Genomic DNA, 72089 nt, shown 5'->3' with positions numbered 1-72089 from the left:
CGAGCAGCAAGTTTCCCAGGGATCACAGACTAAGATGCCGTAATAAAAATGGGGGGATCCTCTGCCGAAACCCGGGATCGAACCAAGGACCTTTAGATCTTCAGTCTAACGCTCTCCCAACTGAGATATTTCGGCACATGCTCCTCTTTGCACATACCATTTGAGCCAAAAGATCGGCCAATCTGAATTGTTTGCAGTAAACACTGTTCTGTTTTCATCGCTAATAACTCAGAAGCTTGGATTGATACTTAGCAGTTTTCAATGAAATTCAATCCATTCAAAGGGTAATGCACTTAGAATTAGACCCAATTTGGGCCAATCAACACAACATCATTATTCAGGAAGCAAAAGGCAGAAACTCTTGCAGTGTACATATTGACATCAGTTTTGGGCTACAACAGCTTACGTCAAGCAAGAAGCTACCACCTTTACCAGTCTAGTCTAATGCTCTCCAACTGTGTAGTTCTTGACAAGGTGTAAATAGTTTTAATTGTGTGGAACAGTGACCTTTAGATCTGCAGTTGCTACCCTACTGAGCAATTTAAGAAACTAACTTAGAAAAACTGATACAAACCAGATTTTAAAAACAGTATCTTCCTACAATAGCTTAAGAAACAACTTTACAGCTTTCACAAAAAAGTTTTGCCTACAACACTTTAGAGTGACTTTAATGTACAGACTTAAAGTATCAGAAGAGATTTGTATTCATCTTCAAAAGCAATTATCTAAGCTTACAATAAAAGTCCCTCTGAAGGTTGAGTAGGTTCCACCGAGATTTGAATTCGGATCACTGGATTCAAAGTCCAGAGTGCTAACCATTACACCATGAAACCAACACCAACAGTTACACTTCTTTTAATCAGCTGATAACTACCTTTTTTAGCCATACGTGCCTGCTTTAAGCAAATTCCAAAAGGGTCGTCTGGCAAACAACAAGTTTACCAGGGATCACAGACTGAGATGCCATAATAAAAATGGGGGGATCCGCTGCCGAAACCCGGGATCGAAACAGGGACCTTTAAATCTTCAGTCTAACGCTCTCCCAACTGAGCTATTTCGGCACATGCTCCTCTTCGCACATACCATTCGAGCCAAAAGATCGGCCAATCTGAATTGTTTGCAGTAAACACTGTTCTGTTTTATCCGCTAATAACTCAGAAGCTTGGAATGATACTTAGCAGTTTTCAATAAAATTCAATCCATTCAAAGGGTAATGCATTAAGAATTAGACCCAATTTGAGACAATCAACACAACATCATTATTCAGGAAGCAAAAGGCAGAAACTCTTGCTGTGTACATATTGACATCAGTTTTGGGCTACAACAGCTTACGTCAAGCAAGAAGCTACCACCTTTACCAGTCTAGTCTAATGCTCTCCAACTGTGTAGTTCTTGACAAGGTGTAAATAGTTTTAATTGTGTGGAACAGTGACCTTTAGATCTGCAGTTGCTACCCTACTGAGCAATTTAAGAAACTTACTTAGAAAAACTGATACAAACCAGATTTTAAAACCAGTATCTTCCTACAATAGCTTGAGAAACAACTTTACAGCTTTCACAAAAAGGTTTTGCCTACAACAATTTAGAGTGACTTTAATGTACAGACTTAAAGTATCAGAAGAGATTTGTATTCATCTTCAAAAGCAATTATCTAAGCTTACAATAAAAGGCCCTCCGAATGTTGAGTAGGTTCCACCGAGATTTGAACTCCGATCACTGGATTCAAAGTCCAGAGTGCTAACCATTACACCATGGAACCAACACCAACAGTTCCACTTCTTTTAATCAGCTGATAACTACCTTTTTTAGCCATACGTGCCTGCTTTAAGCAAATTCCAAAAGGGTCGTCTGGCAAACAACAAGTTTACCAGGGATCACAGACTAAGATGCCATAATAAAAATGGGGGGATCCCCTGCCGAAACCCGGGATCGTACCAGGGACCTTTAGATCTTCAGTCTAACGCTCTCCCAACTGAGCTATTTCGGCACATGCTCCTCTTCGCACATACCATTCGAGCCAAAAGATCGGCCAATCTGAATTGTTTGCAGTAAACACTGTTCTGTTTTACCCGCTAATAACTCAGAAGCTTGGATTGATACTTAGCAGTTTTCAATAAAATTCAATCCATTCAAAGGGTAATGCATTAAGAATTAGACCCAATTCGAGCCAATCAACACAACATCATTATTCAGGAAGCAAAAGGCAGAAACTCTTGCTGTGTACATACTGACATCAGTTTTGGGCTACAACAGCTTACGTCAAGCAAGAAGCTACCACCTTTACCAGTCTAGTCTAACGCTCTCAAACTGTGTAGTTCTTGACAAGGTGTAGATAGTTTTAATTGTGTGGAACAGTGACCTTTAGATCTGCAGTTGCTACCCTACTGAGCAATTTAAGAAACTTACTTAGAAAAACTGATACAAACCAGATTTTAAAACCAGTATCTTCCTACAATAGCTTGAGAAACAACTTTACAGCTTTCACAAAAAGGTTTTGCCTACAACAATTTAGAGTGACTTTAATGTACAGACTTAAAGTATCAGAAGAGATTTGTATTCATCTTCAAAAGCAATTATCTAAGCTTACAATAAAAGGCCCTCCGAATGTTGAGTAGGTTCCACCGAGATTTGAACTCGGATCGCTGGAGTCAGAGCCCAGAGTGCTAACCATTACACCATGGAACCAACACCAACAGTTACACTTATTTTAATCAGCTGATAACTACCTTTTTTAGCCATACGTGCCTTCTTTAAGCAAATTCCAAAAGGGTCGTCTGGCGAGCAGCAAGTTTCCCAGGGATCACAGACTAAGATGCCGTAATAAAAATGGGGGGATCCGCTGCCGAAACACGGGATCGAACCAGGGACCTTTAGATCTTCAGTCTAACGCTCTCCCAACTGAGCTATTTCGACACATGCTCCTCTTTGCGCATACCATTTGAGCCAAAAGATCAGCCAATCTGAATTGTTTGCAGTTAACACTGTTCTGTTTTCATCCGCTAATAACTCAGAAGCTTGGCTTGATATTTAGCAGTTTTCAATGAAATTCAATCCATTCAAAGGGTAATGCACTTAGAATTAGACCCAATTTGGGCCAATCAACACAACATCATTATCCAGGAAGCAAAAGGCAGAAACTCTTGCTGTGTACATATTGACATCAGTTTTGGGCTACAACAGCTTACGTCAAGCAAGAAGCTACCACCTTTACCAGTCTAGTCTAACGCTCTCCAACTGTGTAGTTCTTGACAAGGTGTAAATAGTTTTAATTGTGTGGAACAGTGACCTTTAGATCTGCAGTTGCTACCCTACTGAGCAATTTAAGAAACTTACTTGGAAAAACTGATACAAACCAGATTTTAAAACCAGTATCTTCCTACAATAGCTTGAGAAACAACTTTACAGCTTTCACAAAAAAGTTTTGCCTACAACACTTTAGAGTGACTTTAATGTACAGACTTAAAAGTATCAGAAGAGATTTGTATGCATCTTCAAAATCAATTATCTAAGCTTACAATATAAGGCCCTCCGAAGGGTGAGTAGGTTCCACCGAGATTTGAACTTGGATCACTGGATTCAAAGTCCAGAGTGCTAACCATTACACCATGGAACCAACACCAACAGTTACACTTCTTTTAATCAGCTGATAACTACCTTTTTTAGCCATACGAGCCTTCTTTAAGCAAATTCCAAAAGGGTCGTCTGGCGAGCAGCAAGTTTCCCAGGGATCACAGGCTAAGATGCCGTAATAAAAATGGGGGGATCCGCTGCCGACACCCGGGATCGAACCAGGGACCTTTAGATCTTCAGTCTAACGCTCTCCCAACTGAGCTATTTCGGCACATGCTCCGCTACGCACATACCATTCGAGCCAAAAGATCGGCCAATCTGAATTGTTTGCAGTAAACACTGTTCTGTTTTCATCCGCTAATAACTCAGAAGCTTGGATTGATACTTAGCAGTTTTCAATGAAATTCAATCCATTCAAAGGGTAATGCACTTAGAATTAGACCCAATTTGGGCCAATCAACACAACATCATTATCCAGGAAGCAAAAGGCAGAAACTCTTGCTGTGTACATATTGACATCAGTTTTGGGCTACAACAGCTTACGTCAAGCAAGAAGCTACCACCTTTACCAGTCTAGTCTAACGCTCTCCAACTGTGTAGTTCTTGACAAGGTGTAAATAGTTTTAATTGTGTGGAACAGTGACCTTTAGATCTGCAGTTGCTACCCTACTGAGCAATTTAAGAAACTTACTTGGAAAAACTGATACAAACCAGATTTTAAAACCAGTATCTTCCTACAATAGCTTGAGAAACAACTTTACAGCTTTCACAAAAAAGTTTTGCCTACAACACTTTAGAGTGACTTTAATGTACAGACTTAAAAGTATCAGAAGAGATTTGTATGCATCTTCAAAAACAATTATCTAAGCTTACAATATAAGGCCCTCCGAAGGGTGAGTAGGTTCCACCGAGATTTGAACTTGGATCACTGGATTCAAAGTCCAGAGTGCTAACCATTACACCATGGAACCAACACCAACAGTTACACTTCTTTTAATCAGCTGATAACTACCTTTTTTTAGCCATACGAGCCTTCTTTAAGCAAATTCCAAAAGGGTCGTCTGGCGAGCAGCAAGTTTCCCAGGGATCACAGGCTAAGATGCCGTAATAAAAATGGGGGGATCCGCTGCCGAAACCCGGGATCGAAACAGGGACCTTTAGATCTTCAGTCTAACGCTCTCCCAACTGAGCTATTTCGGCACATGCTCCACTTCACACATACCATTCGAGCCAAAACATCGGCCAATCTGAATGGTTTGCAGTAAACACTGTTCTGTTTTCATCCGCTAATAACTCAGAAGCTTGGATTGAGACTCAGCAGTTTTCAATGAAATTCAATCCATTCAAAGGGTAATGCACTTAGAATTAGACCCAATTTGGGCCAATCAACACAACATCATTATTCAGGAAGCAAAAGGCAGAAACTCATGCTGTGTACATATTGGCATCAGTTTTGGGCTACAACAGCTTACGTCAAACAAGAAGCTACCACCTTTATCAGTCTAGTCTAACGCTCTCCAACTGTGTAGTTCTTGACAAGGTATAAATAGTTTTAATTGTGTGGAACAGTGACCTTTAGATCTGCAGTTGCTACCCTACTGAGCAATTTAAGAAACTTACTTAGAAAAACTGATACAAACCAGATTTTAAAACCAGTATCTTCCTACAATAGCTTGAGAAACAACTTTACAGCTTTCACAAAAAAGTTTTGCCTACAACACATTAGAGTGACTTTAATGTACAGACTTAAAGTATCAGAAGAGATTTGTATACATCTTCAAAAGCAATTATCTAAGCTTACAATAAAAGGCCCTCGGAAGGTTGAGTAGGTTCCACCGAGATTTGAACTCGGATCACTGGATTCAAAGTCCAGAGTGCTAACCATTACACCATGGAACAAATGCTAGACAATCTTTTCTAGTTAGCAACTGCACAGTTACATGGGTCAGCTGCCACGCAATTGCAGTGAACGACAAGGCCGACGTTCCCGGGATCAAAATTGTACCAGGTTCCACCGAGATTTGAACTCGGATCGCTGGATTCAGAGCCCAGAGTGCTAACCATTACACCATGGAACCAACACCAACAGTTACACTTCTTTTAATCAGCTGATAACTACCTTTTTTAGCCATACGTGCCTGCTTTAAGCAAATTCCAAAAGGGTCGTCTGGCGAGCAGCAAGTTTCCCAGGGATCACAGACTAAGATGCCATAATAAAAATGGGGGGATCCTCTGCCGAAACCCGGGATCGAACCAGGGACCTTTAGATCTTCAGTCTAACGTTCTCCCAACTGAGCTATTTCTGCACATGCTCCTCTTTGCACATACCATTTAGGCCAAAAGATCGGCCAATCTGAATTGTTTGCAGTAAACACTGTTCTGTTTTCATCCGCTAATAACTCAGAAGCTTGGATTGATACTTAGCAGTTTTCAATGAAATTCAATCCATTCAAAGGGTAATGCACTTAGAATTAGACCCAATTTGGGCCAATCAACACAACATCATTATTCAGGAAGCAAAAGGCAGAAACTCTTGCTGTGTACATATTGACATCAGTTTTGGGCTACAACAGCTTACGTCAAGCAAGAAGCTACCACCTGTACCAGTCTAGTCTAACGCTCTCCAACTGTGTAGTTCTTGACAAGGTGTAAATAGTTTTAATTGTGTGGAACAGTGACCTTTAGATCTGCAGTTGCTACCCTACTGAGCAATTTAAGAAACTTACTTAGAAAAACTGATACAAACCAGATTTTAAAACCAGTATCTTCCTACAATAGCTTGAGAAACAACTTTACAGCTTTCACAAAAATGTTTTGCCTACAACACTTTAGAGTGACTTTAATGTACAGACTTAAAGTATCAGAAAAGATTTGTATTCATCTTCAAAAGCAATTATCTAAGCTTACAATAAATGGCCCTCCGAAGGTTGAGTAGGTTCCACCGAGATTTGAACTTGGATCACTGAATTCAAAGTCCAGCGTGCTAACCATTACACCATGGAACCAATGCGAGGGCAGACTTTTCTAGTTAGCAACTGCACAGTTACATGGGTCAGCTGCCAAGCAATTGCAGTGAACGACAAGGCCGAGGTTCCCGGGATCAAAATTGCACCAGGTTCGACCGAGATTTGAACTCGGATCGCTGGATTCAGAGTCCAGAGTGCTAACCGTTACACCATGGAACCAACACCAACAGTTACACTTCTTTTAATCAGCTGATAACTACATTTTTTAGCCATACGTGCCTGCTTTAAGCAAATTCCAAAAGAGTCGTCTGGCGAGCAGCAAGTTTCCCAGGGATCACAGACTAAGATGCCGTAATAAAAATTGGGGGGATTCTCTGCCGAAACCCGGGATCGAACCAGGGACCTTTAGATCTTCAGTCTAACGCTCTCCCAACTGAGCTATTTCGGCACATGCTCCTCTTCGCGCATAGCATTCGAGCCAAAAGATCGGCCAATCTGAATTGTTTGCAGTAAACACTGTTCTGTTTTCATCCGCTAATAACTCAGAAGCTTGGCTTGATATTTAGCAGTTTTCAATGAAATTCAATCCATTCAAAGGGTAATGCACTTAGAATTAGACCCAATTTGGGCCAATCAACACAACATCATTATCCAGGAAGCAAAAGGCAGAAACTCTTGCTGTGTACATATTGACATCAGTTTTGGGCTACAACAGCTTACGTCAAGCAAGAAGCTACCACCTTTACCAGTCTAGTCTAACGCTCTCCAACTGTGTAGTTCTTGACAAGGTGTAAATAGTTTTAATTGTGTGGAACAGTGACCTTTAGATCTGCAGTTGCTACCCTACTGAGCAATTTAAGAAACTTACTTGGAAAAACTGATACAAACCAGATTTTAAAACCAGTATCTTCCTACAATAGCTTGAGAAACAACTTTACAGCTTTCACAAAAAAGTTTTGCCTACAACACTTTAGAGTGACTTTAATGTACAGACTTAAAGTATCAGAAGAGATTTGTATTCATCTTCAAAAGCAATTATCTAAGCTTACAATAAAAGGCCCTCCGAAGGTTAAGTAGGTTCCACCGAGATTTGAACTCGGATCACTGGATTCAACGTCCAGAGTGCTAAGCATTAAACCATGGAACCAATGCTAAGGCAAACTTATCTAGTTAGCAACCGCACAGTTACATGGGTCGGCTGCCAAGCAATTGCAGTGAACGACAAGGCCGACGTTCCCGGGATGAAAATTGCACCAGGTTCCACCGAGATTTGAACTCGGATCGCTGGATTCAGAGCCCAGAGTGCTAACCATTACACCATGGAACCAACACCAACAGTTACATTTCTTTTAATCAGCTGATAACTACCTTTTTTAGCCATACGTGCCTTCTTTAAGCAAATTCCAAAAGGGTCGTCTGGCGAGCAGCAAGTTTCCCAGGGATCACAGACTGAGATGCCGTAATAAAAATGGGGGGATACTCTGCCGAAACCCGGGATCGAACCAGGGACCTTTAGATCTTCAGTCTAACGCTCTCCCAACTGAGCTATTTCGGCGCATGCTCCTCTTCGCACATACCATTCGAGCCAAAAGATCGGCCAATCTGAATTGTTTGCAGTAAACACTGTTTTGTTTTCATCCGCTAATAACCCAGAAGCTTGGATTGATACTTAGCAGTTTTCAATTAAATTCAATCCATTCAAAGGGTAATGCACTTAGAATTAGACCCAATTTGGGCCAATCAACACAACATCATTATTCAGGAAGCAAAAGGCAGAAACTCTTGCTGTGTACATATTGACATCAGTTTTGGGCTACAACAGCTTACGTCAAGCAAGAAGCTACCACCTGTACCAGTCTAGTCTAACGCTCTCCAACTGTGTAGTTCTTGACAAGGTGTAAATAGTTTTAATTGTGTGGAACAGTGACCTTTAGATCTGCAGTTGCTACCCTACTGAGCAATTTAAGAAACTTACTTAGAAAAACTGATACAAACCAGATTTTAAAACCAGTATCTTCCTACAATAGCTTGAGAAACAACTTTACAGCTTTCACAAAAATGTTTTGCCTACAACACTTTAGAGTGACTTTATTGTACAGACTTAAAGTATCAGAAGAGATTTGTATTCATCTTCAAAAGCAATTATCTAAGCTTACAATAAAAGGCCCTCCGAAGGTTGAGTAGGTTCCACCGAGATTTGAACTCGGATCACTGGATTCAAAGTCCAGAGTGCTAACCATTACACCATGGAACCAATGCAAATTTTTCTAGTTAGCAACTGCACAGTTACATGGGTCAGCTGCCAAGCAATTGCAGTGAACGACAAGGCCGATGTTCCCGGGATCAAAATTGTACCAGGTTCGACCGAGCTTTAAACTCGGATCGCTGGATTCAGAGTCCAGACCGTTACACCATGGAACCAACACCAACAGTTACACTTCTTTTAATCAGCTGATAACTACATTTTTTAGCCATACGTGCCTGCTTTAAGCAAATTCCAAAAGAGTCGTCTGGCGAGCAGCAAGTTTCCCAGGGATCACAGACTAAGATGCCGTAATAAAAATTGGGGGGGATTCTCTGCCGAAACCCGGGATCGAACCAGGGACCTTTAGATCTTCAGTCTAACGCTCTCCCAACTGAGCTATTTCGGCACATGCGCCTATTCGCACATACCATTTGAGCCAAAAGATCGGCCAATCTGAATTGTTTGCATTAAACACTGTTCTGTTTACATCCGCTAATAACTCAGAAGCTTGGATTGATACTTAGCAGTTTTCAATGAAATTCAATTCATTCAAAGGGTAATGCACTTAGAATTAGACCCAATTTGGGCCAATCAACACAACATCATTATTCAGGAAGCAAAAGGCAGAAACTCTTGCTGTGTACATATTGACATCAGTTTTGGGCTACAACAGATTACGTCAAGCAAGAAGCTACCACCTTTACCAGTCCAGTCTAACGCTCTCCAACTGTTTAGTTCTTCACAAGGTGTAAATAGTTTTCATTGTGTGGAACAGTGACTTTTAGATCTGCAGTTGCTACCCTACTGAGCAATTTAAGAAACTTACTTAGAAAAACTGATACAAACCAGATTTTAAAACCAGTATCTTCCTACAATAGCTTGAGAAACAACTTTACAGCTTTCACAAAAAAGTTTTGCCTACAACACTTTAGAGTGACTTTAATGTACAGACTTAAAGTATCAGAAGAGATTTGTATTCATCTTCAAAAGCAATTATCTAAGCTTACAATAAAAGGCCCTCCGAAGGTTGAGTAGGTTCCACCGAGATTTGAACTCGGATCACTGGATTCAAAGTCCAGAGTGCTAACCATTACACCATGGAACCAATGCTAAGGCAAACTTTTCTAGTTAGCAACTGCACAGTTACATGGGTCAGCTGCCAAGCAATTGCAGTGAACGACAAGGCCGACGTTCCCGGGATCAAAATTGTACCAGGTTCGACCGAGATTTGAACTCGGATTGCTGGATTCAGAGTCCAGAGTGCTAACCATTACACTATGGAACCAACACCAACAGGTACACTTCTTTTAATCAGCTGATAACTACCTTTTTCAGCCATACGTGCCTGCACTAAGCAAATTCCAAAAGGGTCGTCTGGCGAGCAGCAAGTTTCCCAGGGATCACAGACTAAGATGCCGTAATAAAAATGGGGGGATACTCTGCCGAAACCCGGGATCGAACCAGGGACCTTTAGATCTTCAGTCTAACGCTCTCCCAACTGAGCTATTTCGGCGCATGCTCCTCTTCGCACATACCATTCGAGCCAAAAGATCGGCCAATCTGAATTGTTTGCAGTAAACACTGTTTTGTTTTCATCCGCTAATAACCCAGAAGCTTGGATTGATACTTAGCAGTTTTCAATTAAATTCAATCCATTCAAAGGGTAATGCACTTAGAATTAGACCCAATTTGGGCCAATCAACACAACATCATTATTCAGGAAGCAAAAGGCAGAAACTCTTGCTGTGTACATATTGACATCAGTTTTGGGCTACAACAGCTTACGTCAAGCAAGAAGCTACCACCTGTACCAGTCTAGTCTAACGCTCTCCAACTGTGTAGTTCTTGACAAGGTGTAAATAGTTTTAATTGTGTGGAACAGTGACCTTTAGATCTGCAGTTGCTACCCTACTGAGCAATTTAAGAAACTTACTTAGAAAAACTGATACAAACCAGATTTTAAAACCAGTATCTTCCTACAATAGCTTGAGAAACAACTTTACAGCTTTCACAAAAATGTTTTGCCTACAACACTTTAGAGTGACTTTATTGTACAGACTTAAAGTATCAGAAGAGATTTGTATTCATCTTCAAAAGCAATTATCTAAGCTTACAATAAAAGGCCCTCCGAAGGTTGAGTAGGTTCCACCGAGATTTGAACTCGGATCACTGGATTCAAAGTCCAGAGTGCTAACCATTACACCATGGAACCAATGCAAATTTTTCTAGTTAGCAACTGCACAGTTACATGGGTCAGCTGCCAAGCAATTACAGTGAACGACAAGGCCGATGTTCCCGGGATCAAAATTGTACCAGGTTCGACCGAGCTTTAAACTCGGATCGCTGGATTCAGAGTCCAGAGTGCTAACCGTTACACCATGGAACCAACACCAACAGTTACACTTCTTTTAATCAGCTGATAACTACATTTTTTAGCCATACGTGCCTGCTTTAAGCAAATTCCAAAAGAGTCGTCTGGCGAGCAGCAAGTTTCCCAGGGATCACAGACTAAGATGCCGTAATAAAAATTGGGGGGGATTCTCTGCCGAAACCCGGGATCGAACCAGGGACCTTTAGATCTTCAGTCTAACGCTCTCCCAACTGAGCTATTTCGGCACATGCTCCTATTCGCACATACCATTTGAGCCAAAAGATCGGCCAATCTGAATTGTTTGCATTAAACACTGTTCTGTTTACATCCGCTAATAACTCAGAAGCTTGGATTGATACTTAGCAGTTTTCAATGAAATTCAATTCATTCAAAGGGTAATGCACTTAGAATTAGACCCAATTTGGGCCAATCAACACAACATCATTATTCAGGAAGCAAAAGGCAGAAACTCTTGCTGTGTACATATTGACATCAGTTTTGGGCTACAACAGATTACGTCAAGCAAGAAGCTACCACCTTTACCAGTCCAGTCTAACGCTCTCCAACTGTTTAGTTCTTCACAAGGTGTAAATAGTTTTCATTGTGTGGAACAGTGACTTTTAGATCTGCAGTTGCTACCCTACTGAGCAATTTAAGAAACTTACTTAGAAAAACTGATACAAACCAGATTTTAAAACCAGTATCTTCCTACAATAGCTTGAGAAACAACTTTACAGCTTTCACAAAAAAGTTTTGCCTACAACACTTTAGAGTGACTTTAATGTACAGACTTAAAGTATCAGAAGAGATTTGTATTCATCTTCAAAAGCAATTATCTAAGCTTACAATAAAAGGCCCTCCGAAGGTTGAGTAGGTTCCACCGAGATTTGAACTCGGATCACTGGATTCAAAGTCCAGAGTGCTAACCATTACACCATGGAACCAATGCTAAGGCAAACTTTTCTAGTTAGCAACTGCACAGTTACATGGGTCAGCTGCCAAGCAATTGCAGTGAACGACAAGGCCGACGTTCCCGGGATCAAAATTGTACCAGGTTCGACCGAGATTTGAACTCGGATTGCTGGATTCAGAGTCCAGAGTGCTAACCATTACACTATGGAACCAACACCAACAGGTACACTTCTTTTAATCAGCTGATAACTACCTTTTTCAGCCATACGTGCCTGCACTAAGCAAATTCCAAAAGGGTCGTCTGGCGAGCAGCAAGTTTCCCAGGGATCACAGACTAAGATGCCGTAATAAAAATGGGGGGATACTCTGCCGAAACCCGGGATCGAACCAGGGACCTTTAGATCTTCAGTCTAACGCTCTCCCAACTGAGCTATTTCGGCGCATGCTCCTCTTCGCACATACCATTCGAGCCAAAAGATCGGCCAATCTGAATTGTTTGCAGTAAACACTGTTTTGTTTTCATCCGCTAATAACCCAGAAGCTTGGATTGATACTTAGCAGTTTTCAATTAAATTCAATCCATTCAAAGGGTAATGCACTTAGAATTAGACCCAATTTGGGCCAATCAACACAACATCATTATTCAGGAAGCAAAAGGCAGAAACTCTTGCTGTGTACATATTGACATCAGTTTTGGGCTACAACAGCTTACGTCAAGCAAGAAGCTACCACCTGTACCAGTCTAGTCTAACGCTCTCCAACTGTGTAGTTCTTGACAAGGTGTAAATAGTTTTAATTGTGTGGAACAGTGACCTTTAGATCTGCAGTTGCTACCCTACTGAGCAATTTAAGAAACTTACTTAGAAAAACTGATACAAACCAGATTTTAAAACCAGTATCTTCCTACAATAGCTTGAGAAACAACTTTACAGCTTTCACAAAAATGTTTTGCCTACAACACTTTAGAGTGACTTTATTGTACAGACTTAAAGTATCAGAAGAGATTTGTATTCATCTTCAAAAGCAATTATCTAAGCTTACAATAAAAGGCCCTCCGAAGGTTGAGTAGGTTCCACCGAGATTTGAACTCGGATCACTGGATTCAAAGTCCAGAGTGCTAACCATTACACCATGGAACCAATGCAAATTTTTCTAGTTAGCAACTGCACAGTTACATGGGTCAGCTGCCAAGCAATTGCAGTGAACGACAAGGCCGATGTTCCCGGGATCAAAATTGTACCAGGTTCGACCGAGCTTTAAACTCGGATCGCTGGATTCAGAGTCCAGAGTGCTAACCGTTACACCATGGAACCAACACCAACAGTTACACTTCTTTTAATCAGCTGATAACTACATTTTTTAGCCATACGTGCCTGCTTTAAGCAAATTCCAAAAGAGTCGTCTGGCGAGCAGCAAGTTTCCCAGGGATCACAGACTAAGATGCCGTATTAAAAATTGGGGGGGATTCTCTGCCGAAACCCGGGATCGAACCAGGGACCTTTAGATCTTCAGTCTAACGCTCTCCCAACTGAGCTATTTCGGCACATGCTCCTATTCGCACATACCATTTGAGCCAAAAGATCGGCCAATCTGAATTGTTTGCATTAAACACTGTTCTGTTTACATCCGCTAATAACTCAGAAGCTTGGATTGATACTTAGCAGTTTTCAATGAAATTCAATTCATTCAAAGGGTAATGCACTTAGAATTAGACCCAATTTGGGCCAATCAACACAACATCATTATTCAGGAAGCAAAAGGCAGAAACTCTTGCTGTGTACATATTGACATCAGTTTTGGGCTACAACAGATTACGTCAAGCAAGAAGCTACCACCTTTACCAGTCCAGTCTAACGCTCTCCAACTGTTTAGTTCTTCACAAGGTGTAAATAGTTTTCATTGTGTGGAACAGTGACTTTTAGATCTGCAGTTGCTACCCTACTGAGCAATTTAAGAAACTTACTTAGAAAAACTGATACAAACCAGATTTTAAAACCAGTATCTTCCTACAATAGCTTGAGAAACAACTTTACAGCTTTCACAAAAAAGTTTTGCCTACAACACTTTAGAGTGACTTTAATGTACAGACTTAAAGTATCAGAAGAGATTTGTATTCATCTTCAAAAGCAATTATCTAAGCTTACAATAAAAGGCCCTCCGAAGGTTGAGTAGGTTCCACCGAGATTTGAACTCGGATCACTGGATTCAAAGTCCAGAGTGCTAACCATTTCACCATGGAACCAATGCTAAGGCAAACTTTTCTAGTTAGCAACTGCACAGTTACATGGGTCAGCTGCCAAGCAATTGCAGTGAACGACAAGGCCGACGTTCCCGGGATCAAAATTGTACCAGGTTCGACCGAGATTTGAACTCGGATTGCTGGATTCAGAGTCCAGAGTGCTAACCATTACACTATGGAACCAACACCAACAGGTACACTTCTTTTAATCAGCTGATAACTACCTTTTTCAGCCATACGTGCCTGCACTAAGCAAATTCCAAAAGGGTCGTCTGGCGAGCAGCAAGTTTCCCAGGGATCACAGACTAAGATGCCGTAATAAAAATGGGGGGATACTCTGCCGAAACCCGGGATCGAACCAGGGACCTTTAGATCTTCAGTCTAACGCTCTCCCAACTGAGCTATTTCGGCGCATGCTCCTCTTCGCACATACCATTCGAGCCAAAAGATCGGCCAATCTGAATTGTTTGCAGTAAACACTGTTTTGTTTTCATCCGCTAATAACCCAGAAGCTTGGATTGATACTTAGCAGTTTTCAATGAAATTCAATCCATTCAAAGGGTAATGCACTTAGAATTAGACCCAATTTGGGCCAATCAACACAACATCATTATTCAGGAAGCAAAAGGCAGAAACTCTTGCTGTGTACATATTGACATCAGTTTTGGGCTACAACAGCTAACGTCAAGCAAGAAGCTACCACCTTTACCAGTCTAGTCTAACACTCTCCAACTGTGTAGTTCTTGACAAGGTATAAATAGTTTTAATTGTGTGGAACAGTGACCTTTAGATCTGCAGTTGCTACCCTACTGAGCAATTTAAGAAACTTACTTAGAAAAACTGATACAAACCAGATTTTAAAACCAGTATCTTCCTACAATAGCTTGAGAAACAAATTTACAGCTTTCACAAAAAAGTTTTGCCTACAACACTTTAGAGTGACTTTAATGTACAGACTTAAAGTATCAGAAGAGATTTGTATTCATCTTCAAAAGCAATTATCTAAGCTTACAATAAAAGGCCCTCGGAAGGTTGAGTAGGTTCCACCGAGATTTGAACTCGGATCACTGGATTCAAAGTCCAGAGTGCTAACCATTACACCATGGAACAAATGCTAGACAATCTTTTCTAGTTAGCAACTGCACAGTTACATGGGTCAGCTGCCAAGCAATTGCAGTGAACGACAAGGCCGACGTTCCCGGGATCAAAATTGTACCAGGTTCCACCGAGATTTGAACTCGGATCGCTGGATTCAGAGTCCAGAGTGCTAACCATTACACCATGGAACCAACACCAACAGTTCCACTTCTTTTAATCAGCTGATAACTACCTATTTTAGCCATACGTTCCCACTTTAAGCAAATTCCAAAAGGGTCGTCTGGCGAGCAGCAAGTTTCCCAGGGATCACAGACTAAGATGCCATAATAAAAATGGGGGGATCCTCTGCCGAAACCCGGGATCGAACCAGGGACCTTTAGATCTTCAGTCTAACGCTCTCCCAACTGAGCTATTTCGGCACATGCTCCTCTTTGCACATACCATTTGAGCCAAAAGATCGGCCAATCTGAATTGTTTGCAGTAAACACTGTTCTGTTTTCATCCGCTAATAACTCAGAAGCTTGGATTGATACTTAGCAGTTTTCAATGAAATTCAATCCATTCAAAGGGTAATGCACTTAGAATTAGACCCAATTTGGGCCAATCAACACAACATCATTATTCAGGAAGCAAAAGGCAGAAACTCTTGCTGTGTACATATTGACATCAGTTTTGGGCTACAACAGCTAACGTCAAGCAAAAAGCTACCACCTTTACCAGTCTAGTTTAACACTCTCCAACTGTGTAGTTCTTGACAAGGTATAAATAGTTTTAATTGTGTGGAACAGTGACCTTTAGATCTGCAGTTGCTACCCTACTGAGCAATTTAAGAAACTTACTTAGAAAAACTGATACAAACCAGATTTTAAAACCAGTATCTTCCTACAATAGCTTGAGAAACAACTTTACAGCTTTCACAAAAAAGTTTTGCCTACAACACTTTAGAGTGACTTTAATGTACAGACTTAAAGTATCAGAAGAGATTTGTATTCATCTTCAAAAGCAATTATCTAAGCTTACAATAAAAGGCCCTCGGAAGGTTGAGTAGGTTCCACCGAGATTTGAACTCTGATCACTGGATTCAAAGTCCAGAGTGCTAACCATTACACCATGGAACAAATGCTAGACAATCTTTTCTAGTTAGCAACTGCACAGTTACATGGGTCAGCTGCCAAGCAATTGCAGTGAACGACAAGGCCGACGTTCCCGGGATCAAAATTGTACCAGGTTCCACTGAGATTTGAACTCGGATCGCTGGATTCAGAGTCCAGAGTGCTAACCATTACACCATGGAACCAACACCAACAGTTCCACTTCTTTTAATCAGCTGATAACTACCTATTTTAGCCATACGTGCCTGCTTTAAGCAAATTCCAAAAGGGTCGTCTGGCGAGCAGCAAGTTTCCCAGGGATCACAGACTAAGATGCCATAATAAAAATGGGGGGATCCTCTGCCGAAACCCGGGATCGAACCAGGGACCTTTAGATCTTCAGTCTAACGCTCTCCCAACTGAGCTATTTCGGCACATGCTCCTCTTTGCACATACCATTTGAGCCAAAAGATCGGCCAATCTGAATTGTTTGCAGTAAACACTGTTCTGTTTTCATCCGCTAATAACTCAGAAGCTTGGATTGATACTTAGCAGTTTTCAATGAAATTCAATCCATTCAAAGGGTAATGCACTTAGAATTAGACCCAATTTGGGCCAATCAACACAACATCATTATTCAGGAAGCAAAAGGCAGAAACTCTTGCTGTGTACATATTGACATCAGTTTTGGGCTACAACAGCTTATGTCAAGCAAGAAGCTACCACCTGTACCAGTCTAGTCTAACGCTCTCCAACTGTGTAGTTCTTGACAAGGTGTAAATAGTTTTAATTGTGTGGAACAGTGACCTTTAGATCTGCAGTTGCTACCCTACTGAGCAATTTAAGAAACTTACTTAGAAAAACTGATACAAACCAGATTTTAAAACCAGTATCTTCCTACAATAGCTTGAGAAACAACTTTACAGCTTTCACAAAAAAGTTTTGCCTACAACACTTTAGAGTGACTTTAATGTACAGACTTAAAGTATCAGAAAAGATTTGTATTCATCTTCAAAAGCAATTATCTAAGCTTACAATAAATGGCCCTCCGAAGGTTGAGTAGGTTCCACCGAGATTTGAAGTTGGATCACTGAATTCAAAGTCCAGCGTGCTAACCATTACACCATGAAACCAATGCTAAGGCAGACTTTTCTAGTTAGCAACTGCACAGTTACATGGGTCAGCTGCCAAGCAATTGCATTGAACGACAAGGCCGACGTTCCCGGGATCAAAATTGTACCAGGTTCCACCGAGATTTGAACTCGGATCGCTGGATTCAGAGTCCAGAGTGCTAACCATTACACCATGGAACCAACACCAACAGTTCCACTTCTTTTAATCAGCTGATAACTACCTATTTTAGCCATACGTGCCTGCTTTAAGCAAATTCCAAAAGGGTCGTCTGGCGAGCAGCAAGTTTCCCAGGGATCACAGACTAAGATGCCATAATAAAAATGGGGGGATCCTCTGCCGAAACCCGGGATCGAACCAGGGACCTTTAGATCTTCAGTCTAACACTCTCCCAACTGAGCTATTTCGGCACATGCTCCTCTTTGCACATACCATTCGAGCCAAAAGATCGGCCAATCTGAATTGTTTGCAGTAAACACTGTTCTGTTTTCATCCGCTAATAACTCAGAAGCTTGGATTGATACTTAGCAGTTTTCAATGAAATTCAATCCATTCAAAGGGTAATGCACTTAGAATTAGACCCAATTTGGGCCAATCAACACAACATCATTATTCAGGAAGCAAAAGGCAGAAACTCTTGCTGTGTACATATTGACATCAGTTTTGGGCTACAACAGCTTATGTCAAGCAAGAAGCTACCACCTGTACCAGTCTAGTCTAACGCTCTCCAACTGTGTAGTTCTTGACAAGGTGTAAATAGTTTTAATTGTGTGGAACAGTGACCTTTAGATCTGCAGTTGCTACCCTACTGAGCAATTTAAGAAACTTACTTAGATAAACTGATACAAACCAGATTTTAAAACCAGTATCTTCCTACAATAGCTTGAGAAACAACTTTACAGCTTTCACAAAAATGTTTTGCCTACAACACTTTAGAGTGACTTTAATGTACAGGCTTAAAGTATCAGAAAAGATTTGTATTCATCTTCAAAAGCAATTATCTAAGCTTACAATAAATGGCCCTCCGAAGGTTGAGTAGGTTTCACCGAGATTTGAACTTGGATCACTGAATTCAAAGTCCAGCGTGCTAACCATTACACCATGGAACCAATACTAAGGCAGATTTTTCTAGTTAGCAACTGCACAGTTACATGGGTCAGCTGCCAAGCAATTGCAGTGAACGACAAGGCCGACGTTCCCGGGATGAAAATTGCACCAGGTTCGACCGAGATTTGAACTCGGATCGCTGGATTCAGAGTCCAGAGTGCTAACCGTTACACCATGGAACCAACACCAACAGTTACACTTCTTTTAATCAGCTGATAACTACATTTTTTAGCCATACGTGCCTGCTTTAAGCAAATTCCAAAAGAGTCGTCTAGCGAGCATCAAGTTTCGCAGGGATCACAGACTAAGATGCCGTAATAAAAATTGGGGGGATTCTCTGCCGAAACCCGGGATCGAACCAGGGACCTTTAGATCTTCAGTCTAACGCTCTCCCAACTGAGCTATTTCGGCACATGCTCCTCTTCGCACATACCATTTGAGCCAAAAGATCGGCCAATCTGAATTGTTTGCAGTAAACACTGTTCTGTTTTCATCCGCTAATAACTCAGAAGCTTGGATTGATACTTAGCAGTTTTCAATGAAATTCAATTCATTCAAAGGGTAATGCACTTAGAATTAGACCCAATTTGGGCCAATCAACACAACATCATTATTCAGGAAGCAAAAGGCAGAAACTCTTGCTGTGTACATATTGACATCAGTTTTGGGCTACAACAGCTTACGTCAAGCAAGAAGCTACCACCTTTACCAGTCTAGTCTAACGCTCTCCAACTGTGTAGTTCTTGACAAGGTGTAAATAGTTTTCATTGTGTGGAACAGTGACCTTTAGATCTGCAGTTGCTACCCTACTGAGCAATTTAAGAAACTTACTTAGAAAAACTGATACAAACCAGATTTTAAAACCAGTATCTTCCTACAATAGCTTGAGAAACAACTTTACAGCTTTCACAAAAAAGTTTTGCCTACAACACTTTAGAGTGACTTTAATGTACAGACTTAAAGTATCAGAAAAGATTTGTATTCATCTTCAAAAGCAATTATCTAAGCTTACAATAAATGGCCCTCCGAAGGTTGAGTAGGTTCCACCGAGATTTGAAGTTGGATCACTGAATTCAAAGTCCAGCGTGCTAACCATTACACCATGAAACCAATGCTAAGGCAGACTTTTCTAGTTAGCAACTGCACAGTTACATGGGTCAGCTGCCAAGCAATTGCATTGAACGACAAGGCCGACGTTCCCGGGATGAAAATTGCACCAGGTTCCACCGAGATTTGAACTCGGATCGCTGGATTCAGAGTCCAGAGTGCTAACCATTACACCATGGAACCAACACCAACAGTTACACTTCTTTTAATCAGCTGATAACTACATTTTTTAGCCATACGTGCCTGCTTTAAGCAAATTCTAAAAGGGTCGTCTGGCGAGCAGCAAGTTTGCCAGGGATCACAGACTAAGATGCCGTAATAAAAATGGGGTGATCCTCTGCCGAAACCCGGGATCGAACCAAGGACCTTTAGATCTTCAGTCTAACGCTCTCCCAACTGAGCTATTTCGGCACATGCTCCTCTTTGCACATACCATTCGAGCCAAAAGATCGGCCAATCTGAATTGTTTGCAGTAAACACTGTTCTGTTTTCATCCGCTAATAACTCAGAAGCTTGGATTGATACTTAGCAGTTTTCAATGAAATTCAATCCATTCAAAGGGTAATGCATTAAGAATTAGACCCAATTTGAGCCAATCAACACAACATCATTATTCAGGAAGCAAAAGGCAGAAACTCATGCTGTGTACATATTGACATCAGTTTTGGGCTACAACAGCTTACGTCAAGCAAGAAGCTACCACCTTTACCAGTCTAGACTAACGCTCTCCAACTGTGTAGTTCTTGACAAGGTGTAAATAGTTTTAATTGTGTGGAACAGTGACCTTTAGATCTGCAGTTGCTACCCTACTGAGCAATTTAAGAAACTTACTTGGAAAAACTGATACAAACCAGATTTTAAAACCAGTATCTTCCTACAATAGCTTGAGAAACAACTTTACAGCTTTCACAAAAAAGTTTTGCCTACAACACTTTAGAGTGACTTTAATGTACAGACTTAAAGTATCAGAAGAGATTTGTATGCATCTTCAAAAACAATTATCTAAGCTTACAATAAAAGGCCCTCCGAAGGGTGAGTAGGTTCCACCGAGATTTGAAATTGGATCACTGGATTCAAAGTCCAGAGTGCTAACCATTACACCATGGAACCAACACCAACAGTTACACTTCTTTTAATCAGCTGATAACTACCTTTTTTAGCCATACGAGTCTTCTTTAAGCAAATTCCAAAAGGGTCGTCTGGCGAGCAGCAAGTTTCCCAGGGATCACAGGCTAAGATGCCGTAATAAAAATGGGGGGATCCGCTGCCGACACCCGGGATCGAACCAGGGACCTTTAGATCTTCAGTCTAACGCGCTCCCAACTGAGCTATTTCGGCACATGCTCCTCTACGCACATACCATTCGAGCCAAAAGATCGGCCAATCTGAATTGTTTGCAGTAAACACTGTTCTTTTTTCATCCGCTAATAACTCAGAAGCTTGGATTGATACTTAGCAGTTTTCAATGAAATTCAATCCATTCAAAGGGTAATGCACTTAGAATTAGACCCAGTTTGGGCCAATCAACACAACATCATTATCCAGGAAGCAAAAGGCAGAGACTCTTGCTGTGTACATATTGACATCAGTTTTGGGCTACAACAGCTTACGTCAAGCAAGAAGCTACCACCTTTACCAGTCTAGTCTAATGCTCTCCAACTGTGTAGTTCTTGACAAGGTGTAAATAGTTTTAATTGTGTGGAACAGTGACCTTTAGATCTGCAGTTGCTACCCTACTGAGCAATTTAAGAAACTTACTTAGAAAAACTGATACAAACCAGATTTTAAAACCAGTATCTTCCTACAATAGCTTGAGAAACAACTTTACAGCTTTCACAAAAAAGTTTTGCCTACAACACTTTAGAGTGACTTTAATGTACAGACTTAAAGTATCAGAAGAGATTTGTATTCATCTTCAAAAGCAATTATCTAAGCTTACAATAAAAAGCCCTCCGAAGGTTGAGTAGGTTCCACCGAGACGTGAACTCGGATCACTGGATTCAAAGTCCAGAGTGCTAACCATTACACCATGGAACCAATGCTAAGGCAAACTTTTCTAGTTAGCAACTGCACAGTTACATGGGTCAGCTGCCAAGCAATTGCAGTGAACGACAAGGCCGACGTTCCCGGGATCAAAATTGCACCAGGTTCCACCGAGATTTGAACTCGGATCGCTGGATTCAGAGTCCAGAGTGCTAACCGTTACACCATGGAACCAACACCAACAGCTACACTTCTTTTAATCAGCTGATAACTACCTTTTTCAGCCATACGTGCCTGCTTTAAGCAAATTCCAAAAGGGTCGTCTGGCGAGCAGCAAGTTTCCCAGGGATCACAGGCTAAGATGCCGTAATAAAAATGGGGGGATCCGCTGCCGAAACCCGGGATCGAAACAGGGACCTTTAGATCTTCAGTCTAACGCTCTCCTAATTGAGCTATTTCGGCACATGCTCCACTTCACACATACCATTCGAGCCAAAACATCGGCCAATCTGAATTGTTTGCAGTAAACACTGTTCTGTTTTCATCCGCTAATAACTCAGAAGCTTGGATTGATACTCAGCAGTTTTCAATGAAATTCAATCCATTCAAAGGGTAATGCACTTAGAATTAGACCCAATTTGGGCCAATCAACACAACATCATTATTCAGGAAGCAAAAGGCAGAAACTCATGCTGTGTACATATTGACATCAGTTTTGGGCTACAACAGCTTACGTCAAACAAGAAGCTACCACCTTTATCAGTCTAGTCTAACGCTCTCCAACTGTGTAGTTCTTGACAAGGTGTAAATAGTTTTAATTGTGTGGAACAGTGACCTTTAGATCTGCAGTTGCTACCCTACTGAGCAATTTAAGAAACTTACTTAGAAAAACTGATACAAACCAGATTTTAAAACCAGTATCTTCCTACAATAGCTTGAGAAACAACTTTACAGCTTTCACAAAAAAGTTTTGCCTACAACACATTAGAGTGACTTTAATGTACAGACTTAAAGTATCAGAAGAGATTTGTATTCATCTTCAAAAGCAATTATCTAAGCTTACAATAAAAGGCCCTCCGAAGGTTAAGTAGGTTCCACCGAGATTTGAACTCGGATCACTGGATTCAACGTGCAGAGTGCTAAGCATTAAACCATGGTACCAATGTTAAGGCAAACTTTTCTAGTTAGCAACCGCACAGTTACATGGGTCGGCTGCCAAGCAATTGCAGTGAACGACAAGGCCGACGTTCCCGGGATGAAAATTGCACCAGGTTCCACCGAGATTTGAACTCGGATCGCTGGATTCAGAGCCCAGAGTGCTAAGCATTAAACCATGGAACCAATGTTAAGGCAAACTTTTCTAGTTAGCAACCGCACAGTTACATGGGTCGGCTGCCAAGCAATTGCAGTGAACGACAAGGCCGACGTTCCCGGGATGAAAATTGCACCAGGTTCCACCGAGATTTGAACTCGGATCGCTGGATTCAGAGCCCAGAGTGCTGACCATTACACCATGGAATCAACACCAACAGTTACTCTTATTTTAATCAGCTGATAACTACCTTTTTTAGCCATACGTGCCTGCTTTAAGCAAATTCCAAAAGGGTCGTCTGGCGAGCAGCAAGTTTCCCAGGGATCACAGACTAAGATGCCGTAATAAAAATGGGGGGATCCGCTGCCGAAACCCGGGATCGAACCAGGGACCTTTAGATCTTCAGTCTAACGCTCTCCCAACTGAGCTATTTCGGCACATGCTCCCCTTTGCACATACCATTTGAGCCAAAAGATCAGCCAATCTGAATTGTTTGCAGTTAACACTGTTCTGTTTTCATCCGCTAATAACTCAGAAGCTTGGCTTGATATTTAGCAGTTTTCAATGAAATTCAATCCATTCAAAGGGTAATGCACTTAGAATTAGACCCAATTTGGGCCAATCAACACAACATCATTATCCAGAAAGCAAAAGGCAGAAACTCTTGCTGTGTACATATTGACATCAGGTTTGGGCTACAACAGCTTACGTCAAGCAAGAAGCTACCACCTTTACCAGTCTAGTCTAACGCTCTCCAACTGTGTAGTTCTTGACAAGGTGTAAATAGTTTTAATTGTGTGGAACAGTGACCTTTAGATCTGCAGTTGCTACCCTACTGAGCAATTTAAGAAACTTACTTGGAAAAACTGATACAAACCAGATTTTAAAACCAGTATCTTCCTACAATAGCTTGAGAAACAACTTTACAGCTTTCACAAAAAAGTTTTGCCTACAACACTTTAGAGTGACTTTAATGTACAGACTTAAAGTATCAGAAGAGATTTGTATTCATCTTCAAAAGCAATTATCTAAGCTTACAATAAAAAGCCCTCCGAAGGTTGAGTAGGTTCCACCGAGACGTGAACTCGGATCACTGGATTCAAAGTCCAGAGTGCTAACCATTACACCATGGAACCAATGCTAAGGCAAACTTTTCTAGTTAGCAACTGCACAGTTACATGGGTCAGCTGCCAAGCAATTGCAGTGAACGACAAGGCCGACGTTCCCGGGATCAAAATTGTACCAGGTTCCACCGAGATTTGAACTCGGATCGCTGGATTCAGAGTCCAGAGTGCTAACCATTACACCATGGAACCAACACCAACAGCTACACTTCTTTTAATCAGCTGATAACTACCTTTTTCAGCCATACGTGCCTGCTTTAAGCAAATTCCAAAAGGGTCCTCTGGCGAGCAGCAAGTTTCCCAAGGATCACAGACTAAGATGCCGTAATAAAAATGGGGGGATCCGCTGCCGAAACCCGGGATCGAAACAGGGACCTTTAGATCTTCAGTCTAACGCTCTCCCAACTGAGCTATTTCAGCACATGCTCCACTTCACACATACCATTCGAGCCAAAACATCAGCCAATCTGAATTGTTTGCAGTAAACACTGTTCTGTTTTCATCCGCTAATAACTCAGAAGCTTGGATTGATACTTAGCAGTTTTCAATGAAATTCAATCCATTCAAAGGGTAATGCACTTAGAATTAGACCCAGTTTGGGCCAATCAACACAACATCATTATCCAGGAAGCAAAAGGCAGAGACTCTTGCTGTGTACATATTGACATCAGTTTTGGGCTACAACAGCTTACGTCAAGCAAGAAGCTACCACCTTTACCAGTCTAGTCTAACGCTCTCCAACTGTGTAGTTCTTGACAAGGTGTAAATAGTTTTAATTGTGTGGAACAGTGACCTTTAGATCTGCAGTTGCTACCCTACTGAGCAATTTAAGAAACTTACTTAGAAAAACTGATACAAACCAGATTTTAAAACCAGTATCTTCCTACAATAGCTTGAGAAACAACTTTACAGCTTTCACAAAAAAGTTTTGCCTACAACACTTTAGAGTGACTTTAATGTACAGACTTAAAGTATCAGAAGAGATTTGTATTCATCTTCAAAAGCAATTATCTAAGCTTACAATAAAAAGCCCTCCGAAGGTTGAACCGAGACGTGAACTCGGATCACTGGATTCAAAGTCCAGAGTGCTAACCATTACACCATGGAACCAATGCTAAGGCAAACTTTTCTAGTTAGCAACTGCACAGTTACATGGGTCAGCTGCCAAGCAATTGCAGTGAACGACAAGGCCGACGTTCCCGGGATCAAAATTGTACCAGGTTCCACCGAGATTTGAACTCGGATCGCTGGATTCAGAGTCCAGAGTGCTAACCATTACACCATGGAACCAACACCAACAGCTACACTTCTTTTAATCAGCTGATAACTACCTTTTTCAGCCATACGTGCCTGCTTTAAGCAAATTCCAAAAGGGTCGTCTGGCGAGCAGCAAGTTTCCCAAGGATCACAGACTAAGATGCCGTAATAAAAATGGGGGGATCCGCTGCCGAAACCCGGGATCGAAACAGGGACCTTTAGATCTTCAGTCTAACGCTCTCCCAACTGAGCTATTTCGGCACATGCTCCACTTCACACATACCATTCGAGCCAAAACATAAGCCAATCTGAATTGTTTGCAGTAAACACTGTTCTGTTTTCATCCGCTAATAACTCAGAAGCTTGGATTGATACTTAGCAGTTTTCAATGAAATTCAATCCATTCAAAGGGTAATGCACTTAGAATTAGACCCAGTTTGGGCCAATCAACACAACATCATTATCCAGGAAGCAAAAGGCAGAGACTCTTGCTGTGTACATATTGACATCAGTTTTGGGCTACAACAGCTTACGTCAAGCAAGAAGCTACCACCTTTACCAGTCTAGTCTAACGCTCTCCAACTGTGTAGTTCTTGACAAGGTGTAAATAGTTTTAATTGTGTGGAACAGTGACCTTTAGATCTGCAGTTGCTACCCTACTGAGCAATTTAAGAAACTTACTTAGAAAAACTGATACAAACCAGATTTTAAAACCAGTATCTTCCTACAATAGCTTGAGAAACAACTTTACAGCTTTCACAAAAAAGTTTTGCCTACAACACTTTAGAGTGACTTTAATGTACAGACTTAAAGTATCAGAAGAGATTTGTATTCATCTTCAAAAGCAATTATCTAAGCTTACAATAAAAAGCCCTCCGAAGGTTGAACCGAGACGTGAACTCGGATCACTGGATTCAAAGTCCAGAGTGCTAACCATTACACCATGGAACCAATGCTAAGGCAAACTTTTCTAGTTAGCAACTGCACAGTTACATGGGTCAGCTGCCAAGCAATTGCAGTGAACGACAAGGCCGACGTTCCCGGGATCAAAATTGTACCAGGTTCCACCGAGATTTGAACTCGGATCGCTGGATTCAGAGTCCAGAGTGCTAACCATTACACCATGGAACCAACACCAACAGCTACACTTCTTTTAATCAGCTGATAACTACCTTTTTCAGCCATACGTGCCTGCTTTAAGCAAATTCCAAAAGGGTCGTCTGGCGAGCAGCAAGTTTCCCAAGGATCACAGACTAAGATGCCGTAATAAAAATGGGGGGATCCGCTGCCGAAACCCGGGATCGAAACAGGGACCTTTAGATCTTCAGTCTAACGCTCTCCCAACTGAGCTATTTCGGCACATGCTCCACTTCACACATACCATTCGAGCCAAAACATCAGCCAATCTGAATTGTTTGCAGTAAACACTGTTCTGTTTTCATCCGCTAATAACTCAGAAGCTTGGATTGATACTTAGCAGTTTTCAATGAAATTCAATCCATTCAAAGGGTAATGCACTTAGAATTAGACCCAGTTTGGGCCAATCAACACAACATCATTATCCAGGAAGCAAAAGGCAGAGACTCTTGCTGTGTACATATTGACATCAGTTTTGGGCTACAACAGCTTACGTCAAGCAAGAAGCTACCACCTTTACCAGTCTAGTCTAACGCTCTCCAACTGTGTAGTTCTTGACAAGGTGTAAATAGTTTTAATTGTGTGGAACAGTGACCTTTAGATCTGCAGTTGCTACCCTACTGAGCAATTTAAGAAACTTACTTAGAAAAACTGATACAAACCAGATTTTAAAACCAGTATCTTCCTACAATAGCTTGAGAAACAACTTTACAGCTTTCACAAAAAAGTTTTGCCTACAACACTTTAGAGTGACTTTAATGTACAGACTTAAAGTATCAGAAGAGATTTGTATTCATCTTCAAAAGCAATTATCTAAGCTTACAATAAAAGGCCCTCCGAAGATTGAGTAGGTTCCACCGAGATTTGAACTCGGATCACTGGATTCAAAGTCCAGAGTGCTAACCATTACACCATGAAACCAACACCAACAGTTACACTTCTTTTAATCAGCTGATAACTACCTTTTTTAGCCATACGTGCCTGCTTTAAGCAAATTCCAAAAGGGTCGTCTGGCAAACAACAAGTTTACCAGGGATCACAGACTAAGATGCCATAATAAAAATGGGGGGATCCGCTGCCGAAACCCGGGATCGAACCAGGGACCTTTAGATCTTCAGTCTAACGCTCTCCCAACTGAGCTATTTCGGCACATGCTCCTCTTCGCACATACCATTCGAGCCAAAAGATCGGCCAATCTGAATTGTTTGCAGTAAACACTGTTCTGTTTTATCCGCTAATAACTCAGAAGCTTGGATTGATACTTAGCAGTTTTCAATAAAATTCAATCCATTCAAAGGGTAATGCATTAAGAATTAGACCCAATTTGAGCCAATCAACACAACATCATTATTCAGGAAGCAAAAGGCAGAAACTCTTGCTGTGTACATATTGACATCAGTTTTGGGCTACAACAGCTTACGTCAAGCAAGAAGCTACCACCTTTACCAGTCTAGTCTAATGCTCTCCAACTGTGTAGTTCTTGACAAGGTGTAAATAGTTTTAATTGTGTGGAACAGTGACCTTTAGATCTGCAGTTGCTACCCTACTGAGCAATTTAAGAAACTTACTTGGAAAAACTGATACAAACCAGATTTTAAAACCAGTATCTTCCTACAATAGCTTGAGAAACAACTTTACAGCTTTCACAAAAAAGTTTTGCCTACAACACTTTAGAGTGACTTTAATGTACAGACTTAAAGTATCAGAAGAGATTTGTATTCATCTTCAAAAGCAATTATCTAAACTTACAATAAAAGGCCCTCCGAAAGTTGAGTAGGTTCCACCGAGATTTGAACTCGGATCACTAGATTCAAAGTCCAGAGTGCAACCATTACACCATGGAACCAACACCAACAGTTACACTTCTTTTAATCAGCTGATAACTACCTTTTTTAGCCATACGAGCCTTCTTTAAGCAAATTCCAAAAGGGTCGTCTGGCGAGCAGCAAGTTTCCCAGGGATCACAGGCTAAGATGCCGTAATAAAAATGGGGGCATCCGCTGCCGACACCTGGGATCGAACCAGGGACCTTTAGATCTTCAGTCTAAAGCTCTCCCAACTGAGCTATTTCGGCACATGCTCCTCTACGCACATACCATTCGAGCCAAAAGATCGGCCAATCTGAATTGTTTGCAGTAAACACTGTTCTGTTTTCATCCGCTAATAACTCAGAAGCTTGGATTGATACTTAGCAGTTTTCAATGAAATTCAATCCATTCAAAGGGTAATGCACTTAGAATTAGACCCAGTTTGGGCCAATCAACACAACATCATTATCCAGGAAGCAAAAGGCAGAGACTCTTGCTGTGTACATATTGACATCAGTTTTGGGCTACAACAGCTTACGTCAAGCAAGAAGCTACCACCTGTACCAGTCTAGTCTAACGCTCTCCAACTGTGTAGTTCTTGACAAGGTGTAAATAGTTTTAATTGTGTGGAACAGTGACCTTTAGATCTGCAGTTGCTACCCTACTGAGCAATTTAAGAAACTTACTTAGATAAACTGATACAAACCAGATTTTAAAACCAGTATCTTCCTACAATAGCTTGAGAAACAACTTTACAGCTTTCACAAAAATGTTTTGCCTACAACACTTTAGAGTGACTTTAATGTACAGGCTTAAAGTATCAGAAAAGATTTGTATTCATCTTCAAAAGCAATTATCTAAGCTTACAATAAATGGCCCTCCGAAGGTTGAGTAGGTTTCACCGAGATTTGAACTTGGATCACTGAATTCAAAGTCCAGCGTGCTAACCATTACACCATGGAACCAATACTAAGGCAGATTTTTCTAGTTAGCAACTGCACAGTTACATGGGTCAGCTGCCAAGCAATTGCAGTGAACGACAAGGCCGACGTTCCCGGGATGAAAATTGCACCAGGTTCGACCGAGATTTGAACTCGGATCGCTGGATTCAGAGTCCAGAGTGCTAACCGTTACACCATGGAACCAACACCAACAGTTACACTTCTTTTAATCAGCTGATAACTACATTTTTTAGCCATACGTGCCAGCTTTAAGCAAATTCCAAAAGAGTCGTCTAGCGAGCATCAAGTTTCGCAGGGATCACAGACTAAGATGCCGTAATAAAAATTGGGGGGATTCTCTGCCGAAACCCGGGATCGAACCAGGGACCTTTAGATCTTCAGTCTAACGCTCTCCCAACTGAGCTATTTCGGCACATGCTCCTCTTCGCACATACCATTTGAGCCAAAAGATCGGCCAATCTGAATTGTTTGCAGTAAACACTGTTCTGTTTTCATCCGCTAATAACTCAGAAGCTTGGATTGATACTTAGCAGTTTTCAATGAAATTCAATTCATTCAAAGGGTAATGCACTTAGAATTAGACCCAATTTGGGCCAATCAACACAACATCATTATTCAGGAAGCAAAAGGCAGAAACTCTTGCTGTGTACATATTGACATCAGTTTTGGGCTACAACAGCTTACGTCAAGCAAGAAGCTACCACCTTTACCAGTCTAGTCTAACGCTCTCCAACTGTGTAGTTCTTGACAAGGTGTAAATAGTTTTCATTGTGTGGAACAGTGACCTTTAGATCTGCAGTTGCTACCCTACTGAGCAATTTAAGAAACTTACTTAGAAAAACTGATACAAACCAGATTTTAAAACCAGTATCTTCCTACAATAGCTTGAGAAACAACTTTACAGCTTTCACAAAAAAGTTTTGCCTACAACACTTTAGAGTGACTTTAATGTACAGACTTAAAGTATCAGAAAAGATTTGTATTCATCTTCAAAAGCAATTATCTAAGCTTACAATAAATGGCCCTCCGAAGGTTGAGTAGGTTCCACCGAGATTTGAAGTTGGATCACTGAATTCAAAGTCCAGCGTGCTAACCATTACACCATGAAACCAATGCTAAGGCAGACTTTTCTATTTAGCAACTGCACAGTTACATGGGTCAGCTGCCAAGCAATTGCATTGAACGACAAGGCCGACGTTCCTGGGATGAAAATTGCACCAGGTTCCACCGAGATTTGAACTCGGATCGCTGGATTCAGAGTCCAGAGTGCTAACCATTACACCATGGAACCAACACCAACAGTTACACTTCTTTTAATCAGCTGATAACTACATTTTTTAGCCATACGTGCCTGCTTTAAGCAAATTCTAAAAGGGTCGTCTGGCGAGCAGCAAGTTTGCCAGGGATCACAGACTAAGATGCCGTAATAAAAATGGGGGGATCCTCTGCCGAAACCCGGGATCGAACCAAGGACCTTTAGATCTTCAGTCTAACGCTCTCCCAACTGAGCTATTTCGGCACATGCTCCTCTTTGCACATACCATTCGAGCCAAAAGATCGGCCAATCTGAATTGTTTGCAGTAAACACTGTTCTGTTTTCATCCGCTAATAACTCAGAAGCTTGGATTGATACTTAGCAGTTTTCAATGAAATTCAATCCATTCAAAGGGTAATGCATTAAGAATTAGACCCAATTTGAGCCAATCAACACAACATCATTATTCAGGAAGCAAAAGGCAGAAACTCATGCTGTGTACATATTGACATCAGTTTTGGGCTACAACAGCTTACGTCAAGCAAGAAGCTACCACCTTTACCAGTCTAGACTAACGCTCTCCAACTGTGTAGTTCTTGACAAGGTGTAAATAGTTTTAATTGTGTGGAACAGTGACCTTTAGATCTGCAGTTGCTACCCTACTGAGCAATTTAAGAAACTTACTTGGAAAAACTGATACAAACCAGATTTTAAAACCAGTATCTTCCTACAATAGCTTGAGAAACAACTTTACAGCTTTCACAAAAAAGTTTTGCCTACAACACTTTAGAGTGACTTTAATGTACAGACTTAAAGTATCAGAAGAGATTTGTATGCATCTTCAAAAACAATTATCTAAGCTTACAATAAAAGGCCCTCCGAAGGGTGAGTAGGTTCCACCGAGATTTGAAATTGGATCACTGGATTCAAAGTCCAGAGTGCTAACCATTACACCATGGAACCAACACCAACAGTTACACTTCTTTTAATCAGCTGATAACTACCTTTTTTAGCCATACGAGTCTTCTTTAAGCAAATTCCAAAAGGGTCGTCTGGCGAGCAGCAAGTTTCCCAGGGATCACAGGCTAAGATGCCGTAATAAAAATGGGGGGATCCGCTGCCGACACCCGGGATCGAACCGGGGACCTTTAGATCTTCAGTCTAACGCGCTCCCAACTGAGCTATTTCGGCACATGCTCCTCTACGCACATACCATTCGAGCCAAAAGATCGGCCAATCTGAATTGTTTGCAGTAAACACTGTTCTGTTTTCATCCGCTAATAACTCAGAAGCTTGGATTGATACTTAGCAGTTTTCAATGAAATTCAATCCATTCAAAGGGTAATGCACTTAGAATTAGACCCAGTTTGGGCCAATCAACACAACATCATTATCCAGGAAGCAAAAGGCAGAGACTCTTGCTGTGTACATATTGACATCAGTTTTGGGCTACAACAGCTTACGTCAAGCAAGAAGCTACCACCTTTACCAGTCTAGTCTAATGCTCTCCAACTGTGTAGTTCTTGACAAGGTGTAAATAGTTTTAATTGTGTGGAACAGTGACCTTTAGATCTGCAGTTGCTACCCTACTGAGCAATTTAAGAAACTTACTTAGAAAAACTGATACAAACCAGATTTTAAAACCAGTATCTTCCTACAATAGCTTGAGAAACAACTTTACAGCTTTCACAAAAAAGTTTTGCCTACAACACTTTAGAGTGACTTTAATGTACAGACTTAAAGTATCAGAAGAGATTTGTATTCATCTTCAAAAGCAATTATCTAAGCTTACAATAAAAAGCCCTCCGAAGGTTGAGTAGGTTCCACCGAGACGTGAACTCGGATCACTGGATTCAAAGTCCAGAGTGCTAACCATTACACCATGGAACCAATGCTAAGGCAAACTTTTCTAGTTAGCAACTGCACAGTTACATGGGTCAGCTGCCAAGCAATTGCAGTGAACGACAAGGCCGACGTTCCCGGGATCAAAATTGCACCAGGTTCCACCGAGATTTGAACTCGGATCGCTGGATTCAGAGTCCAGAGTGCTAACCGTTACACCATGGAACCAACACCAACAGCTACACTTCTTTTAATCAGCTGATAACTACCTTTTTCAGCCATACGTGCCTGCTTTAAGCAAATTCCAAAAGGGTCGTCTGGCGAGCAGCAAGTTTCCCAGGGATCACAGGCTAAGATGCCGTAATAAAAATGGGGGGATCCGCTGCCGAAACCCGGGATCGAAACAGGGACCTTTAGATCTTCAGTCTAACGCTCTCCTAACTGAGCTATTTCGGCACATGCTCCACTTGACACATACCATTCGAGCCAAAACATCGGCCAATCTGAATTGTTTGCAGTAAACACTGTTCTGTTTTCATCCGCTAATAACTCAGAAGCTTGGATTGATACTCAGCAGTTTTCAATGAAATTCAATCCATTCAAAGGGTAATGCACTTAGAATTAGACCCAATTTGGGCCAATCAACACAACATCATTATTCAGGAAGCAAAAGGCAGAAACTCATGCTGTGTACATATTGACATCAGTTTTGGGCTACAACAGCTTACGTCAAACAAGAAGCTACCACCTTTATCAGTCTAGTCTAACGCTCTCCAACTGTGTAGTTCTTGACAAGGTGTAAATAGTTTTAATTGTGTGGAACAGTGACCTTTAGATCTGCAGTTGCTACCCTACTGAGCAATTTAAGAAACTTACTTAGAAAAACTGATACAAACCAGATTTTAAAACCAGTATCTTCCTACAATAGCTTGAGAAACAACTTTACAGCTTTCACAAAAAAGTTTTGCCTACAACACATTAGAGTGACTTTAATGTACAGACTTAAAGTATCAGAAGAGATTTGTATTCATCTTCAAAAGCAATTATCTAAGCTTACAATAAAAGGCCCTCCGAAGGTTAAGTAGGTTCCACCGAGATTTGAACTCGGATCACTGGATTCAACGTCCAGAGTGCTAAGCATTAAACCATGGTACCAATGTTAAGGCAAACTTTTCTAGTTAGCAACCGCACAGTTACATGGGTCGGCTGCCAAGCAATTGCAGTGAACGACAAGGCCGACGTTCCCGGGATGAAAATTGCACCAGGTTCCACCGAGATTTGAACTCGGATCGCTGGATTCAGAGCCCAGAGTGCTAACCATTACACCATGGAACCAACACCAACAGTTACACTTATTTTAATCAGCTGATAACTACCTTTTTTAGCCATACGTGCCTGCTTTAAGCAAATTCCAAAAGGGTCGTCTGGCGAGCAGCAAGTTTCCCAGGGATCACAGACTAAGATGCCGTAATAAAAATGGGGGGATCCGCTGCCGAAACCCGGGATCGAACCAGGGACCTTTAGATCTTCAGTCTAATGCTCTCCCAACTGAGCTATTTCGGCACATGCTCCACTTCACACATACCATTCGAGCCAAAACATCGGCCAATCTGAATTGTTTGCAGTAAACACTGTTCTGTTTTCATCCGCTAATAACTCAGAAGCTTGGATTGATACTCAGCAGTTTTCAATGAAATTCAATCCATTCAAAGGGTAATGCACTTAGAATTAGACCCAATTTGGGCCAATCAACACAACATCATTATTCAGGAAGCAAAAGGCAGAAACTCATGCTGTGTACATATTGACATCAGTTTTGGGCTACAACAGCTTACGTCAAGCAAGAAGCTACCACCTTTACCAGTCTAGACTAACGCTCTCCAACTGTGTAGTTCTTGACAAGGTGTAAATAGTTTTAATTGTGTGGAACAGTGACCTTTAGATCTGCAGTTGCTACCCTACTGAGCAATTTAAGAAACTTACTTGGAAAAACTGATACAAACCAGATTTTAAAACCAGTATCTTCCTACAATAGCTTGAGAAACAACTTTACAGCTTTCACAAAAAAGTTTTGCCTACAACACTTTAGAGTGACTTTAATGTACAGACTTAAAGTATCAGAAGAGATTTGTATGCATCTTCAAAAACAATTATCTAAGCTTACAATAAAAGGCCCTCCGAAGGGTGAGTAGGTTCCACCGAGATTTGAAATTGGATCACTGGATTCAAAGTCCAGAGTGCTAACCATTACACCATGGAACCAACACCAACAGTTACACTTCTTTTAATCAGCTGATAACTACCTTTTTTAGCCATACGAGTCTTCTTTAAGCAAATTCCAAAAGGGTCGTCTGGCGAGCAGCAAGTTTCCCAGGGATCACAGGCTAAGATGCCGTAATAAAAATGGGGGGATCCGCTGCCGACACCCGGGATCGAACCAGGGACCTTTAGATCTTCAGTCTAACGCGCTCCCAACTGAGCTATTTCGGCACATGCTCCTCTACGCACATACCATTCGAGCCAAAAGATCGGCCAATCTGAATTGTTTGCAGTAAACACTGTTCTTTTTTCATCCGCTAATAACTCAGAAGCTTGGATTGATACTTAGCAGTTTTCAATGAAATTCAATCCATTCAAAGGGTAATGCACTTAGAATTAGACCCAGTTTGGGCCAATCAACACAACATCATTATCCAGGAAGCAAAAGGCAGAGACTCTTGCTGTGTACATATTGACATCAGTTTTGGGCTACAACAGCTTACGTCAAGCAAGAAGCTACCACCTTTACCAGTCTAGTCTAATGCTCTCCAACTGTGTAGTTCTTGACAAGGTGTAAATAGTTTTAATTGTGTGGAACAGTGACCTTTAGATCTGCAGTTGCTACCCTACTGAGCAATTTAAGAAACTTACTTAGAAAAACTGATACAAACCAGATTTTAAAACCAGTATCTTCCTACAATAGCTTGAGAAACAACTTTACAGCTTTCACAAAAAAGTTTTGCCTACAACACTTTAGAGTGACTTTAATGTACAGACTTAAAGTATCAGAAGAGATTTGTATTCATCTTCAAAAGCAATTATCTAAGCTTACAATAAAAAGCCCTCCGAAGGTTGAGTAGGTTCCACCGAGACGTGAACTCGGATCACTGGATTCAAAGTCCAGAGTGCTAACCATTACACCATGGAACCAATGCTAAGGCAAACTTTTCTAGTTAGCAACTGCACAGTTACATGGGTCAGCTGCCAAGCAATTGCAGTGAACGACAAGGCCAACGTTCCCGGGATCAAAATTGCACCAGGTTCCACCGAGATTTGAACTCGGATCGCTGGATTCAGAGTCCAGAGTGCTAACCGTTACACCATGGAACCAACACCAACAGCTACACTTCTTTTAATCAGCTGATAACTACCTTTTTCAGCCATACGTGCCTGCTTTAAGCAAATTCCAAAAGGGTCGTCTGGCGAGCAGCAAGTTTCCCAGGGATCACAGGCTAAGATGCCGTAATAAAAATGGGGGGGATCCGCTGCCGAAACCCGGGATCGAAACAGGGACCTTTAGATCTTCAGTCTAACGCTCTCCTAACTGAGCTATTTCGGCACATGCTCCACTTCACACATACCATTCGAGCCAAAACATCGGCCAATCTGAATTGTTTGCAGTAAACACTGTTCTGTTTTCATCCGCTAATAACTCAGAAGCTTGGATTGATACTCAGCAGTTTTCAATGAAATTCAATCCATTCAAAGGGTAATGCACTTAGAATTAGACCCAATTTGGGCCAATCAACACAACATCATTATTCAGGAAGCAAAAGGCAGAAACTCATGCTGTGTACATATTGACATCAGTTTTGGGCTACAACAGCTTACGTCAAACAAGAAGCTACCACCTTTATCAGTCTAGTCTAACGCTCTCCAACTGTGTAGTTCTTGACAAGGTGTAAATAGTTTTAATTGTGTGGAACAGTGACCTTTAGATCTGCAGTTGCTACCCTACTGAGCAATTTAAGAAACTTACTTAGAAAAACTGATACAAACCAGATTTTAAAACCAGTATCTTCCTACAATAGCTTGAGAAACAACTTTACAGCTTTCACAAAAAAGTTTTGCCTACAACACATTAGAGTGACTTTAATGTACAGACTTAAAGTATCAGAAGAGATTTGTATTCATCTTCAAAAGCAATTATCTAAGCTTACAATAAAAGGCCCTCCGAAGGTTAAGTAGGTTCCACCGAGATTTGAACTCGGATCACTGGATTCAACGTCCAGAGTGCTAAGCATTAAACCATGGTACCAATGTTAAGGCAAACTTTTCTAGTTAGCAACCGCACAGTTACATGGGTCGGCTGCCAAGCAATTGCAGTGAACGACAAGGCCGACGTTCCCGGGATGAAAATTGCACCAGGTTCCACCGAGATTTGAACTCGGATCGCTGGATTCAGAGCCCAGAGTGCTAACCATTACACCATGGAACCAACACCAACAGTTACACTTATTTTAATCAGCTGATAACTACCTTTTTTAGCCATACGTGCCTGCTTTAAGCAAATTCCAAAAGGGTCGTCTGGCGAGCAGCAAGTTTCCCAGGGATCACAGACTAAGATGCCGTAATAAAAATGGGGGGATCCGCTGCCGAAACCCGGGATCGAACCAGGGACCTTTAGATCTTCAGTCTAATGCTCTCCCAACTGAGCTATTTCGGCACATGCTCCACTTCACACATACCATTCGAGCCAAAACATCGGCCAATCTGAATTGTTTGCAGTAAACACTGTTCTGTTTTCATCCGCTAATAACTCAGAAGCTTGGATTGATACTCAGCAGTTTTCAATGAAATTCAATCCATTCAAAGGGTAATGCACTTAGAATTAGACCCAATTTGGGCCAATCAACACAACATCATTATTCAGGAAGCAAAAGGCAGAAACTCATGCTGTGTACATATTGACATCAGTTTTGGGCTACAACAGCTTACGTCAAGCAAGAAGCTACCACCTTTACCAGTCTAGACTAACGCTCTCCAACTGTGTAGTTCTTGACAAGGTGTAAATAGTTTTAATTGTGTGGAACAGTGACCTTTAGATCTGCAGTTGCTACCCTACTGAGCAATTTAAGAAACTTACTTGGAAAAACTGATACAAACCAGATTTTAAAACCAGTATCTTCCTACAATAGCTTGAGAAACAACTTTACAGCTTTCACAAAAAAGTTTTGCCTACAACACTTTAGAGTGACTTTAATGTACAGACTTAAAGTATCAGAAGAGATTTGTATGCATCTTCAAAAACAATTATCTAAGCTTACAATAAAAGGCCCTCCGAAGGGTGAGTAGGTTCCACCGAGATTTGAAATTGGATCACTGGATTCAAAGTCCAGAGTGCTAACCATTACACCATGGAACCAACACCAACAGTTACACTTCTTTTAATCAGCTGATAACTACCTTTTTTAGCCATACGAGTCTTCTTTAAGCAAATTCCAAAAGGGTCGTCTGGCGAGCAGCAAGTTTCCCAGGGATCACAGGCTAAGATGCCGTAATAAAAATGGGGGGATCCGCTGCCGAAACCCGGGATCGAAACAGGGACCTTTAGATCTTCAGTCTAACGCTCTCCTAACTGAGCTATTTCGGCACATGCTCCACTTCACACATACCATTCGAGCCAAAACATCGGCCAATCTGAATTGTTTGCAGTAAACACTGTTCTGTTTTCATCCGCTAATAACTCAGAAGCTTGGATTGATACTCAGCAGTTTTCAATGAAATTCAATCCATTCAAAGGGTAATGCACTTAGAATTAGACCCAATTTGGGCCAATCAACACAACATCATTATTCAGGAAGCAAAAGGCAGAAACTCATGCTGTGTACATATTGACATCAGTTTTGGGCTACAACAGCTTACGTCAAACAAGAAGCTACCACCTTTATCAGTCTAGTCTAACGCTCTCCAACTGTGTAGTTCTTGACAAGGTGTAAATAGTTTTAATTGTGTGGAACAGTGACCTTTAGATCTGCAGTTGCTACCCTACAGAGCAATTTAAGAAACTTACTTAGAAAAACTGATACAAACCAGATTTTAAAACCAGTATCTTCCTACAATAGCTTGAGAAACAACTTTACAGCTTTCACAAAAAAGTTTTGCCTACAACACATTAGAGTGACTTTAATGTACAGACTTAAAGTATCAGAAGAGATTTGTATTCATCTTCAAAAGCAATTATCTAAGCTTACAATAAAAGGCCCTCCGAAGGTTAAGTAGGTTCCACCGAGATTTGAACTCGGATCACTGGATTCAACGTCCAGAGTGCTAAGCATTAAACCATGGTACCAATGTTAAGGCAAACTTTTCTAGTTAGCAACCGCACAGTTACATGGGTCGGCTGCCAAGCAATTGCAGCGAACGACAAGGCCGACGTTCCCGGGATGAAAATTGCACCAGGTTCCACCGAGATTTGAACTCGGATCGCTGGATTCAGAGCCCAGAGTGCTAACCATTACACCATGGAACCAACACCAACAGTTACACTTATTTTAATCAGCTGATAACTACCTTTTTTAGCCATACGTGCCTGCTTTAAGCAAATTCCAAAAGGGTCGTCTGGCGAGCAGCAAGTTTCCCAGGGATCACAGACTAAGATGCCGTAATAAAAATGGGGGGATCCGCTGCCGAAACCCGGGATCGAACCAGGGACCTTTAGATCTTCAGTCTAATGCTCTCCCAACTGAGCTATTTCGGCACATGCTCCACTTCACACATACCATTCGAGCCAAAACATCGGCCAATCTGAATTGTTTGCAGTAAACACTGTTCTGTTTTCATCCGCTAATAACTCAGAAGCTTGGCTTGATATTTAGCAGTTTTCAATGAAATTCAATCCATTCAAAGGGTAATGCACTTAGAATTAGACCCAATTTGGGCCAATCAACACAACATCATTATTCAGGAATCAAAAGGCAGAAACTCATGCTGTGTACATATTGACATCAGTTTTGGGCTACAACAGCTTACGTCAAACAAGAAGCTACCACCTTTATCAGTCTAGTCTAACGCTCTCCAACTGTGTAGTTCTTGACAAGGTGTAAATAGTTTTAATTGTGTGGAACAGTGACCTTTAGATCTGCAGTTGCTACCCTACTGAGCAATTTAAGAAACTTACTTAGAAAAACTGATACAAACCAGATTTTAAAACCAGTATCTTCCTACAATAGCTTGAGAAACAACTTTACAGCTTTCACAAAAAAGTTTTGCCTACAACACTTTAGAGTGACTTTAATGTACAGACTTAAAGTATCAGAAGAGATTTGTATTCATCTTCAAAAGCAATTATCTAAGCTTACAATAAAAAGCCCTCCGAAGGTTGAGTAGGTTCCACCGAGACGTGAACTCGGATCACTGGATTCAAAGTCCAGAGTGCTAACCATTACACCATGGAACCAATGCTAAGGCAAACTTTTCTAGTTAGCAACTGCACAGTTACATGGGTCAGCTGCCAAGCAATTGCAGTGAACGACAAGGCCGACGTTCCCGGGATCAAAATTGTACCAGGTTCCACCGAGATTTGAACTCGGATCGCTGGATTCAACGTCCAGAGTGCTAACCATTACACCATGGAACCAATGCTAAGGCAAACTTTTCTAGTTAGCAACTGCACAGTTACATGGGTCAGCTGCCAAGCAATTGCAGTGAACGACAAGGCCGACGTTCCCGGGATCAAAATTGTACCAGGTTCCACCGAGATTTGAACTCGGATCGCTGGATTCAGAGTCCAGAGTGCTAACCATTACACCATGGAACCAACACCAACAGTTACACTTCTTTTAATCAGCTGATAACTACCTTTTTCAGCCATACGTGCCTGCTTTAAGCAAATTCCAAAAGGGTCGTCTGGCGAGCAGCAAGTTTCCCAGGGATCACAGGCTAAGATGCCGTAATAAAAATGCGGGGATCCGCTGCCGAAACCCGGGATCGAAACAGGGACCTTTAGATCTTCAGTCTAACGCTCTCCTAACTGAGCTATTTCGGCACATGCTCCACTTCACACATACCATTCGAGCCAAAACATCGGCCAATCTGAATTGTTTGCAGTAAACACTGTTCTGTTTTCATCCGCTAATAACTCAGAAGCTTGGATTGATACTCAGCAGTTTTCAATGAAATTCAATCCATTCAAAGGGTAATGCACTTAGAATTAGACCCAATTTGGGCCAATCAACACAACATCATTATTCAGGAAGCAAAAGGCAGAAACTCATGCTGTGTACATATTGACATCAGTTTTGGGCTACAACAGCTTACGTCAAACAAGAAGCTACCACCTTTATCAGTCTAGTCTAACGCTCTCCAACTGTGTAGTTCTTGACAAGGTGTAAATAGTTTTAATTGTGTGGAACAGTGACCTTTAGATCTGCAGTTGCTACCCTACTGAGCAATTTAAGAAACTTACTTAGAAAAACTGATACAAACCAGATTTTAAAACCAGTATCTTCCTACAATAGCTTGAGAAACAACTTTACAGCTTTCACAAAAAAGTTTTGCCTACAACACATTAGAGTGACTTTAATGTACAGACTTAAAGTATCAGAAGAGATTTGTATTTATCTTCAAAAGCAATTATCTAAGCTTACAATAAAAGGCCCTCCGAAGGTTAAGTAGGTTCCACCGAGATTTGAACTCGGATCACTGGATTCAACGTCCAGAGTGCTAAGCATTAAACCATGGAACCAATGTTAAGGCAAACTTTTCTAGTTAGCAACCGCACAGTTACATGGGTCGGCTGCCAAGCAATTGCAGTGAACGACAAGGCCGACGTTCCCGGGATGAAAATTGCACCAGGTTCCACCGAGATTTGAACTCGGATCGCTGGATTCAGAGCCCAGAGTGCTGACCATTACACCATGGAATCAACACCAACAGTTACTCTTATTTTAATCAGCTGATAACTACCTTTTTTAGCCATACGTGCCTGCTTTAAGCAAATTCCAAAAGGGTCGTCTGGCGAGCAGCAAGTTTCCCAGGGATCACAGACTAAGATGCCGTAATAAAAATGGGGGGATAAGCTGCCGAAACCCGGGATCGAACCAGGGACCTTTAGATCTTCAGTCTAACGCTCTCCCAACTGAGCTATTTCGGCACATGCTCCCCTTTGCACATACCATTTGAGCCAAAAGATCAGCCAATCTGAATTGTTTGCAGTTAACACTGTTCTGTTTTCATCCGCTAATAACTCAGAAGCTTGGCTTGATATTTAGCAGTTTTCAATGAAATTCAATCCATTCAAAGGGTAATGCACTTAGAATTAGACCCAATTTGGGCCAATCAACACAACATCATTATCCAGAAAGCAAAAGGCAGAAACTCTTGCTGTGTACATATTGACATCAGGTTTGGGCTACAACAGCTTACGTCAAGCAAGAAGCTACCACCTTTACCAGTCTAGTCTAACGCTCTCCAACTGTGTAGTTCTTGACAAGGTGTAAATAGTTTTAATTGTGTGGAACAGTGACCTTTAGATCTGCAGTTGCTACCCTACTGAGCAATTTAAGAAACTTACTTGGAAAAACTGATACAAACCAGATTTTAAAACCAGTATCTTCCTACAATAGCTTGAGAAACAACTTTACAGCTTTCACAAAAAAGTTTTGCCTACAACACTTTAGAGTGACTTTAATGTACAGACTTAAAGTATCAGAAGAGATTTGTATTCATCTTCAAAAGCAATTATCTAAGCTTACAATAAAAAGCCCTCCGAAGGTTGAGTAGGTTCCACCGAGACGTGAACTCGGATCACTGGATTCAAAGTCCAGAGTGCTAACCATTACACCATGGAACCAATGCTAAGGCAAACTTTTCTAGTTAGCAACTGCACAGTTACATGGGTCAGCTGCCAAGCAATTGCAGTGAACGACAAGGCCGACGTTCCCGGGATCAAAATTGTACCAGGTTCCACCGAGATTTGAACTCGGATCGCTGGATTCAGAGTCCAGAGTGCTAACCATTACACCATGGAACCAACACCAACAGCTACACTTCTTTTAATCAGCTGATAACTACCTTTTTCAGCCATATGTGCCTGCTTTAAGCAAATTCCAAAAGGGTCGTCTGGCGAGCAGCAAGTTTCCCAAGGATCACAGACTAAGATGCCGTAATAAAAATGGGGGGATCCGCTGCCGAAACCCGGGATCGAAACAGGGACCTTTAGATCTTCAGTCTAACGCTCTCCCAACTGAGCTATTTCGGCACATGCTCCACTTCACACATACCATTCGAGCCAAAACATCAGCCAATCTGAATTGTTTGCAGTAAACACTGTTCTGTTTTCATCCGCTAATAACTCAGAAGCTTGGATTGATACTTAGCAGTTTTCAATGAAATTCAATCCATTCAAAGGGTAATGCACTTAGAATTAGACCCAGTTTGGGCCAATCAACACAACATCATTATCCAGGAAGCAAAAGGCAGAGACTCTTGCTGTGTACATATTGACATCAGTTTTGGTCTACAACAGCTTACGTCAAGCAAGAAGCTACCACCTTTACCAGTCTAGTCTAACGCTCTCCAACTGTGTAGTTCTTGACAAGGTGTAAATAGTTTTAATTGTGTGGAACAGTGACCTTTAGATCTGCAGTTGCTACCCTACTGAGCAATTTAAGAAACTTACTTAGAAAAACTGATACAAACCAGATTTTAAAACCAGTATCTTCCTACAATAGCTTGAGAAACAACTTTACAGCTTTCACAAAAAAGTTTTGCCTACAACACTTTAGAGTGACTTTAATGTACAGACTTAAAGTATCAGAAGAGATTTGTATTCATCTTCAAAAGCAATTATCTAAGCTTACAATAAAAAGCCCTCCGAAGATTGAGTAGGTTCCACCGAGACGTGAACTCGGATCACTGGATTCAAAGTCCAGAGTGCTAACCATTACACCATGGAACCAATGCTAAGGCAAACTTTTCTAGTTAGCAACTGCACAGTTACATGGGTCAGCTGCCAAGCAATTGCAGTGAACGACAAGGCCGACGTTCCCGGGATCAAAATTGTACCAGGTTCCACCGAGATTTGAACTCGGATCGCTGGATTCAGAGTCCTGAGTGCTAACCATTACACCATGGAACCAACACCAACAGTTACACTTCTTTTAATCAGCTGATAACTACCTTTTTCAGCCATACGTGCCTGCTTTAAGCAAATTTCAAAAGGGTCGTCTGGCGAGCAGCAAGTTTCCCAAGGATCACAGACTAAGATGCCGTAATAAAAATGGGGGGATCCGCTGCCGAAACCCGGGATCGAAACGGGGACCTTTAGATCTTCAGTCTAACGCTCTCCCAACTGAGCTATTTCGGCACATGCTCCACTTCACACATACCATTCGAGCCAAAACATCGGCCAATCTGAATTGTTTGCAGTAAACACTGTTCTGTTTTCATCCGCTAATAACTCAGAAGCTTGGATTGATACTCAGCAGTTTTCAATGAAATTCAATCCATTCAAAGGGTAATGCACTTAGAATTAGACCCAATTTGGGCCAATCAACACAACATCATTATTCAGGAAGCAAAAGGCAGAAACTCATGCTGTGTACATATTGACATCAGTTTTGGGCTACAACAGCTTACGTCAAGCAAGAAGCTACCACCTTTACCAGTCTAGACTAACGCTCTCCAACTGTGTAGTTCTTGACAAGGTGTAAATAGTTTTAATTGTGTGGAACAGTGACCTTTAGATCTGCAGTTGCTACCCTACTGAGCAATTTAAGAAACTTACTTGGAAAAACTGATACAAACCAGATTTTAAAACCAGTATCTTCCTACAATAGCTTGAGAAACAACTTTACAGCTTTCACAAAAAAGTTTTGCCTACAACACTTTAGAGTGACTTTAATGTACAGACTTAAAGTATCAGAAGAGATTTGTATGCATCTTCAAAAACAATTATCTAAGCTTACAATAAAAGGCCCTCCGAAGGGTGAGTAGGTTCCACCGAGATTTGAAATTGGATCACTGGATTCAAAGTCCAGAGTGCTAACCATTACACCATGGAACCAACACCAACAGTTACACTTCTTTTAATCAGCTGATAACTACCTTTTTTAGCCATACGAGTCTTCTTTAAGCAAATTCCAAAAGGGTCGTCTGGCGAGCAGCAAGTTTCCCAGGGATCACAGGCTAAGATGCCGTAATAAAAATGGGGGGATCCGCTGCCGACACCCGGGATCGAACCAGGGACCTTTAGATCTTCAGTCTAACGCGCTCCCAACTGAGCTATTTCGGCACATGCTCCTCTACGCACATACCATTCGAGCCAAAAGATCGGCCAATCTGAATTGTTTGCAGTAAACACTGTTCTGTTTTCATCCGCTAATAACTCAGAAGCTTGGATTGAGACTCAGCAGTTTTCAATGAAATTCAATCCATTCAAAGGGTAATGCACTTAGAATTAGACCCAATTTGGGCCAATCAACACAACATCATTATTCAGGAAGCAAAAGGCAGAAACTCATGCTGTGTACATATTGACATCAGTTTTGGGCTACAACAGCTTACGTCAAACAAGAAGCTACCACCTTTATCAGTCTAGTCTAACGCTCTCCAACTGTGTAGTTCTTGACAAGGTGTAAATAGTTTTAATTGTGTGGAACAGTGACCTTTAGATCTGCAGTTGCTACCCTACTGAGCAATTTAAGAAACTTACTTAGAAAAACTGATACAAACCAGATTTTAAAACCAGTATCTTCCTACAATAGCTTGAGAAACAACTTTACAGCTTTCACAAAAAAGTTTTGCCTACAACACATTAGAGTGACTTTAATGTACAGACTTAAAGTATCAGAAGAGATTTGTATTCATCTTCAAAAGCAATTATCTAAGCTTACAATAAAAGGCCCTCCGAAGGTTAAGTAGGTTCCACCGAGATTTGAACTCGGATCACTGGATTCAACGTCCAGAGTGCTAAGCATTAAACCATGGAACCAATGTTAAGGCAAACTTTTCTAGGTAGCAACCACACAGTTACATGGGTCGGCTGCCAAGCAGTTGCAGTGAACGACAAGGCCGACGTTCCCGGGATGAAAATTGCACCAGGTTCCACCGAGATTTGAACTCGGATCGCTGGATTCAGAGCCCAGAGTGCTAACCATTACACCATGGAACCAACACCAACAGTTACACTTATTTTAATCAGCTGATAAGTACCTTTTTTAGCCATACGTGCCTGCTTTAAGCAAATTCCAAAAGGGTCGTCTGGCGAGCAGCAAGTTTCCCAGGGATCACAGACTAAGATGCCGTAATAAAAATGGGGGGATCCGCTGCCGAAACGCGGGATCGAACCAGGGACCTTTAGATCTTCAGTCTAACGCTCTCCCAACTGAGCTATTTCGGCACATGCTCCTCTTTGCACATACCATTTGAGCCAAAAGATCAGCCAATCTGAATTGTTTGCAGTTAACACTGTTCTGTTTTCATCCGCTAATAACTCAGAAGCTTGGCTTGATATTTAGCAGTTTTCAATGAAATTCAATCCATTCAAAGGGTAATGCACTTAGAATTAGACCCAATTTGGGCCAATCAACACAACATCATTATCCAGGAAGCAAAAGGCAGAAACTCTTGCTGTGTACATATTGACATCAGGTTTGGGCTACAACAGCTTACGTCAAGCAAGAAGCTACCACCTTTACCAGTCTAGTCTAACGCTCTCCAACTGTGTAGTTCTTGACAAGGTGTAAATAGTTTTAATTGTGTGGAACAGTGACCTTTAGATCTGCAGTTGCTACCCTACTGAGCAATTTAAGAAACTTACTTGGAAAAACTGATACAAACCAGATTTTAAAACCAGTATCTTCCTACAATAGCTTGAGAAACAACTTTACAGCTTTCACAAAAAAGTTTTGCCTACAACACTTTAGAGTGACTTTAATGTACAGACTTAAAGTATCAGAAGAGATTTGTATGCATCTTCAAAAACAATTATCTAAGCTTACAATAAAAGGCCCTCCGAAGGGTGAGTAGGTTCCACCGAGATTTAAAATTGGATCACTGGATTCAAAGTCCAGAGTGCTAACCATTACACCATGGAACCAACACCAACAGTTACACTTCTTTTAATCAGCTGATAACTACCTTTTTTAGCCATACGAGCCTTCTTTAAGCAAATTCCAAAAGGGTCGTCTGGCGAGCAGCAAGTTTCCCAGGGATCACAGGCTAAGATGCCGTAATAAAAATGGGGGGATCCGCTGCCGACACCCGGGATCGAACCAGGGACCTTTAGATCTTCAGTCTAACGCGCTCCCAACTGAGCTATTTCGGCACATGCTCCTCTACGCACATACCATTCGAGCCAAAAGATCGGCCAATCTGAATTGTTTGCAGTAAACACTGTTCTGTTTTCATCCGCTAATAACTCAGAAGCTTGGATTGATACTTAGCAGTTTTCAATGAAATTCAATCCATTCAAAGAGTAATGCACTAGGAATTAGACCCAGTTTGGGCCAATCAACACAACATCATTATCCAGGAAGCAAAAGGCAGAGACTCTTGCTGTGTACATATTGACATCAGTTTTGTGCTACAACAGCTTACGTCAAGCAAGAAGCTACCACCTTTACCAGTCTAGTCTAACGCTCTCCAACTGTGTAGTTCTTGACAAGGTGTAAATAGTTTTAATTGTGTGGAACAGTGACCTTTAGATCTGCAGTTGCTACCCTACTGAGCAATTTAAGAAACTTACTTAGAAAAACTGATACAAACCAGATTTTAAAACCAGTATCTTCCTACAATAGCTTGAGAAACAACTTTACAGCTTTCACAAAAAAGTTTTGCCTACAACACTTTAGAGTGACTTTAATGTACAGACTTAAAGTATCAGAAGAGATTTGTATTCATCTTCAAAAGCAATTATCTAAGCTTACAATAAAAAGCCCTCCGAAGGTTGAGTAGGTTCCACCGAGACGTGAACTCGGATCACTGGATTCAAAGTCCAGAGTGCTAACCATTACACCATGGAACCAATGCTAAGGCAAACTATTCTAGTTAGCAACGGCACAGTTACATGGGTCAGCTGCCAAGCAATTGCAGTGAACGACAAGGCCGACGTTCCCGGGATCAAAATTGCACCAGGTTCCACCGAGATTTGAACTCGGATCGCTGGATTCAGAGCCCAGAGTGCTAACCATTACACCATGGAACCAACACCAACAGTTACACTTCTTTTAATCAGCTGATAACTACCTTTTTCAGCCATACGTGCCTGCTTTAAGCAAATTCCAAAAGGGTCGTCTGGCGAGCAGCAACTTTCCCAAGGATCACAGACTAAGATGCCGTAATAAAAATGGGGGGATCCGCTGCCGAAACCCGGGATCGAAACAGGGACCTTTAGATCTTCAGTCTAACGCTCTCCCAACTGAGCTATTTCGGCACATGCTCCACTTCACACATACCATTCGAGCCAAAACATCGGCCAATCTGAATTGTTTGCAGTAAACACTGTTCTGTTTTCATCCGCTAATAACTCAGAAGCTTGGATTGAGACTCAGCAGTTTTCAATGAAATTCAATCCATTCAAAGGGTAATGCACTTAGAATTAGACCCAATTTGGGCCAATCAACACAACATCATTATCCAGGAAGCAAAAGGCAGAAACTCTTGCTGTGTACATATTGACATCAGTTTTGGGCTACAACAGCTTACGTCAAGCAAGAAGCTACCACCTTTACCAGTCTAGTCTAACGCTCTCCAACTGTGTAGTTCTTGACAAGGTGTAAATAGTTTTAATTGTGTGGAACAGTGACCTTTAGATCTGCAGTTGCTACCCTACTGAGCAATTTAAGAAACTTACTTGGAAAAACTGATACAAACCAGATTTTAAAACCAGTATCTTCCTACAATAGCTTGAGAAACAACTTTACAGCTTTCACAAAAAAGTTTTGCCTACAACACTTTAGAGTGACTTTAATGTACAGACTTAAAAGTATCAGAAGAGATTTGTATGCATCTTCAAAAACAATTATCTAAGCTTACAATATAAGGCCCTCCGAAGGGTGAGTAGGTTCCACCGAGATTTGAACTTGGATCACTGGATTCAAAGTCCAGAGTGCTAACCATTACACCATGGAACCAACACCAACAGTTACACTTCTTTTAATCAGCTGATAACTACCTTTTTTAGCCATACGAGCCTTCTTTAAGCAAATTCCAAAAGGGTCGTCTGGCGAGCAGCAAGTTTCCCAGGGATCACAGGTTAAGATGCCGTAATAAAATTGGGGGGATCCGCTGCCGACACCCGGGATGGAACCAGGGACCTTTAGATCTTCAGTCTAACGCTCTCCCAACTGAGCTATTTCGGCACATGCTCCTCTACGCACATACCATTCGAGCCAAAAGATCGGCCAATCTGAATTGTTTGCAGTAAACACTGTTCTGTTTTCATCCGCTAATAACTCAGAAGCTTGGATTGATACTTAGCAGTTTTCAATGAAATTCAATCCATTCAAAGGGTAATGCACTTAGAATTAGACCCAGTTTGGGCCAATCAACACAACATCATTATCCAGGAAGCAAAAGGCAGAGACTCTTGCTGTGTACATATTGACATCAGTTTTGGGCTACAACAGCTTACGTCAAGCAAGAAGCTACCACCTTTACCAGTCTAGTCTAACGCTCTCCAACTGTGTAGTTCTTGACAAGGTGTAAATAGTTTTAATTGTGTGGAACAGTGACCTTTAGATCTGCAGTTGCTACCCTACTGAGCAATTTAAGAAACTTACTTGGAAAAACTGATACAAACCAGATTTTAAAACCAGTATCTTCCTACAATAGCTTGAGAAACAACTTTACAGCTTTCACAAAAAAGTTTTGCCTACAACACTTTAGAGTGACTTTAATGTACAGACTTAAAAGTATCAGAAGAGATTTGTATGCATCTTCAAAATCAATTATCTAAGCTTACAATATAAGGCCCTCCGAAGGGTGAGTAGGTTCCACCGAGATTTGAACTTGGATCACTGGATTCAAAGTCCAGAGTGCTAACCATTACACCATGGAACCAACACCAACAGTTACACTTCTTTTAATCAGCTGATAACTACCTTTTTTAGCCATACGAGCCTTCTTTAAGCAAATTCCAAAAGGGTCGTCTGGCGAGCAGCAAGTTTCCCAGGGATCACAGGCTAAGATGCCGTAATAAAAATGGGGGGATCCGCTGCCGACACCCGGGATCGAACCAGGGACCTTTAGATCTTCAGTCTAACGCTCTCCCAACTGAGCTATTTCGGCACATGCTCCTCTACGCACATACCATTCGAGCCAAAAGATCGGCCAATCTGAATTGTTTGCAGTAAACACTGTTCTGTTTTCATCCGCTAATAACTCAGAAGCTTGGATTGATACTTAGCAGTTTTCAATGAAATTCAATCCATTCAAAGGGTAATGCACTTAGAATTAGACCCAATTTGGGCCAATCAACACAACATCATTATTCAGAAAGCAAAAGGCAGAAACTCTTGCTGTGTACATATTGACATCAGTTTTGGGCTACAACAGCTTACGTCAAACAAGAAGCTACCACCTTTATCAGTCTAGTCTAACGCTCTCCAACTGTGTAGTTCTTGACAAGGTGTAAATAGTTTTAATTGTGTGGAACCGTGACCTTTAGATCTGCAGTTGCTACCCTACTGAGCAATTTAAGAAACTTACTTAGAAAAACTGATACAAACCAGATTTTAAAACCAGTATCTTCCTACAATAGCTTGAGAAACAACTTTACAGCTTTCACAAAAAAGTTTTGCCTACAACACATTAGAGTGACTTTAATGTACAGACTTAAAGTATCAGAAGAGATTTGTATTCATCTTCAAAAGCAATTATCTAAGCTTACAATAAAAGGCCCTCCGAAGGTTAAGTAGGTTCCACCGAGATTTGAACTCGGATCACTGGATTCAACGTCCAGAGTGCTAAGCATTAAACCATGGAACCAATGCTAAGGCAAACTTTTCTAGTTAGCAACCGCACAGTTACATGGGTCGGCTGCAAAGCAATTGCAGTGAAAGACAAGGCCGACGTTCCCGGGATGAAAATTGCACCAGGTTCCACCGAGATTTGAACTCGGATCGCTGGATTCAGAGCCCAGAGTGCTAACCATTACACCATGGAACCAACACCAACAGTTACACTTCTTTTAATCAGCTGATAACTACCTTTTTTAGCCATACGTGCCTTCTTTAAGCAAATTCCAAAAGGGTCGTCTGGCGAGCAGCAAGTTTCCCAGGGATCACAGACTAAGATGCCGTAATAAAAATGGGGGGATCCGCTGCCGAAACCCGGGATCGAACCAGGGACCTTTAGATCTTCAGTCTAACGCTCTCCCAACTGAGCTATTTCGGCACATGCTCCTCTTCGCGCATAGCATTCGAGCCAAAAGATCGGCCAATCTGAATTGTTTGCAGTAAACACTGTTCTGTTTTCATCCGCTAATAACTCAGAAGCTTGGATTGATACTTAGCAGTTTTCAATGAAATTCAATCCATTCAAAGGGTAATGCACTTAGAATTAGACCCAATTTGGGCCAATCAACACAACATCATTATTCAGAAAGCAAAAGGCAGAGACTCTTGCTGTGTACATATTGACATCAGTTTTGGGCTACAACAGCTTACGTCAAACAAGAAGCTACCACCTTTATCAGTCTAGTCTAACGCTCTCCAACTGTGTAGTTCTTGACAAGGTGTAAATAGTTTTAATTGTGTGGAACCGTGACCTTTAGATCTGCAGTTGCTACCCTACTGAGCAATTTAAGAAACTTACTTAGAAAAACTGATACAAACCAGATTTTAAAACCAGTATCTTCCTACAATAGCTTGAGAAACAACTTTACAGCTTTCACAAAAAAGTTTTGCCTACAACACATTAGAGTGACTTTAATGTACAGACTTAAAGTATCAGAAGAGATTTGTATTCATCTTCAAAAGCAATTATCTAAGCTTACAATAAAAGGCCCTCCGAAGGTTAAGTAGGTTCCACCGAGATTTGAACTCGGATCACTGGATTCAACGTCCAGAGTGCTAAGCATTAAACCATGGAACCAATGCTAAGGCAAACTTTTCTAGTTAGCAACCGCACAGTTACATGGGTCGGCTGCCAAGCAATTGCAGTGAAAGACAAGGCCGACGTTCCCTGGATGAAAATTGCACCAGTTTCCACCGAGATTTGAACTGGGATCGCTGGATTCAGAGCCCAGAGTGCTAACCATTACACCATGGAACCAACACCAACAGTTACACTTCTTTTAATCAGCTGATAACTACCTTTTTTAGCCATACGTGCCTTCTTTAAGCAAATTCCAAAAGGGTCGTCTGGCGAGCAGCAAGTTTCCCAGGGATCACAGACTAAGATGCCGTAATAAAAATGGGGGGATCCGCTGCCGAAACCCGGGATCGAACCAGGGACCTTTAGATCTTCAGTCTAACGCTCTCCCAACTGAGCTATTTCGGCACATGCTCCTCTTCGCGCATAGCATTCGAGCCAAAAGATCGGCCAATCTGAATTGTTTGCAGTAAACACTGTTCTGTTTTCATCCGCTAATAACTCAGAAGCTTGGCTTGATATTTAGCAGTTTTCAATGAAATTCAATCCATTCAAAGGGTAATGCACTTAGAATTAGACCCAATTTGGGCCAATCAACACAACATCATTATCCAGGAAGCAAAAGGCAGAAACTCTTGCTGTGTACATATTGACATCAGTTTTGGGCTACAACAGCTTACGTCAAGCAAGAAGCTACCACCTTTACCAGTCTAGTCTAACGCTCTCCAACTGTGTAGTTCTTGACAAGGTGTAAATAGTTTTAATTGTGTGGAACAGTGACCTTTAGATCTGCAGTTGCTACCCTACTGAGCAATTTAAGAAACTTACTTGGAAAAACTGATACAAACCAGATTTTAAAACCAGTATCTTCCTACAATAGCTTGAGAAACAACTTTACAGCTTTCACAAAAAAGTTTTGCCTACAACACTTTAGAGTGACTTTAATGTACAGACTTAAAGTATCAGAAGAGATTTGTATGCATCTTCAAAAACAATTATCTAAGCTTACAATAAAAGGCCCTCCGAAGGGTGAGTAGGTTCCACTGAGATTTGAACTTGGATCACTGGATTCAAAGTCCAGAGTGCTAACCATTACACCATGGAACCAACACCAACAGTTACACTTCTTTTAATCAGCTGATAACTACCTTTTTTTAGCCATACGTGCCTGCTTTAAGCAAATTCCAAAAGGGTCGTCTGGCGAGCAGCAAGTTTCCCAGAGATCACAGACTAAGATGCCGTAATAAAAATGGGGGGATACGCTGCCGAAACCAGGGATCGAACCAGGTACCTTTAGATTTTCAGTCTAACGCTCTCCCAACTGAGCTATTTCGGCACATGCTCCTCTTCGCACATAGCATTCGAGCCAAAAGATCGGCCAATCTGAATTGTTTGCAGTAAACACTGTTCTGTTTTCATCCGCTAATAACTCAGAAGCGTGGATTGATACTTAGCAGTTTTCAATGAAATTCAATCCATTCAAAGGGTAATGCACTTAGAATTAGACCCAATTTGGGCCAATCAACACAACATCATTATTCAGGAAGCAAAAGGCAGAAACTCTTGCTGTGTACATATTGACATCAGTTTTGGGCTACAACAGCTTACGTCAAGCAAGAAGCTACCACCTTTACCAGTCTAGTCTAACGCTCTCCAACTGTGTAGTTCTTGACAAGGTGTAAATAGTTTTAATTGTGTGGAACAGTGACCTTTAGATCTGCAGTTGCTACCCTACTGAGCAATTTAAGAAACTTACTTGGAAAAAACTGATACAAACCAGATTTTAAAACCAGTATCTTCCTACAATAGCTTGAGAAACAACTTTACAGCTTTCACAAAAAAGTTTTGCCTACAACACTTTAGAGTGACTTTAATGTACAGACTTAAGGTATCAGAAGAGATTTGTATTCATCTTCAAAAGCAATTATCTAAGCTTACAATAAAAGGCCCTCCGAAGGTTGAGTAGGTTCCACCGAGATTTGTACTCGGATCACTGGATTCAAAGTCCAGAGTGCTAACCATTACACCATGGAACCAACACCAACAGTTACACTTCTTTTAATCAGCTGATAACTACCTTTTTTAGCCATACGTGCCTGCTTTAAGCAAATTCCAAAAGGGTCGTCTGGCGAGCAGCAAGTTTCCCAGGGATCACAGACTAAGATGCCGTAATAAAAATGGGGGGATCCGCTGCCGAAACCCGGGATCGAACCAGGTACCTTTAGATCTTCAGTCTAACGCTCTCCCAACTGAGCTATTTCGGCACATGCTCCTCTTCGCACATAGCATTCGAGCCAAAAGATCGGCCAATCTGAATTGTTTGCAGTAAACACTGTTCTGTTTTCATCCGCTAATAACTCAGAAGCGTGGATTGATACTTAGCAGTTTTCAATGAAATTCAATCCATTCAAAGGGTAATGCACTTAGAATTAGACCCAATTTGGGCCAATCAACACAACATCATTATTCAGGAAGCAAAAGGCAGAAACTCTTGCTGTGTACATATTGACATCAGGTTTGGGCTACAACAGCTTACGTCAAGCAAGAAGCTATCACCTTTACCAGTCTAGTCTAACGCTCTCCAACTGTGTAGTTCTTGACAAGGTGTAAATAGTTTTAATTGTGTGGAACAGTGACCTTTAGATCTGCAGTTGCTACCCTACTGAGCAATTTAAGAAACTTACTTAGAAAAACTGATACAAACCAGATTTTAAAACCAGTATCTTCCTACAATAGCTTGAGAAACAACTTTACAGCTTTCACAAAAAAGTTTTGCCTACAACACTTTAGAGTGACTTTAATGTACAGACTTAAGGTATCAGAAGAGATTTGTATTCATCTTCAAAAGCAATTATCTAAGCTTACAATAAAAGGCCCTCCAACCCAGCCATTAGGGGGGCACAAGCCAGTCTACTCTTAGTGCCGGTCCCAAGCCCGGGTAAATGGGGAGGGTTGCGTTAGGAAGGGCATCCAGCGTAAAACATGTGCCAAATCAAATATGCGGATCACAAATGAGAATTTCATACCGGATCGGTCGAGGCCCGGGTTAACAACGACTGCCACAGGTATCGTTAGCCGACAGGGTACCGGTGGAAATTGGGCTACTGTTGGCCGAAGGAGGAGAAGGAGAGGAGGAAGGCATCTACAGAGACGGCAGGAAAAGGAGCAGTGTAGGAGAGTAGAGGTTCGGGTTGGTACTTTAAATGTTGGTACTATGACGGGTAAAGGGAGAGAGGTAGCTGACATGATGGAGAGGAGAAAGGTAGATGTGTTGTGTGTTCAGGAGACCAAGTGGAAAGGGAGTAAGGCCAGGAACATTGGAGGTGGGTTTAAACTGTTTTATCATGGTGTGGATGGGAAGAGAAATGGTGTAGGGGTGATTCTGAAAGAAGCATACAGTAAGAGTGTAGTGGAGGTGAAGAGAGTTTCTGATAGGGTGATGATCGTGAAGGTGGAAGTTGAAGGGATGATGATAAATGTCATCAGTGCCTATGCTCCACAAGTTGGCTGTGAGATGAAGGAGAAAGAAAGATTCTGGAGTGAATTAGATGAAGTGGTAGATGGTGTACCTAGGAAAGAACGATTGGTGATTGGGGCAGACTTTAATGGGCATGTAGGTGAAGGGAACAGAGGTGATGAGGAGGTGATGGGTAGGTATGGTTTTAAGGAGAGGAATGTGGAAGGGCAGATGGTGGTAGATTTTGCTAAAAGGATGGAAATGGCAGTGGTGAACACTTATTTTAAGAAGAAGGAGGATCATAGGGTGACGTATAAGAGTGGAGGAAGGTGCACACAGGTGGATTATCTTCTGTGTAGGAGATGCAACCTGAAGGAGATTGGAGACTGTAAGGTGTTGGCAGGGGACAGTGTAGCTAGACAGCATCGGATGGTGGTCTGTAGGATGGTTTTGGAGGCGAAGAAGAAGAGGAGGAAAGTAAGGTTTGAAAGAAGAATAAGATGGTGGAAACTGAAGGAGGAAGAGTGTAGTGTGAGGTTCAGGGAAGAGGTCAGACAGGGGCTTGGTGGTGGTGAAGAGGTGCCGGATGATTGGGCAACTACTGCAGGAGTGATGAGGGAGGCAGCTAGAAAAGTACTTGGTGTGACATCTGGAAATAGAAAGCAAGACAAGGAGACGTGGTGGTGGAATGAGGAAGTGCAGGAGAGCATTAGGGGAAAGAGATTGGCAAAACAGAAGTGGGATCGACAGAGTGATGAGAAGAGTAGGCAGGAGTACAAGGAGATGCGGCAGCAGGTTAAAAGGGATGTGGCGAAAGCCAAGGAAAAGGCATATGAGGAACTGTATAAGAGGTTGGACACTAAGGAAGGAGAAAAGGATTTATACCGATTGGCCAAGCAGAGGGACCGAGCTGGGAAGGATGTACTGCAAGTTAGAGCAATAAAGGATGGAGAGGGAAATGTGTTGACTAGTGAGGAGAGTGTGTTGAGAAGATGGAGGGAGTATTTTGAGCAGCTGATGAATGAGGAAAATCAGAGAGAGAGAAGGTTGGAGGATGTGGAGTTGGTGAAGCAGGATGTAGATAGGATTAGTAAGGAGGAAGTGAGAGCAGCGATTAAGAGGATGAAGAATGGAAAGTCGGTTGGACCAGATGACATACCGGTAGAAGCGTTTAGATGTTTAAGAGAGATGGCAGTGGAGTTTTTAACCAGATTGTTTAACAGGATTCTGGAAGGGGAGAGGATGCCTGAGGAATGGAGAAGGAGTGTGCTGGTACCGATCTTTAAGCATAAGGGAGATGTGCAGACCTGCAGTAACTACAGGGGAATTAAGTTGATCAGTCACACCATGAAGTTATGGGAAAGAGTAGTGGAAGCCAGGCTGAGAGAAGAGGTGACCATCTGTGAGCAACAGTATGGTTTCATGCCGAGGAAGAGCACCACAGATGCCTTATTTGCTTTGAGGATGTTGATGGAGAAGTATAGAGAAGGACAGAAGGAGCTGCATTGTGTATTTGTGGATTTAGAGAAAGCGTACGACAGGGTGCCGAGAGAGGAGTTGTGGTATTGTATGAGGAAGTCAGGTGTGTCAGAGAAGTATGTGAGGGTGGTGCAGGACATGTATGAGGACAGTGTGACGGCAGTAAAGTGTGCAGTAGGTACGACAGACTGGTTCAGGGTGAAGGTTGGACTGCATCAAGGATCGGCCCTGAGCCCTTTCCTGTTTGCAGTGGTGATGGACAGGTTGACGGACGAGGTCAGACAGGAGTCTCCCTGGACTATGATGTTTGCAGATGATATTGTGATTTGTGGTGAGAGTAGAGAGCAGGTTGAGAAGAGCCTGGAGAGGTGGAGATATGCGCTGGAGAGAAGGGGAATGAAAGTCAGTAGGAGTAAGACAGAGTACATGTGTGTGAATGAGAGGGAGGGCAGTGGAGTGATGCGGTTGCAGGGAGAAGAGGTGGAGAAGGTGGAGGAGTTCAGGTACCTGGGGTCAACAGTGCAAAGTAATGAAGAGTGTGTTAGGGAAGTAAAGAAAAGAGTGCAGGCAGGGTGGAGTGGGTGGAGAAGAGTGACAGGAGTGATTTGTGATAGAAGAGTATCTGCAAGAATGAAAGGGAAAGTTTATAGGACTGTGGTGAGACCTGCGATGTTGTATGGATTAGAGACAGTGGCATTGAGTAAAAAACAGGAGGTGGAGCTGGAGGTAGCAGAGCTGAAGATGTTGAGGTTTTCGTTGGGAGTGACGAGGATGGACAAGATTAGAAATGAGTTTATTAGAGGGACAGCACATGTAGGATGTTTTGGTGACAAGGTGAGGGAGGCGAGATTGAGATGGTTTGGACATGTGCAGAGGAGGGACATGAATTATATTGGTAGAAAAATGCTGAAGATGGAGCCACCAGGTAGGAGGAAAAGAGGAAGGCCAAGGAGGAGGTTCATGGATGTGGTGAGGGAAGACATGCAGGTAGTTGGTGTAAAAGAGGCAGATATAGAGGACAGGGTGGTATGGAGATGGATGATTCGCTGTGGCGACCCCTAATGGGAGCAGCCGAAAGAAGAAGAAGAAGACTAAAAGGCCTCCGAAGGTTGAGTAGGTTCCACCAAGATTTGATCTCGGATCACTGGATTCAAAGTCCAGAGTGCTAACCATTACACCATGGAACCAAAGCTAAGGCAAGTTTTTCTAGTTAGCAACTGCACAGTTACATGGGTCAGCTGCCAAGCAATTGCAGTGAACGACAAGGTCGACGTTCCCGGGATCAAAATTGTACCAGGTTCCACCGAGATTTGAACTCGGATCGCTGGATTCAGAGTCCAGAGTGCTAACCATTACACCATGGAAACAACACCAACAGTTACACTTCTTTTAATCAGCTGATAACTACCTTTTTTAGCCATACGTGCCTGCTTTAAGCAAATTCCAAAAGGGTCGTCTGGCGAGCAGCAAGTTTCCCAGGGATCACAGACTAAGATGCCGTAATAAAAATGGGTGGATCCGCTGCCGAAACCCGGGATCGAACCAGGGACCTTTAGATCTTCAGTCTAACGCTCTCCCAACTGAGCTATTTCGGCAGATGCTCTTCTTCGCACATACCATTCGAGCCAAAAGATCGGCCAATCTAAATTGTTTGCAGTAAACACTGTTCTGTTTTCATCCGCTAATAACTCAGAAGCTTGGATTGATACTTAGCAGTTTTCAATAAAATTCAATCCATTCAAAGGGTAATGCACTTAGAATTTGACCCAATTTGGGCCAATCAACACAACATCATTATTCAGGAAGCAAAAGGCAGAAACTCTTGCTGTGTACATATTGACATCAGTTTTGGGCTACAACAGCTTACGTCAAGCAAGAAGCTACCACCTTTACCAGTCTAGTCTAACGCTCTCCAACTGTGTAGTTCTTGACAAGGTGTAAATAGTTTTAATTGTGTGGAACAGTGACCTTTAGATCTGCAGTTGCTACCCTACTGAGCAATTTAAGAAACTTACTTAGAAAAACTGATTCAAACCAGATTTAAAACCAGTATCTTCCTACAATAGCTTGAGAAACAACTTTACAGCTTTCACAAAAAAGTTTTGCCTACAACACTTTAGAGTGACTTTAATGTACAGACTTAAGGTATCAGAAGAGATTTGTATTCATCTTCAAAAGCAATTATCTAAGCTTACAATAAAAGGCCCTCCGAAGGTTGAGTAGGTTCCACCGAGATTTGAACTCGGATCACTGGATTCAAAGTCAAGAGTGCTAACCATTACACCATGGAACCAAAGCTAAGGCAAGTTTTTCTAGTTAGCAACTGCACAGTTACATGGGTCAGCTGCCAAGCAATTGCAGTGAACGACAAGGCAGACGTTCCCGGGATCAAAATTTTACCAGGCTCCACCGAGATTTGAACTCGGATCGCTGGATTCAGAGTCCAGAGTGCTAACCATTACACCATGGAACCAACACCAACAGTTACACTTCTTTTAATCAGCTGATAACTTCCTTTTTTAGCCATACGTGCCTGCTTTAAGCAAATTCCAAAAGGGTCGTCTGCCGAGCAGCAAGTTTCCCAGGGATCACAGACTAAGATGCCGTAATAAAAATGGGTGGATCCGCTGCCGAAACCCAGGATCGAACCAGGGACCTTTAGATCTTCAGTCTAACGCTCTCCCAACTGAGCTATTTCGGCAGATGCTCCTCTTCGCACATACCATTCGAGCCAAAAGATCGGCCAATCTGAATTGTTTGCAGTAAACACTGTTCTGTTTTCATCCGCTAATAACTCAGAAGCGTGGATTGAAACTTAGCAGTTTTCAATGAAATTCAATCCATTCAAAGGGTAATGCACTTAGAATTAGACCCAATATGGGCCAATCAACACAACATCATTATTCAGGAAGCAAAAGGCAGAAACTCTTGCTGTGTACATATTGACATCAGTTTTGGGCTACAACAGCTTACGTCAAGCAAGAAGCTACCACCTTTACCAGTCTAGTCTAACGCTCTCCAACTGTGTAGTTCTTGACAAGGTGTAAATAGTTTTAATTGTGTGGAACAGTGACCTTTAGATCTGCAGTTGCTACCCTACTGAGCAATTTAAGAAACTTACTTAGAAAAACTGATACAAACCAGATTTTAAAACCAGTATCTTCCTACAATAGCTTGAGAAACAACTTTACAGCTTTCACAAAAAAGTTTTGCCTACAACACTTTAGAGTGACTTTAATGTACAGACTTAAGGTATCAGAAGAGATTTGTATTCATCTTCAAAAGCAATTATCTAAGCTTACAATAAAAGGCCCTCCAAAGGTTGAGTAGGTTCCACCGAGATTTGAACTCGGATCACTGGATTCAAAGTCCAGAGTGCTAACCATTACACCATGGAACCAAAGCTAAGGCAAGTTTTTCTAGTTAGCAACTGCACAGTTACATGGGTCAGCTGCCAAGCAATTGCAGTGAACGACAAGGCCGACGTTCCCGGGATCAAAATTTTACCAGGCTCCACCGAGATTTGAACTCGGATCGCTGGATTCAGAGTCCAGAGTGCTAACCATTACACCATGTACCCAACACCAACACTTCTTTTAATCAGCTGATAACTTCCTTTTTTAGCCATACGTGCCTGCTTTAAGCAAATTCCAAAAGGGTCGTCTGCCGAGCAGCAAGTTTCCCAGGGATCACAGACTAAGATGCCGTAATAAAAATGGGTGGATCCGCTGCCGAAACCCAGGATCGAACCAGGGACCTTTAGATCTTCAGTCTAACGATCTCCCAACTGAGCTATTTCGGCACATGCGCCTCTTCGCACATACCATTCGAGCCAAAAGATCGGCCAATCTGAATCGTTTGCAGTAAACACTGTTCTGTTTTCATCCGCTAATAACTCAGAAGCTTGGATTGATATATAGCAGTTTTCAATTAAATTCAATCCATTCAAAGTGTAATGCACTTAGAATTTGACCCAATTTGGGCCAATCAACACAACATCATTATTCAGGAAGCAAAAGGCAGAAACTCTTGCTGTGTACATATTGACATCAGTTTTGGGCTACAACAGCTTACGTCAAGCAAGAAGCTACCACCTTTACCAGTCTAGTCTAACGCTCTCCAACTGTGTAGTTCTTGACAAGGTGTAAATAGTTTTAATTGTGTGGAACAGTGACCTTTAGATCTGCAGTTGCTACCCTACTGAGCAATTTAAGAAACTTACTTGGAAAAAACTGATACAAACCAGATTTTAAAACCAGTATCTTCCTACAATAGCTTGAGAAACAACTTTACAGCTTTCACAAAAAAGTTTTGCCTACAACACTTTAGAGTGACTTTAATGTACAGACTTAAGGTATCAGAAGAGATTTGTATTCATCTTCAAAAGCAATTATCTAAGCTTACAATAAAAGGCCCTCCGAAGGTTGAGTAGGTTCCACCGAGATTTGAACTCGGATCACTGGATTCAAAGTCCAGAGTGCTAACCATTACACCATGGAACCAACACCAACATTTACACTTCTATTAATCAGCTGATAACTTCCTTTTTTAGCCATACGTGCCTGCTTTAAGCAAATTCCAAAAGGGTCGTCTGCCGAGCAGCAAGTTTCCCAGGGATCACAGACTAAGATGCCGTAATAAAAATGGGTGGATCCGCTGCCGAAACCCAGGATCGAACCAGGGACCTTTAGATCTTCAGTCTAACGATCTCCCAACTGAGCTATTTCGGCACATGCGCCTCTTCGCACATACCATTCGAGCCAAAAGATCGGCCAATCTGAATCGTTTGCAGTAAACACTGTTCTGTTTTCATCCGCTAATAACTCAGAAGCTTGGATTGATATATAGCAGTTTTCAATTAAATTCAATCCATTCAAAGGGTAATGCACTTAGAATTTGACCCAATTTGGGCCAATCAACACAACATCATTATTCAGGAAGCAAAAGGCAGAAACTCTTGCTGTGTACATATTAACATCAGTTTTGGGCTACAACAGCTTACGTCAAGCAAGAAGCTACCACCTTTACCAGTCTAGTCTAACGCTCTCCAACTGTGTAGTTCTTGACAAGGTGTAAATAGTTTTAATTGTGTGGAACAGTGACCTTTAGATCTGCAGTTGCTACCCTACTGAGCAATTTAAGAAACTTACTTGGAAAAAACTGATACAAACCAGATTTTAAAACCAGTATCTTCCTACAATAGCTTGAGAAACAACTTTACAGCTTTCACAAAAAAGTTTTGCCTACAACACTTTAGAGTGACTTTAATGTAAAGACTTAAGGTATCAGAAGAGATTTGTATTCATCTTCAAAAGCAATTATCTAAGCTTACAATAAAAGGCCCTCCGAAGGTTGAGTAGGTTCCACCGAGATTTGAACTCGGATCACTGGATTCAAAGTCCAGAGTGCTAACCATTACACCATGGAACCAACACCAACATTTACACTTCTATTAATCAGCTGATAACTACCTTTTTTAGCCATACGTGCCTGCTTTAAGCAAATTCCAAAAGGGTCGTCTGGCGAGCAGCAAGTTTCCCAGGGATCACAGACTAAGATGCCGTAATAAAAATAGGGGGATCCGCTGCCGAAACCCGGGATCGAACCAGGTACCTTTAGATCTTCAGTCTAACGCTCTCCCAACTGAGCTATTTCGGCACATGCTCCTCTTCGCACATAGCATTCGAGCCAAAAGATCGGCCAATCTGAATTGTTTGCAGTAAACACTGTTCTGTTTTCATCCGCTAATAACTCAGAAGCGTGGATTGATACTTAGCAGTTTTCAATGAAATTCAATCCATTCAAAGGGTAATGCACTTAGAATTAGACCCAATTTGGGCCAATCAACACAACATCATTATTCAGGAAGCAAAAGGCAGAAACTCTTGCTGTGTACATATTGACATCAGTTTTGGGCTACAACAGCTTACGTCAAGCAAGAAGCTATCACCTTTACCAGTCTAGTCTAACGCTCTCCAACTGTGTAGTTCTTGACATGGTGTAAATAGTTTTAATTGTGTGGAACAGTGACCTTTAGATCTGCAGTTGCTACCCTACTAAGCAATTTAAGAAACTTACTTAGAAAAACTGATACAAACCAGATTTTAAAACCAGTATCTTCCTACAATAGCTTGAGAAACAACTTTACAGCTTTCACAAAAAAGTTTTGCCTACAACACTTTAGAGTGACTTTAATGTACAGACTTAAGGTATCAGAAGAGATTTGTATTCATCTTCAAAAGCAATTATCTAAGCTTACAATAAAAGGCCCTCCAACCCAGCCATTGGGGGGGCACAAGCCAGTGTACTCTTAGTGCCGGTCCCAAGCCCGGGTAAATGGGGAGGATTGCGTTAGGAAGGGCATCCAGCGTAAAACATGTGCCAAATCAAATATGCGGATCACAAATGAGAATTTCATACCGGATCGGTCGAGGCCCGGGTTAACAACGACCGCCACAGGTATCGTTAGCCGACAGGGTACCGGTGGAAATTGGGCTACTGTTGGCCGAAGGAGGAGAAGGAGAGGAGGAAGGCATCTACAGAGACGGCAGGAAAAGGAGCAGTGTAGGAGAGTAGAGGTTCGGGTTGGTACTTTAAATGTTGGTACTATGACGGGTAAAGGGAGAGAGGTAGCTGACATGATGGAGAGGAGAAAGGTAGATGTGTTGTGTGTTCAGGAGACCAAGTGGAAAGGGAGTAAGGCCAGGAACATTGGAGGTGGGTTTAAACTGTTTTATCATGGTGTGGATGGGAAGAGAAATGGTGTAGGGGTGATTCTGAAAGAAGCATACAGTAAGAGTGTAGTGGAGGTGAAGAGAGTTTCTGATAGGGTGATGATCGTGAAGGTGGAAGTTGAAGGGATGATGATAAATGTCATCAGTGCCTATGCTCCACAAGTTGGCTGTGAGATGAAGGAGAAAGAAAGATTCTGGAGTGAATTAGATGAAGTGGTAGATGGTGTACCTAGGAAAGAACGATTGGTGATTGGGGCAGACTTTAATGGGCATGTAGGTGAAGGGAACAGAGGTGATGAGGAGGTGATGGGTAGGTATGGTTTTAAGGAGAGGAATGTGGAGGGGCAGATGGTGGTAGATTTTGCTAAAAGGATGGAAATGGCAGTGGTGAACACTTATTTTAAGAAGAAGGAGGATCATAGGGTGACGTATAAGAGTGGAGGAAGGTGCACACAGGTGGATTATCTTCTGTGTAGGAGATGCAACCTGAAGGAGATTGGAGACTGTAAGGTGTTGGCAGGGGACAGTGTAGCTAGACAGCATCGGATGGTGGTCTGTAGGATGGTTTTGGAGGCGAAGAAGAAGAGGAGGAAAGTAAGGTTTGAAAGAAGAATAAGATGGTGGAAACTGAAGGAGGAAGATTGTAGTGTGAGGTTCAGGGAAGAGGTCAGACAGGGGCTTGGTGGTGGTGAAGAGGTGCCGGATGATTGGGCAACTACTGCAGGAGTGATGAGGGAGGCAGCTAGAAAAGTACTTGGTGTGACATCTGGAAATAGAAAGCAAGACAAGGAGACGTGGTGGTGGAATGAGGAAGTGCAGGAGAGCATTAGGGGAAAGAGATTGGCAAAACAGAAGTGGGATCGACAGAGTGATGAGAAGAGTAGGCAGGAGTACAAGGAGATGCGGCAGCAGGTTAAAAGGGATGTGGCGAAAGCCAAGGAAAAGGCATATGAGGAACTGTATAAGAGGTTGGACACTAAGGAAGGAGAAAAGGATTTATACCGATTGGCCAAGCAGAGGGACCGAGCTGGGAAGGATGTACTGCAAGTTAGAGCAATAAAGGATGGAGAGGGAAATGTGTTGACTAGTGAGGAGAGTGTGTTGAGAAGATGGAGGGAGTATTTTGAGCAGCTGATGAATGAGGAAAATCAGAGAGAGAGAAGGTTGGAGGATGTGGAGTTGGTGAAGCAGGATGTAGATAGGATTAGTAAGGAGGAAGTGAGAGCAGCGATTAAGAGGATGAAGAATGGAAAGTCGGTTGGACCAGATGACATACCGGTAGAAGCGTTTAGATGTTTAAGAGAGATGGCAGTGGAGTTTTTAACCAGATTGTTTAACAGGATTCTGGAAGGGGAGAGGATGCCTGAGGAATGGAGAAGGAGTGTGCTGGTACCGATCTTTAAGCATAAGGGAGATGTGCAGACCTGCAGTAACTACAGGGGAATTAAGTTGATCAGTCACACCATGAAGTTATGGGAAAGAGTAGTGGAAGCCAGGCTGAGAGAAGAGGTGACCATCTGTGAGCAACAGTATGGTTTCATGCCGAGGAAGAGCACCACAGATGCCTTATTTGCTTTGAGGATGTTGATGGAGAAGTATAGAGAAGGACAGAAGGAGCTGCATTGTGTATTTGTGGATTTAGAGAAAGCGTACGACAGGGTGCCGAGAGAGGAGTTGTGGTATTGTATGAGGAAGTCAGGTGTGTCAGAGAAGTATGTGAGGGTGGTGCAGGACATGTATGAGGACAGTGTGACGGCAGTAAAGTGTGCAGTAGGTACGACAGACTGGTTCAGGGTGAAGGTTGGACTGCATCAAGGATCGGCCCTGAGCCCTTTCCTGTTTGCAGTGGTGATGGACAGGTTGACGGACGAGGTCAGACAGGAGTCTCCCTGGACTATGATGTTTGCAGATGATATTGTGATTTGTGGTGAGAGTAGAGAGCAGGTTGAGAAGAGCCTGGAGAGGTGGAGATATGCGCTGGAGAGAAGGGGAATGAAAGTCAGTAGGAGTAAGACAGAGTACATGTGTGTGAATGAGAGGGAGGGCAGTGGAGTGATGCGGTTGCAGGGAGAAGAGGTGGAGAAGGTGGAGGAGTTCAGGTACCTGGGGTCAACAGTGCAAAGTAATGGAGAGTGTGTTAGGGAAGTAAAGAAAAGAGTGCAGGCAGGGTGGAGTGGGTGGAGAAGAGTGACAGGAGTGATTTGTGATAGAAGAGTATCTGCAAGAATGAAAGGGAAAGTTTATAGGACTGTGGTGAGACCTGCGATGTTGTATGGATTAGAGACAGTGGCATTGAGTAAAAAACAGGAGGTGGAGCTGGAGGTAGCAGAGCTGAAGATGTTGAGGTTTTCGTTGGGAGTGACGAGGATGGACAAGATTAGAAATGAGTTTATTAGAGGGACAGCACATGTAGGATGTTTTGGTGACAAGGTGAGGGAGGCGAGATTGAGATGGTTTGGACATGTGCAGAGGAGGGACATGAATTATATTGGTAGAAAAATGCTGAAGATGGAGCCACCAGGTAGGAGGAAAAGAGGAAGGCCAAGGAGGAGGTTCATGGATGTGGTGAGGGAAGACATGCAGGTAGTTGGTGTAAAAGAGGCAGATATAGAGGACAGGGTGGTATGGAGATGGATGATTCGCTGTGGCGACCCCTAATGGGAGCAGCCGAAAGAAGAAGAAGAAGACTAAAAGGCCCTCCGAAGGTTGAGTAGGTTCCACCGAGATTTGAACTCGGATCACTGGATTCAAAGTCCAGAGTGCTAACCATTACACCATGGAACCAAAGCTAAGGCAAGTTTTTCTAGTTAGCAACTGCACAGTTACATGGGTCAGCTGCCAAGCAATTGCAGTGAACGACAAGGCCGACGTTCCCGGGATCAAAATTTTACCAGGCTCCACCGAGATTTGAACTCGGATCGCTGGATTCAGAGTCCAGAGTGCTAACCATTACACCATGGAACCAACACCAACAGTTACACTTCTTTTAATCAGCTGATAACTTCCTTTTTTAGCCATACGTGCCTGCTTTAAGCAAATTCCAAAAGGGTCGTCTGCCGAGCAGCAAGTTTCCCAGGGATCACAGACTAAGATGCCGTAATAAAAATGGGTGGATCCACTGCCGAAACCCAGGATCGAACCAGGGACCTTTAGATCTTCAGTCTAACGCTCTCCCAACTGAGCTATTTCGGCACATGCGCCTCTTCGCACATACCATTCGAGCCAAAAGATCGGCCAATCTGAATCGTTTGCAGTAAACACTGTTCTGTTTTCATCCGCTAATAACTCAGAAGCTTGGATTGATACTTAGCAGTTTTCAATGAAATTCAATCCATTCAAAGGGTAATGCACTTAGAATTTGACCCAATTTGGGCCAATCAACACAACATCATTATTCAGGAAGCAAAAGGCAGAAACTCTTGCTGTGTACATATTGACATCAGTTTTGGGCTACAACAGCTTACGTCAAGCAAGAAGCTACCACCTTTACCAGTCTAGTCTAACGCTCTCCAACTGTGTAGTTCTTGACAAGGTGTAAATAGTTTTAATTGTGTTGAACAGTGACCTTTAGATCTGCAGTTGCTACCCTACTGAGCAATTTAAGAAACTTACTTAGAAAAACTGATACAAACCAGATTTTAAAACCAGTATCTTCCTACAATAGCTAGAGAAACAACTTTACAGCTTTCACAAAAAAGTTTTGCCTACAACACTTTAGAGTGACTTTAATGTACAGACTTAAGGTATCAGAAGAGATTTGTATTCATCTTCAAAAGCAATTATCTAAGCTTACAATAAACTGCCCTCCGAAGGTTGAGTAGGTTCCACCGAGATTTGAACTCGGATCACTGGATTCAAAGTCCAGAGTGCTAACCATTACACCATGGAACCAACACCAACAGTTACACTTCTTTTAATCAGCTGATAACTACCTTTTTTAGCCATACGTGCCTGCTTTAAGCAAATTCCAAAAGGGTCGTCTGGCGAGCAGCAAGTTTCCCAGGGATCACAGACTAAGATGCCGTAATAAAAATGGGGGATCCGCTGCCGAAACCCGGGATCGAACCAGGGACCTTTAGATCTTCAGTCTAACGCGCTCCCAACTGAGATATTTCGGCACATGCTCCTCTTCGCGCATAGCATTCGAGCCAAAAGATCGGCCAATCTGAATTGTTTGCAGTAAACACTGTTCTGTTTTCATCCGCTAATAACTCAGAAGCGTGGATTGATACTTAGCAGTTTTCAATGAAATTCAATCCATTCAAAGTGTAATGCACTTAGAATTTGACCCAATTTGGGCCAATCAACACAACATCATTATTCAGGAAGCAAAACGCAGAAACTCTTGCAGTGTACATATTGACATCAGTTTTGGGCTACAACAGCTTACGTCAAGCAAGAAGCTACCACCTTTACCAGTCTAGTCTAACGCTCTCCAACTGTGTAGTTCTTGACATGGTGTAAATAGTTTTAATTGTGTGGAACAGTGACCTTTAGATCTGCAGTTGCTACCCTACTGAGCAATTTAAGAAACTTACTTGGAAAAAACTGATACAAACCAGATTTTAAAACCAGTATCTTCCTACAATAACTTGAGAAACAACTTTACAGCTTTCACAAAAAAGTTTTGCCTACAACACTTTAGAGTGACTTTAATGTACAGACTTAAGGTATCAGAAGAGATTTGTATTCATCTTCAAAAGCAATTATCTAAGCTTACAATAAAAGGCCCTCCGAAGGTTGAGTAGGTTCCACCGAGATTTGAACTCGGATCACTGGATTCAAAGTCCAGAGTGCTAACCATTACACCATGGAACCAACATCAACAGTTACACTTCTTTTAATCAGCTGATAACTACCTTTTTTAGCCATAAGGGCCAGCTTCAAGCAAATTCCAAAAGGGTCGTCTGGCGAGCAGCAAGTTTCCCAGGGATCACAGACTAAGATGCGGTAAACACTGTTCTGTTTTCATCCGCTAATAACTCAGAAGCGTGGATTGATACTTAGCAGTTTTCAATGAAATTCAATCCATTCAAAGGGTAATGCACTTAGAATTTGACCCAATTTGGGCCAATCAACACAACATCATTATTCAGGAAGCAAAAGGCAGAAACTCTTGCTGTGTACATATTGACATCAGTTTTGGGCTACAACAGCTTACGTCAAGCAAGAAGCTACCACCTTTACCAGTCTAGTCTAACGCTCTCCAACTGTGTAGTTCTTGACAAGGTGTAAATAGTTTTAATTGTGTGGAACAGTGACCTTTAGATCTGCAGTTGCTACCCTACTGAGCAATTTAAGAAACTTACTTGGAAAAAACTGATACAAACCAGATTTTAAAACCAGTATCTTCCTACAATAGCTTGAGAAACAACTTTACAGCTTTCACAAAAAAGTTTTGCCTACAACACTTTAGAGTGACTTTAATGTACAGACTTAAGGTATCAGAAGAGATTTGTATTCATCTTCAAAAGCAATTATCTAAGCTTACAATAAAAGGCCCTCCGAAGGTTGAGTAGGTTCCACCGAGATTTAAACTCGGATCACTGGATTCAAAGTCCAGAGTGCTAACCATTACACCATGGAACCAATGCTGAGGCAAATTTTTCTAGTTAGCAACTGCACAGTTATATGGGTCAGCTGCCAAACAATTGCAGTGAACGACAAGGTCGACGTTCCCGGGATCAAAATTGTACCAGGTTCCACCGAGATTTGAACTCGGATCGCTGGATTCAGAGTCCAGAGTGCTAACCATTACACCATGGAACCAACACCAACAGTTACACTTCTTTTAATCAGCTGATAACTACCTTTTTTACCAATACGTGCCTGCTTTAAGCAAATTCCAAAAGGGTCGTCTGCCGAGCAGCAAGTTTCCCAGGGATCACAGACTAAGATGCCGTAATAAAAATGGGTGGATCCGCTGCCGAAACCCAGGATCGAACCAGGGACCTTTAGATCTTCAGTCTAACGCTCTCCCAACTGAGCTATTTCGGCACATGCGCCTCTTCGCACATAGCATTCGAGCCAAAAGATCGGCCAATCTGAATTGTTTGCAGTAAACACTGTTCTGTTTTCATCCGCTAATAACTCAGAAGCTTGGATTGATACTTAGCAGTTTTCAATGAAATTCAATCCATTCAAAGGGTAATGCACTTAGAATTTGACCCAATTTGGGCCAATCAACACAACATCATTATTCAGGAAGCAAAAGGCAGAAACTCTTGCTGTGTACATATTGACATCAGTTTTGGGCTACAACAGCTTACGTCAAGCAAGAAGCTACCACCTTTACCAGTCTAGTCTAACGCTCTCCAACTGTGTAGTTCTTGACATGGTGTAAATAGTTTTAATTGTGTGGAGCAGTGACCTTTAGATCTGCAGTTGCTACCCTACTGAGCAATTTAAGAAACTTACTTGGAAAAAACTGATACAAACCAGATTTTAAAACCAGTATCTTCCTACAATAGCTTGAGAAACAACTTTACAGCTTTCACAAAAAAGTTTTGCCTACAACACTTTAGAGTGACTTTAATGTACAGACTTAAGGTATCAGAAGATATTTGTATTCATCTTCAAAAGGAATTATCTAAGCTTACAATAAAATGCCCTCTGAAGGTTGAGTAGGTTCCACCGAGATTTGAACTCGGATCACTGGATTCAAAGTCCAGAGTGCTAACCATTACACCATGGAACCAATGCTAAGGCAAATTTTTCTAGTTAGCAACTGCACAGTTACATGGGTCAGCTGCCAAGCAATTGCAGTGAACGACAAGGCCGACGTTTCCGGGATCAAAATTGTACCAGGTTCCACCAAAATTTGAACTCGGATCGCTGGATTCAGAGTCCAGAGTGCTATCCATTACACCATGGAACCAACACCAACAGTTACACTTCTTTTAATCAGCTGATAACTACCTTTTTTACCAATACGTGCCTGCTTCAAGCAAATTCCAAAAGGGTCGTCTGCCGAGCAGCAAGTTTCCCAGGGATCACAGACTAAGATGCCGTAATAAAAATGGGTGGATCCGCTGCCGAAACCCGGGATCGAACCAGGGACCTTTAGATCTTCAGTCTAACGCTCTCCCAACTGAGCTATTTCGGCAGATGCTCCTCTTCGCACATACCATTCGAGCCAAAAGATCGGCCAATCTGAATTGTTTGCAGTAAACACTGTTCTGTTTTTATCCGCTAATAACTCAGAAGCTTGGATTGATACTTAGCAGTTTTCAATGAAATTCAATCCATTCAAAGGGTAATGCACTTAGAATTTGACCCAATTTGGGCCAATCAACACAACATCATTATTCAGGAAGCAAAAGGCAGAAACTCTTGCTGTGTACATATTGACATCAGTTTTGGGCTACAACAGCTTACGTCAAGCAAGAAGCTACCACCTTTACCAGTCTAGTCTAACGCTCTCCAACTGTGTAGTTCTTGACAAGGTGTAAATAGTTTTAATTGTGTGGAACAGTGACCTTTAGATCTGCAGTTGCTACCCTACTGGGCAATTTAAGAAACTTACTTGGAAAAAACTGATACAAACCAGATTTTAAAACCAGTATCTTCCTACAATAGCTTGAGAAACAACTTTACAGCTTTCACAAAAAAGTTTTTCCTACAACACTTTAGAGTGACTTTAATGTACAGACTTAAGGTATCAGAAGAGATTTGTATTCATCTTCAAAAGCAATTATCTAAGCTTACAATAAAAGGCCCTCCGAAGGTTGAGTAGGTTCCACCGAGATTTGAACTCGGATCACTGGATTCAAAGTCCAGAGTGCTAACCATTACACCATGGAACCAACACCAACAGTTACACTTCTTTTAATCAGCTGATAACTACCTTTTTTAGCCATAAGTGCCTGCTTTAAGCAAATTCCAAAAGGGTCGTCTGCCGAGCAGCAAGTTTCCCAGGGATCACAGACTAAGATGCCGTAATAAAAATGGGGTGATCCGCTGCCGAAACCCGGGATCGAACCAGGGACCTTTAGATCTTCAGTCTAACGCTCTCCCAACTGAGCTATTTCGGCACATGCTCCTCTTCGCGCATAGCATTCGAGCCAAAAGATCGGCCAATCTGAATTGTTTGCAGTAAACACTGTTCTGTTTTCATCCGCTAATAACTCAGAAGCGTGGATTGATACTTAGCAGTTTTCAATGAAATTCAATCCATTCAAAGGGTAATGCACTTAGAATTAGACCCAATTTGGGCCAATCAACACAACATCATTATTCAGGAAGCAAAAGGCAGAAACTCTTGCTGTGTACATATTGACATCAGTTTTGGGCTACAACAGCTTACGTCAAGCAAGAAGCTACCACCTTTACCAGTCTAGTCTAACGTTCTCCAACTGTGTACTTCTTGACAAGGTGTAAATAGATTTAATTGTGTGGAACAGTGACCTTTAGATCTGCAGTTGCTACCCTACTGAGCAATTTAAGAAACTTACTTAGAAAATCTGATACAAACCAGATTTTAAAACCAGTATCTTCCTACAATAGCTTAAGAAACAACTTTACAGCTTTCACAAAAAAGTTTTGCCCACAACACTTTAGAGTGACTTTAATGTACAGACTTAAGGTATCAGAAGAGATTTGTATTCATCTTCAAAAGCAATTATCTAAGCTTACAATAAAAGGCCCTCCGAAGGTTGAGTAGGTTCCACCGAGATTTAAACTCGGATCATTGGATTCAAAGTCCAGAGTGCTAACCATTACACCATGGAACCAATGCTAAGGCAAGCTTTTCTAGTTAGCAACTGCACAGTTACATGGGTCAGCTGCCAAGCAATTGCAGTGAACGACAAGGCCGACGTTCCTGG

The sequence above is a fragment of the Silurus aristotelis genome (assembly GCF_946808225.1).
Source record: "Silurus aristotelis genome assembly, chromosome: 13".
Classification (NCBI taxonomy): domain Eukaryota; kingdom Metazoa; phylum Chordata; class Actinopteri; order Siluriformes; family Siluridae; genus Silurus; species Silurus aristotelis.
The sequence above is the reverse complement of the archived record's forward strand: the minus strand, read 5'-3'. Positions refer to the sequence as shown.